The sequence below is a fragment of the Struthio camelus genome, chromosome 10 (assembly GCF_040807025.1).
Source record: "Struthio camelus isolate bStrCam1 chromosome 10, bStrCam1.hap1, whole genome shotgun sequence".
NCBI classification, from domain to species: domain Eukaryota; kingdom Metazoa; phylum Chordata; class Aves; order Struthioniformes; family Struthionidae; genus Struthio; species Struthio camelus.
Genome location: NC_090951.1, coordinates 25,033,492 through 25,100,733, shown reverse-complemented (window position 1 = coordinate 25,100,733; position 67,242 = coordinate 25,033,492). Strand labels below are relative to the sequence as shown.

At 59.3% G+C, this 67,242-nt stretch overlaps 10 non-coding genes across 10 annotated transcripts; all 10 read left to right on the top strand.

The window, feature by feature from the left end:
- The first annotated feature begins 596 nt into the window (after window positions 1–596).
- TRNAE-CUC (transfer RNA glutamic acid (anticodon CUC)) lies at window positions 597–668 on the top strand. Its single transcript has one exon. It is a non-coding gene; the product is annotated as a tRNA-Glu (tRNA).
- Window positions 669–10,203: 9,535 nt separating this feature from the next.
- On the top strand, window positions 10,204–10,297 carry TRNAI-UAU (transfer RNA isoleucine (anticodon UAU)). Its single transcript has 2 exons — window positions 10,204–10,241; window positions 10,262–10,297. It is a non-coding gene; the product is annotated as a tRNA-Ile (tRNA).
- Window positions 10,298–12,672: 2,375 nt separating this feature from the next.
- On the top strand, window positions 12,673–12,744 carry TRNAE-CUC (transfer RNA glutamic acid (anticodon CUC)). Its single transcript has one exon. It is a non-coding gene; the product is annotated as a tRNA-Glu (tRNA).
- Window positions 12,745–22,280: 9,536 nt separating this feature from the next.
- TRNAI-UAU (transfer RNA isoleucine (anticodon UAU)) lies at window positions 22,281–22,374 on the top strand. The gene is made up of 2 exons: window positions 22,281–22,318; window positions 22,339–22,374. It is a non-coding gene; the product is annotated as a tRNA-Ile (tRNA).
- A 2,375-nt stretch (window positions 22,375–24,749) lies between these two features.
- TRNAE-CUC (transfer RNA glutamic acid (anticodon CUC)) lies at window positions 24,750–24,821 on the top strand. The gene has a single exon. It is a non-coding gene; the product is annotated as a tRNA-Glu (tRNA).
- Window positions 24,822–34,357: 9,536 nt separating this feature from the next.
- TRNAI-UAU (transfer RNA isoleucine (anticodon UAU)) lies at window positions 34,358–34,451 on the top strand. Its single transcript has 2 exons — window positions 34,358–34,395; window positions 34,416–34,451. It is a non-coding gene; the product is annotated as a tRNA-Ile (tRNA).
- A 2,375-nt stretch (window positions 34,452–36,826) lies between these two features.
- TRNAE-CUC (transfer RNA glutamic acid (anticodon CUC)) lies at window positions 36,827–36,898 on the top strand. The gene has a single exon. It is a non-coding gene; the product is annotated as a tRNA-Glu (tRNA).
- Window positions 36,899–46,441: 9,543 nt separating this feature from the next.
- TRNAI-UAU (transfer RNA isoleucine (anticodon UAU)) lies at window positions 46,442–46,535 on the top strand. The gene is made up of 2 exons: window positions 46,442–46,479; window positions 46,500–46,535. It is a non-coding gene; the product is annotated as a tRNA-Ile (tRNA).
- Window positions 46,536–50,201: 3,666 nt separating this feature from the next.
- TRNAE-CUC (transfer RNA glutamic acid (anticodon CUC)) lies at window positions 50,202–50,273 on the top strand. Its single transcript has one exon. It is a non-coding gene; the product is annotated as a tRNA-Glu (tRNA).
- A 13,450-nt stretch (window positions 50,274–63,723) lies between these two features.
- Window positions 63,724–63,817, top strand: TRNAI-UAU (transfer RNA isoleucine (anticodon UAU)). Its single transcript has 2 exons — window positions 63,724–63,761; window positions 63,782–63,817. It is a non-coding gene; the product is annotated as a tRNA-Ile (tRNA).
- Window positions 63,818–67,242: the final 3,425 nt, after the last annotated feature.

The following is a 67,242-nucleotide window of genomic DNA, read 5'->3' as shown; positions in this document are numbered from 1 at the left end:
CCTCGGAAAGCAGCCCGCTCCCACTGCTGGCTGCCACCTGCAGCAAGAGCGTGCTCACGTTTCGCACTGTGCTGCAAGGACAGCCGGAAGGGGCATCGGTCCCCTGGCGAGAGGCAATCCAGACTTCCCCCAGCCCAACCCATGCACCAGGACAGGAGTGTTGCAGTCTGGTGGGTATAGGTGAGTGGTGCAAGGAGCTGGATTTTGGCTCCGGTTTCTTGGAGAGGTGGGTTTGAAGCCCGTGCTGTCGGGTTTTGTTGTCTCAGGCTGCTGTGATTTGTGCCCAGCTGTGATTTTCTGCTCAGGGACTTTCCAGGTGCAAACCTGTGTCCAGCAGTGACCAGCCTCCCCGCCGACCGCCACCTTGTACTCCCTGGGCCTTCCCGCTGCAGGGTGCCTGCTGCCCAGAGGCTCTGGTTGAGGGCCTCGTTCTCAGAAAGAAGGAGGAATGCCTGCAGAGTTGCCTGGGAAGGCTCGGGCTGCCACGGCAATTTGTCTTCCTGACCGGCTGTGGGGGGCTGTGGTTGGAGGGGTTGGTCCCCTGCAGGGCAGGGCTGGTGCCCACCGGTGGGTGCACAGGCAGGCTGGGCCTCTCCTCCCTGGTGGTCTAGTGGTCAGGATTCGGCACTCTCACTGCCGCGGCCTGGGTTCGATTCCCAGCCAGGGAAAGGCTTAGGGTTAGGGCTAACCCTATTGCCACAGCAAGCGAGGCCTTTCACCTGGGGGGCAGCGTGGAAGGAAGGGGACCCTATCAGACGCACAGGAGCTCTGAGCAGGCACGAGGAACAGGGCGTTTCCTCTGTTGCAACAACAGCCATCCTGGGCTTGCCTGTGCAGCCAGCTCCAGGGCAGCCCTGTCTTCTGCCAAATCCCCTTGCAGAATACCCTTTCCTTAGGGCTCCTGGGAGGCGCTGGGTGACAGAGAAAAGGTCTCTGGGTCTGCGGGACGTGACTCACCTGCCGCAGGAGCTGCCTTGTCTTTCAGTCCTAAGATCCCTGCACTACCCAGTCCCACAGAGGCAGGAGCAGGCGACTCTGCAGTGAAGCTTTGCTCTGCACATGCCAATGAGAGACCCTTCCCATGCTTCCTGGTGCAGACGGGGCCAGAAGGCCCAGGGAGGAGCTGAAATGGGCTCCTGGGCCCATGGGCAGGGTGTGTGGAGCATTGCTGGTCAGGGCCACTGAGGCCCTCAGGGCCCTGACAGCACCCAGGTGTCGCGTCCTGCTGCTACGCCACAGGGGACTCGCAATAACAACCAGTGCTTAGGCCCTGCTGATAGTCACAGCCTGAGCCAGCCCTTGGTTCTGTTACGTCCTGGACAACTCCGGTCACTTTGAAAGAAGCCCTGGAAACAAGCCCACCTGCCCCCCACACTCAGCCATGGCACAGGTGTTCCTCAGTGCAGCGAGATGTTGGTGCACAAGGGGTGGCGCTTAACGCTCCCAGACCCGATTTTGCATTCGCACGGCCTTTGGCACGGTTTGGAGACGGTCCTGGCGGACTCTTGGACAGTGCCCGGGGGGAAAGGAAGTAGCCGTTGCTGAGAGCACAGCTCACCGAGGCAGCACACAGGTGCAGCAGTTTGAGCCAAAGGAGGCTGTGACCTCTCGCAAGCTCTAACAGGCTCCAGCGAGCTCTGTCAGCCATTCCTGAGCACAGGGCGCTTGGAGCTCTAGTTCCACCTAGAGTCGTGATGAGGGAAGGTCAAGCAGCCGTCCAGCAGGTGCCAGCGAGAGACCTGTACCACAAGCGCTGGGCCCAGTACAAGAAAGACATGGCCATGCCGGAGCGAGTCCAGCAAAAGGCCTCCGAGAGGCTTGAGGGATTGAAGCATCCGTCACACGAGCAGAGGCTGAGAGAGCTGGGATTGTTTAGGCGGGAGACGCAAAGGCCCAGAGGGGCTCTGTCGGTGTGTCTAAATACGCGATGGGGGGAGTAAAGAAGACGGAGCCAGACTCCAGAGCCCAGGCAGACTCCAGACTCCAGAACCCAGAGAGGCTGTGGTATACCTAACCAGCACCAGCCCTTGCTTTGCCGAGGCTCCTCTTTATTCCTTCCTTCCTTTATCCCTTCCTTCCTTCCTTCAGGGCAGAGCTCAGCACAGCCCCTGCGGCCAGCAATGGCAGCGCAGCGTCCCCATCTGGGGCCACCACACTGGTGAGCTCCCCCTCCCCGCCCCCGCCATGGCTCTCGCTGCGCCACGGCGTGGGGTGGGGGCAGCACCCCAAAACAGCCAGCGCAGCTGCCCTTGGCTGAGGTGGGCAAAGCCTGGCAGGGTCTGGGGGAGGGTGTCGCGGGAGGCCTGGCAGCCTCTTGGTGACGCGGGCTGGGGTCACAGTGGGACATGCCGCATCGCAGCCACAGCTCCCCTCCCGGCAAAGGGAGCGTGGTGCCTTTTCTGCAGCCTGGCGTCTTCTCCTTTCCAGATTTGATTTGACGCTTCCGGCTGAAAAACAAGAGGCGGAATCTCCCTCCCAGGGATCCCTGAAGTGCACTGAAGAAGAAGGGCAGATGGACAGAACAGGTCATGTCACAGCTGACTTGTGAGAGAGAAGGGAGTGTGCATGCGTGCGTGTGTTCATGCGTGTGTTCCCTTTGTCCTCAGCAGTAGGTGGTTGGAGCCCTGGTCAAGATGCGGTGCCTGGGAGAGTAGACTGCCTCTTTGTGCCTCTATTTACCCCTCGCAGCAAATCTCAAGTGACTCTGGATGGCAGGAGGTCTCAGGGTGGCCCAACAGCAACAAATGCAGCTGGTGCCGCTGAAGGGCAGTTTTGCCCCGGGGCGCTGCGCCCTGGTGGATAGCGCAAGCTCCTCTTTCACTTTAGCACTTTAGGACGTTTGGCGGCGAGGTGTCTATGCTGGAGGGGAGGGGAGGGGGGGTCTACCTCTCTGACGGATCCCAGGCACGTGAATGTGGGGAGAAAGATTGCCTGGAGATGACTGTCAACAGGCTGCTAGGGTGTGCCAAGGACGTCCTAGGGAGCAAGACCTCTTGGAGAGCGTGGCTCCAAGGGGATCAGCCTGTTTGATCCGATGCTGGAGCACATCTGCCTGTCCCAAGTGCTCACAAAGACGCTTGCTGAAGAGCCTTCTCCTTTCCTACTTCCAGGGAGTGCTCCCGTTGCGTGCCTCCTCTCTCAAGAAAGGCCTGTGCCACCCGCGTTATCTGGCGCCGGCCGTAAAAAGCAGAAGGGGCGGAAGAGCAAAGGAAGCAAGTCGTCGGCCAGGTGAGGCTCTTGGAGAAAAGGGCTGAGGGTGCCCTTGTGCTCTTGGAGTTCTTCGAAGGGGTTGCTTCTTCCGTACACTCTGTCAGTGTGACATCTGAAGGGCGGCCAACAAGTCTTTGCATGACTTGGTCTTCCTAGATTGACGGCAAGCCTGTCGCAGGTTTCTGCGAGCCTCTGGTGTCAAGCTTCTCTCTGGTGCCTTTCTTGTTTCCAGGATGGAGACTGAGATGTCGCCTGTGAGACCAGCCTCTTCCCCCAGACGGTCTCGGAAGGCCGCCAAAGGCCGGGAGGCAAAGGACAGAGCGCGTAACAAGCAGACTGAGGGAAAAGGTAATGTCACAGCTGACTGGTGAGAGAGGTGTGTTTGTTTTCTTTTTGGCCTCCGCAGCACGGGGCTGGAGCCAAGCTGAAAAGGCGATGCCCGGCGGAGTAGGCTGCTTCTCTTGTGCCTCTGTTTACTCATCACGGCAGATCTCAGGGGACTCCTCCTGGAAGGGGCTCTCCGGGCAGTCCTGCAGCACCAACTGCAGCAGCTGCCACTGCTGAGGGGCACTTGGCCCTGGGACTCCATGCCCTGGTGTGTCTTGCAAGCTGCTCCTTAGTTGCAGGAGTCTGTCTGTGCAGCGGCATTTAGGAATTTAGGAAGATCCCTCCGCGCTCTGCGCGGGATCAAAATCCTGCCTTGAGCTGCCAGTGGCGGAGGGGGTCTAGCTTTCCCAGGGAAGCAGCGCGCTGGAAAGTGGGGAGGAAGACCACGTGGAGATGAGTGGCGACAGGCTGCGAAGCTGTGCCAAAACGTGGCTTCCTTGTGGAGGCTGGTAATTGCAGGCCTTGTGCTGTGCATCTCCCTAAGCATGTCTTTGGGCTGGATGCGCCAGAAGAGCACGTCTGTGCATGTGAGCGCCTTATAGATGTGCAGGAATCTGTTCCCCTTCTCGTGTGGAACTATGCCCTCCAGCCCGCAGCCGCCCCAAAGGAGAGGGTACCATGAGGTCACCAGCACCTCCCAGCCAAGCCCCACTTTTTAAGCCTATGGGCTAGAGAAAGCAGGAGAACAGCCACAGTACTCCAGGGCAGAAGGGTGCCCTGCAGAAGTGAAGAGCTGGACAGGATTCTGTGTCAGCCAGGGCCTAAGACCTGCTCGGGAGCAGAGCTCCGAGGCAATCGGGCTCTTTGATCCAAAGCTGGAGCACAGCTGCCTGTCCTTCTTGTTCAAACGCTCACAGAGATGCTTGCTGAAGAGTCTCCGCCCTTCCTACTTCCAGGGAGTCCTCCTGCTGAGCGCCTCCTTTCTCGAGAAAGGCTTTCTCCGCCCACGCTATCTGGGGCCAGCTCAAAGGGAGGGAAAGAATGGAAAACCCGGGCAAACAAGCCAGCTGCCAGGTGAGGCTCTTGGAGCAAAGCATGCCGGTGACCGTGTGCTTTTGGCATTCTGGGAAGGAGTTGTTTCCGTCGCACACGCCGTCGGTATGAACTCTGAAAGGTTGTCAACTCGTGTCACAACGACCGATGTCGATGCAAGAGGTGTTGCAGCAGCTGAGAAGTTGCAGCAAAGCTGTTCTGCTTTGCTAGACATTTCAAGGGACCTCATTTGGTTGCAGCGTAGATGAGAGCACTTCCCAGAGGAACGTGAAAGTCAGACCATCCTCCCCCACCAACAGAGAGCGGTGTCCGTTTTCCCTGGTTTTTAGGTTGGATTCAATTCACTAGAAGCCTCCCCTTTTCCCATTTCACCCCAAAACAGAGTCTTTCTGACCACCTCACGGCCTTTAGTGCCCCTAGCAGGAGGCGGCTAGCGGGCTCTGCAGGCTCCGGGCGTGGCAAATGGCACTGGTTTTCTCCTCGTGCCATCCAGAGAGGGCCCACACCTGGGCATCCAGAGCTTTCCTTAGGGCCTGTAGGGCCTCATGTGAGTGCTACAGCTGGAGGCGTTCTTCCCTCACTCTTGACGGGATCACAAGGGCTCAAATACACCAAATGCTCCAGCAGCACTGTCTTGTGCTGCAGAGGCTGGCACGCCGCTGCTTGTGAGCACAAGATGGAGAACGGTCTCATCCGGGACTCCGATAACCTCACCCGGCTTGTGTGTTTTCAGCCTGCTGCAAACAGTTCGGGAGAGCTCCTCTCAGGTGGACGAGGACAGCAAGCAGCAAGAACCTCGTCAAGCCAGACCTCGGACTGCAATTCCTGTTTGCAGGCAGCCAAACAGGGCAGAACAGGTAAGCCGAGGAGCGGAGCCGTGGAGGTCTCCAAGTCCGAGTGGTACTGCTGCCCCCCAAAGAGCAGGCCAGGTGGCCATGGTCTTTCAAGCTTGCCTGCCCATGCCTGGCAGGGAGAAGCTGCTGCAAAAAGCCAAAGGGGAGGAGCAGCAATGTGCTGTGGTGGGGGCATGGCTGGGTCGCCCCCTCCCTTGAACTTGCGGGGAAGAAGGCCAACCACAGGCGGGGCTGTGTTTGCAAGAGTGTAGCCAGCCGAGTGAAGGACGCCACGAGTCCTCTCTCTTCAGCCCTTGGGAGACCTCACCTGGAGCCAGCCCTAGGTCCAGGGTGGGGCTCGACCATGCAAGAGAGGCTTTGGAATGCTGGAGCAAATCCAGTGGAGGCTCCCAAGCTGGCCAGCAGGCTGGAGAACCTGGTGTCCAAGGGAGAGGTGGAGAGGACTGTGTTTGTTCAGCCCATAGAAGAGAAGGCTCAAGGGTCCATCGCCTTGCTGTCTGCAGCTACCCGGGGGAAAGGCTAGAGGTAACTTAGCCAGCTCTTCTCAGAGGCGCACAGTGACAGGGTGAGAGGCACAAGACGTAGAGTTGCAAAAAGGCAGATTCCGGCTAGCTGTTGGGAGGCGCGTTTCCACCATGAAGGTGGTCAAAGTTTGGAACAGGGCCCAGAGAGGCTGTGGGACTTCTACCCTTGGAGTTATTCAACCCTCAGGTGGACACAGCCCGGGCAGCCTGCTCTAACTGGCCCCGCTTGGAGCGGGGCCTTGGACGAGAGTTCTCCAGAGGTCCCCTCCAACCGACCCCGTTCAGTGGTTCCGTGCTGGGGTCTGACTGGTGGAACCCCACGGGAGCGTTTGATTTCACGGTTGCAGCGCTGAAAAACGGTCATTCCTTGCCCTCATTCACCCTGTCACGAGCGATGTCAGCAAGAGAGAATGGAGCCAGCAAGCAACGGTGGTGAATCCCGGCCAGGGTCCCTGCCTGCGGCAGTGCTTGGCATGGGGGTTTCTGAGGCCAGAGCAGAGCAAGTGTGCGGGAGGACGCACAGGCCCCGCAGTTGCTGGCTTCTCCAGGGCTGAGAGGTGAGAGCGCCTGAGGGAGGTCAGAAGCAGCCTCAAATTTGTCCTCTGGCCCCAATGCAGGCTTGGCGGCATCAGGAAACGCTGCCCGAGGTTCAGCCACACTCACCAGTGCCGTGGCTTGGGAAAGAGGAGAGCGCTGCTGCCTTCCTGCCCCGAGCTGAGGAGAAGAAGAGGAAGCCAGAGAGGCTGCCGCGGCTGCGCAAAGAGTAAGTGCGCGCCAGGCCCAGCCCCGGCCTGGAAAACTGGAGTGGCAGCACCTGTCCGAGGTGTGAGGAAGCCCATCTTGGGAGCCATGGGGCTGGGTATGGCGTCCCCTGATTTCTCCTGGCATGGCAATGACCTGGGCTGGACCCTGGTGCCAGGCAGCCCCAAGCTGCATTGCCACTTGAAGGCTGTGGGTACCACCAGCGGGAGCGTGCGTGCAGGGGTTGGTCGAGGGGAGAGGCAGGAGGGCCTCAGCCAGAAGGGGAGAGGGAACTTTCCCTGCTCTTGCAGGCAGCTTTCTGTACGAGCAAGCCACACCCTGCAACTCTTGGAGACTTACCAAGTGCGTCGGGAAGAGTGGAAGCAGAGGGTAGAGCTGAATCGGCAGCGGAATTCCCAAGAGAAGCACTTCCTCTGGTAAATTTCTCCAGCTGGGGGTGCTGTTTCCCCTTCCCCTGCACTGGCCTTCCCTCCACACCCAGGAGCACCCAAGGGGAGGGGAGGGGAAGGGGGTCCGGTCTTTCCCTGGCACCCCTCGTGGGAGAGCAACAGGCTTTGCAGGCTGTGGCCTGGGAGCAGGCACCCTTCCAGCCCAGGGGCAGGGGTTGGGCACTCAGCGGTGGGCTTTCCCTGTGGGACCAGAAAGTTGTGGCTGCCGACGATGAAAGGATTCCTCCAGCGTTTTGGCTCTCCCTTTTCAAACCGCACGCTCCATCCTTGTCTCCCCAAGGCTCCACACCCGGACACCTTGCCCTGTGGGGATCGAGGCCGGCTTGGTGCAAAGTCCCATCCCCGCCTGACTCCTCCGCAGGCTGATTACCGGCACGTGGCACCTTGTCATGTCCTTGCCTTGGACACTAGGGCCCCTGTCCCGTTCCAGAAAGCATAGAGATGCCAGCAGAAGCAGACCCCAGAAGAACCGCCCTGCCCTAGGCCTGCAGCGTTTCCGTGCCCTTCTCCCTGTGCCTAAAACCAAACGGTTCCTTTTTAATGCCCTAGCACTGGGCAGCAGATGGCTCTGCGGGATCAAAGGGAGAGATACCAGGACTTGCTGGCTGCGCAGAAGACGTGTGAACATTGCTGGAAAGTCTGGAAGCGTGGTCCTGAGCCATCTTGCTAGCTGCGGAAGCCTGCCTGGGCCTGAAGAGCGACCAGTCCCAAGGCACTGCAGCTCCAGGGCCAAGTGGAGGCCTGTCAGCGTGGGAGCTCCCTCGGCTGCTGTCAGCGTTGTCTCCATTGCGGCCATGGAGCTCTTAGCAAAGGGGATGTTGAAATCCACCTACAAGGGCCAAAGGAAAAAAAAAGTGGCGTGTACTTGTTCACGGCTGGAGTAACCAGCCTGTGCCTCACAAAGGACAGTGCTGCAGGACAGATGAACAGAAGAGCTGTTAAACCCCCCATGTGCTCCTCCACGGTTTTTGTAGCGCCATAACAGAATAACGCCCGTACACAGACCGCAGCATAGAGACACACGTGCCACAGAGCGGGGGCGCAAGCAAACCACTGCCTCACTCATTCTAAGGACAGCGCGCGCGCACACACACGCGCCCCTTTCTTCCTTCATTACCCTCCCTAGGACACGCTCAGAGCTCACACCTCTCACTCCCCAAGACCCTCACGCACAGCCAGGACTGCACCGCCAGAGTGCACATGCACCAGCCCAACACATCCCTGACACTGCACACGCATCCGCACACATGCTCACGCTCTCCACACGCACAGAGACACTGCACAGCGGACACACCCCTCACACAGCATGGTGGCCAGGACACACGTACACCTGATGGGCCCACAGCCCCAGGGGTGCTATAGGAGCTGCAGCCCTTCTCCGGATTGTATGGGGAAAGGCTAAGGGCAGAGGAGGAGCTGCTGTGGGGTAGAGCGGTGCGGCAACCTGGGAGTGCAGATGCCTGGCTTTTCTCTGCAGCTGCAGTGCTCTCCAGCCAGGCAAACCTGGGATGGGCCATGTTTGTCCCTGGGCCTCCGTCGGCCCTTGGCTGCTCCTTGTGGCGGCCCCCCCAGGGCTGTGCTCATGTCCTGGTGGGCGCACGGTGTCCCCACCACCCACCTCCTGCCTGCTGCCTGGAGGTGGACGTGCCTCATTTAGACCTTCCTCCTCTCTTGCCGCATGGCTGCGGTTGGTTTTTTTAGCGCTTTCTTGAATTAGGTTTTCAAAGCAGCACCTAGTAGCTTCTTGTAAACTACAGGCAGCTCACAGCTGCTTGACTGCCCTGTCAGCCTTTTTCAAATCCTGGGCTCCTTGAAGCCTGTCCATGCGCCTCCTCTGACCCGGGAACACAGCATCTCCCTGCCCTTCATCAAACACAGGAAGGGGCTTTGTGGATCCTCCCAGAGGAGCGGGTGATGGCCGTGTCCTTTCGGTCTGTTGCTGGGAGAAGCCTCTTCTTCGGTCGTCTTCCTTGTCCCAGTAACGCCTGATGCTCCAAACACTGCACTCTCCCTGCAAGTGCTGCCTCTTACTAAGCACCTGCTTCACTGGCAGACATTCGGCGTAGTAAAGAGGCAAAGGCTTTGGACCGCCTTGCTGCTGCAGGGACCAACAAATTGCCAAGGAGGTCCAGAAGCTGAGTACTCAGCCAGTACTGTTTTGCCCTGCCTGTGCGCTTAGTTGGCAGCTTTCCCTGGCCATGCAACTCATGAAGTGGTGCTGACCCTGATTTCCAGAAAAGTGCTTGTCAGTTTAAAAGAGAAGAACTGGTTTTCAGTGGGGAGTTGGAAGGGCGACGTTCTGCTGCTTTGGGGGACTGCCCGCTGGCTTTTCTGGTGCGGTGACCCTTCTGTCTCGTCTCGCTCTGAGAGCTCCGTGAGGTCCCTCTTGACCCTCCCTGTGTGGAATAGCTACAAGATGCTGCTGCAGAGACTACTGGACTCTGACAGCCAGGCAGGGGTTAGGCCAGAGCCCAGATGCCCTCGGGAGCAGAGCGCAAAGCCAGAAGCCCGTTGGCTCCCCCACGAGATGTGGTTTGGGACCAGTGTTCCCTGCTGCTGCTCTCCGTGTCCTTCTTGGCTGCCTTAGCCCCTCTCCAGCCTCCACTCCCATTGGCCCAGCATGGCTTTGGCTGCTCTGGGTCTGCCCTTACTCACGGTCCCTGTGGCAGTCGGGTGTCCTTCTTCTGCCTCCCCTCGCCCCCTCCCCCGGCTGCCTTCACTACAGGGGCTTTCTGATGCACTCAATGGCCTCACAGGGCTGCCACAGCAGCGACCGCACTGTCCCAGCCCTGGGTCGCCTGTGGCCTCCCTTTTCCTGCCTCTAGCCAGCTAAACCCTGCCGAGGGGCACTTTGCCCTGGCACTCCGTGCCCTGGTGAATGTTGCAAGCCTGGCACGCAATGGCTGCTCCTTGCTGGACGAGACAAAGAGGAAAGCACTTGAGGTGCCCGGTTAATGCTGAAGAGCCATGGTGATCGCAGGCAACAATGGTTGCTCGTGGGCTCCAGTCCGCCTCTCCAAGCGTGCTCCAGTGGCGCAATGGGCCAGCGCGCAGTACTTATACAGCAGTGCTAAGCGGAGGGATGCTGAGGGTGTGAGTTCAAGCCTCACCTGGAGCATGGGCTTTTGATCATGCACTGCCTCCTCTTCCCTTGGGCGGTGCAGCTTCCTAGCAGTGACATCTGTCTCAAGCCAGACATCCTGGGACCTGCCAATACAGACACCTTGGAACACCAGAAGCGCTCGGGGCCGTTCCAGGCTTGACCTGGGCTCTGCCCGCATAGCACTCGGTTTGGGGCCCCGGAGGCAGAGCTGGGCTCTCCTCCCTTCTCTTCCGCAGAGGATCCAGACCTCTTCTCTTCCGCAGAGGATCCAGAGGGTTTCTTTCCCACAGCCAGCTTACAGCTTGGCCGGAACAGGACTTAAGGCTTCCAGCATGGTGGCATAACCTCAGAAAAGTCACACGCTCCCCCTGAAGAAAAAAAAAAAGCGACTTCTTTCTCCCAGGGAAGAGCTACTTGTGTTGGGGGTCTCTATGGCGTGGGATGGCAGTTGCGGGTGGGCTGGGGCTGCAGGGCAGTTTGTGTGTGGAGCTGAGAGTGCCCTGACTGCAACACGGAGAGCAAGGGCAAGGGAAAGGAAAGGTGAAAAGCTGGGCACTTTCCAGGCAGAGTCTCTCAGTTCTCAAGCTTGACCTGGAGAATGGAGAAGCTTGACTGCTTTCCCAGAAGCAGGGGTAGCTGTCACGGCAGCCCCACAGCAGAAGACACTGCACGATCACTAGAAACCAGGAAATCATTTTAGGCACGAGCCCACTGAATGTTTGGAACAGAGAGCACAGAAGAGCTTCCTAGGCCATGGCATCTTTGGAAACAAACCCACTGGCCTACCCTTGCGGGTGCCTCCCGTGTCTTTTCCAACTCTCCTTTTCACCCGGCGGGCTTTGCAAAACCATTGCTGTGACTCGGATTCGGCCACAACGCAGAGTACTAACCACTATACGATCACAGCTGCCCATGTGATTGCCTTTCCTCCTCGGGCCATTTGTCCCTCCTGCCTCCTGCCCTCCTGCCTTCTGCCCTCCTGCGGAGCAGCCAGAGCTGTCAGGTGACGGCAGGCTAGCAGGGAGAAGTCAGAAAATGTGAGTCTGTGTCCTTGCAGAGCAGCACCCGAACAGCGCAAGCCCTCATGTGCCTCCCTGGGAGAGGGGAGGCAAACTCACGCTCTAGATTCACCTTTTCAGAAGTCTCAGTTCTTGGGGATGGCAAAGAACTGGACTGAAGGAAGTTACGGGGCATGTCCAGGGGCTGGCGATGAGGAAAGGACAACTCTGCAAAGAGCGGCCCCGCGTAGCCAGCTGGACAGAGGGTGGTGTAGGGGGGAAGGCAGGTGCATAGCACAGGGGATACGAACTGCTCCGTGCCCAGCCCTGGCTCTTTCTGCTCAAGTGTCCCCTCCACCACGCACCCTGGGGTGCAGTGTGAGCCTGTGGGCGCACCTCCACAAAGAGCGACGGTCCTTTCCCCACTTGCTCTGCTCCTGCTGCTGGGAGAGGTCCTGGCGAGAGGTTGCAGCTGCAGGAGTGCTGCGCTGGGTGGCGGAGGTGGCTCAGCAGAAGGGAGCTGCTCCTCGCCTGAGCTACGTTGCAGCCATGCCCGGCCCTGGCCGCCATGCACCTCGCTGACCCTGCCCTTCCCTGGCTGACCGGGCTCCAGAGCTTGGCCTCAGACCCGTCTCAGCACTTTGGACTTGGCTGGCAACCACTGCTCTGTGCCTGGCCCTCGTTCCTGACACTCAACCAGCTCTCCCTTCTTGCTCGGGTGCTGAGGGCCTGTGCCCTGCCAGGGAGGTCCCTGCCTCACTGGCCTTGCTATGTCCCTCGCAGCCTGCTTGCCTGCCCTCGGAAAGCAGCCCGCTCCCACTGCTGGCTGCCACTTGCAGCAAGAGCGTGCTCACGTTTCGCACTGTGCTGCAAGGACAGCCGGAAGGGGCATCGGTCCCCTGGCGAGAGGCAATCCAGACTTCCCCCAGCCCAACCCATGCACCAGGACAGGAGTGTTGCAGTCTGGTGGGTATAGGTGAGTGGTGCAAGGAGCTGGATTTTGGCTCCGGTTTCTTGGAGAGGTGGGTTTGAAGCCCGTGCTGTCGGGTTTTGTTGTCTCAGGCTGCTGTGATTTGTGCCCAGCTGTGATTTTCTGCTCAGGGACTTTCCAGGTGCAAACCTGTGTCCAGCAGTGACCAGCCTCCCCGCCGACCGCCACCTTGCACTCCCTGGGCCTTCCCGCTGCAGGGTGCCTGCTGCCCAGAGGCTCTGGTTGAGGGCCTCGTTCTCAGAAAGAAGGAGGAATGCCTGCAGAGTTGCCTGGGAAGGCTCGGGCTGCCACGGCAATTTGTCTTCCTGACCGGCTGTGGGGGGCTGTGGTTGGAGGGGTTGGTCCCCTGCAGGGCAGGGCTGGTGCCCACCGGTGGGTGCACAGGCAGGCTGGGCCTCTCCTCCCTGGTGGTCTAGTGGTCAGGATTCGGCACTCTCACTGCCGCGGCCTGGGTTCGATTCCCAGCCAGGGAAAGGCTTAGGGTTAGGGCTAACCCTATTGCCACAGCAAGCGAGGCCTTTCACCTGGGGGGCAGCGTGGAAGGAAGGGGACCCTATCAGACGCACAGGAGCTCTGAGCAGGCACGAGGAACAGGGCGTTTCCTCTGTTGCAACAACAGCCATCCTGGGCTTGCCTGTGCAGCCAGCTCCAGGGCAGCCCTGTCTTCTGCCAAATCCCCTTGCAGAATACCCTTTCCTTAGGGCTCCTGGGAGGCGCTGGGTGACAGAGAAAAGGTCTCTGGGTCTGCGGGACGTGACTCACCTGCCGCAGGAGCTGCCTTGTCTTTCAGTCCTAAGATCCCTGCACTACCCAGTCCCACAGAGGCAGGAGCAGGCGACTCTGCAGTGAAGCTTTGCTCTGCACATGCCAATGAGAGACCCTTCCCATGCTTCCTGGTGCAGACGGGGCCAGAAGGCCCAGGGAGGAGCTGAAATGGGCTCCTGGGCCCATGGGCAGGGTGTGTGGAGCATTGCTGGTCAGGGCCACTGAGGCCCTCAGGGCCCTGACAGCACCCAGGTGTCGCGTCCTGCTGCTACGCCACAGGGGACTCGCAATAACAACCAGTGCTTAGGCCCTGCTGATAGTCACAGCCTGAGCCAGCCCTTGGTTCTGTTACGTCCTGGACAACTCCGGTCACTTTGAAAGAAGCCCTGGAAACAAGCCCACCTGCCCCCCACACTCAGCCATGGCACAGGTGTTCCTCAGTGCAGCGAGATGTTGGTGCACAAGGGGTGGCGCTTAACGCTCCCAGACCCGATTTTGCATTCGCACGGCCTTTGGCACGGTTTGGAGACGGTCCTGGCGGACTCTTGGACAGTGCCCGGGGGGAAAGGAAGTAGCCGTTGCTGAGAGCACAGCTCACCGAGGCAGCACACAGGTGCAGCAGTTTGAGCCAAAGGAGGCTGTGACCTCTCGCAAGCTCTAACAGGCTCCAGCGAGCTCTGTCAGCCATTCCTGAGCACAGGGCGCTTGGAGCTCTAGTTCCACCTAGAGTCGTGATGAGGGAAGGTCAAGCAGCCGTCCAGCAGGTGCCAGCGAGAGACCTGTACCACAAGCGCTGGGCCCAGTACAAGAAAGACATGGCCATGCCGGAGCGAGTCCAGCAAAAGGCCTCCGAGAGGCTTGAGGGATTGAAGCATCCGTCACACGAGCAGAGGCTGAGAGAGCTGGGATTGTTTAGGCGGGAGACGCAAAGGCCCAGAGGGGCTCTTGTCGGTGTGTCTAAATACGCGATGGGGGGAGTAAAGAAGACGGAGCCAGACTCCAGAGCCCAGGCAGACTCCAGACTCCAGAACCCAGAGAGGCTGTGGTATACCTAACCAGCACCAGCCCTTGCTTTGCCGAGGCTCCTCTTTATTCCTTCCTTCCTTTATCCCTTCCTTCCTTCCTTCAGGGCAGAGCTCAGCACAGCCCCTGCGGCCAGCAATGGCAGCGCAGCGTCCCCATCTGGGGCCACCACACTGGTGAGCTCCCCCTCCCCGCCCCCGCCATGGCTCTCGCTGCGCCACGGCGTGGGGTGGGGGCAGCACCCCAAAACAGCCAGCGCAGCTGCCCTTGGCTGAGGTGGGCAAAGCCTGGCAGGGTCTGGGGGAGGGTGTCGCGGGAGGCCTGGCAGCCTCTTGGTGACGCGGGCTGGGGTCACAGTGGGACATGCCGCATCACAGCCACAGCTCCCCTCCCGGCAAAGGGAGCGTGGTGCCTTTTCTGCAGCCTGGCGTCTTCTCCTTTCCAGATTTGATTTGACGCTTCCGGCTGAAAAACAAGAGGCGGAATCTCCCTCCCAGGGATCCCTGAAGTGCACTGAAGAAGAAGGGCAGATGGACAGAACAGGTCATGTCACAGCTGACTTGTGAGAGAGAAGGGAGTGTGCATGCGTGCGTGTGTTCATGCGTGTGTTCCCTTTGTCCTCAGCAGTAGGTGGTTGGAGCCCTGGTCAAGATGCGGTGCCTGGGAGAGTAGACTGCCTCTTTGTGCCTCTATTTACCCCTCGCAGCAAATCTCAAGTGACTCTGGATGGCAGGAGGTCTCAGGGTGGCCCAACAGCAACAAATGCAGCTGGTGCCGCTGAAGGGCAGTTTTGCCCCGGGGCGCTGCGCCCTGGTGGATAGCGCAAGCTCCTCTTTCACTTTAGCACTTTAGGACGTTTGGCGGCGAGGTGTCTATGCTGGAGGGGAGGGGAGGGGGGGTCTACCTCTCTGACGGATCCCAGGCACGTGAATGTGGGGAGAAAGATTGCCTGGAGATGACTGTCAACAGGCTGCTAGGGTGTGCCAAGGACGTCCTAGGGAGCAAGACCTCTTGGAGAGCGTGGCTCCAAGGGGATCAGCCTGTTTGATCCGATGCTGGAGCACATCTGCCTGTCCCAAGTGCTCACAAAGACGCTTGCTGAAGAGCCTTCTCCTTTCCTACTTCCAGGGAGTGCTCCCGTTGCGTGCCTCCTCTCTCAAGAAAGGCCTGTGCCACCCGCGTTATCTGGCGCCGGCCGTAAAAAGCAGAAGGGGCGGAAGAGCAAAGGAAGCAAGTCGTCGGCCAGGTGAGGCTCTTGGAGAAAAGGGCTGAGGGTGCCCTTGTGCTCTTGGAGTTCTTCGAAGGGGTTGCTTCTTCCGTACACTCTGTCAGTGTGACATCTGAAGGGCGGCCAACAAGTCTTTGCATGACTTGGTCTTCCTAGATTGACGGCAAGCCTGTCGCAGGTTTCTGCGAGCCTCTGGTGTCAAGCTTCTCTCTGGTGCCTTTCTTGTTTCCAGGATGGAGACTGAGATGTCGCCTGTGAGACCAGCCTCTTCCCCCAGACGGTCTCGGAAGGCCGCCAAAGGCCGGGAGGCAAAGGACAGAGCGCGTAACAAGCAGACTGAGGGAAAAGGTAATGTCACAGCTGACTGGTGAGAGAGGTGTGTTTGTTTTCTTTTTGGCCTCCGCAGCACGGGGCTGGAGCCAAGCTGAAAAGGCGATGCCCGGCGGAGTAGGCTGCTTCTCTTGTGCCTCTGTTTACTCATCACGGCAGATCTCAGGGGACTCCTCCTGGAAGGGGCTCTCCGGGCAGTCCTGCAGCACCAACTGCAGCAGCTGCCACTGCTGAGGGGCACTTGGCCCTGGGACTCCATGCCCTGGTGTGTCTTGCAAGCTGCTCCTTAGTTGCAGGAGTCTGTCTGTGCAGCGGCATTTAGGAATTTAGGAAGATCCCTCCGCGCTCTGCGCGGGATCAAAATCCTGCCTTGAGCTGCCAGTGGCGGAGGGGGTCTACCTTTCCCAGGGAAGCAGCGCGCTGGAAAGTGGGGAGGAAGACCACGTGGAGATGAGTGGCGACAGGCTGCGAAGCTGTGCCAAAACGTGGCTTCCTTGTGGAGGCTGGTAATTGCAGGCCTTGTGCTGTGCATCTCCCTAAGCATGTCTTTGGGCTGGATGCGCCAGAAGAGCACGTCTGTGCATGTGAGCGCCTTATAGATGTGCAGGAATCTGTTCCCCTTCTCGTGTGGAACTATGCCCTCCAGCCCGCAGCCGCCCCAAAGGAGAGGGTACCATGAGGTCACCAGCACCTCCCAGCCAAGCCCCACTTTTTAAGCCTATGGGCTAGAGAAAGCAGGAGAACAGCCACAGTACTCCAGGGCAGAAGGGTGCCCTGCAGAAGTGAAGAGCTGGACAGGATTCTGTGTCAGCCAGGGCCTAAGACCTGCTCGGGAGCAGAGCTCCGAGGCAATCGGGCTCTTTGATCCAAAGCTGGAGCACAGCTGCCTGTCCTTCTTGTTCAAACGCTCACAGAGATGCTTGCTGAAGAGTCTCCGCCCTTCCTACTTCCAGGGAGTCCTCCTGCTGAGCGCCTCCTTTCTCGAGAAAGGCTTTCTCCGCCCACGCTATCTGGGGCCAGCTCAAAGGGAGGGAAAGAATGGAAAACCCGGGCAAACAAGCCAGCTGCCAGGTGAGGCTCTTGGAGCAAAGCATGCCGGTGACCGTGTGCTTTTGGCATTCTGGGAAGGAGTTGTTTCCGTCGCACACGCCGTCGGTATGAACTCTGAAAGGTTGTCAACTCGTGTCACAACGACCGATGTCGATGCAAGAGGTGTTGCAGCAGCTGAGAAGTTGCAGCAAAGCTGTTCTGCTTTGCTAGACATTTCAAGGGACCTCATTTGGTTGCAGCGTAGATGAGAGCACTTCCCAGAGGAACGTGAAAGTCAGACCATCCTCCCCCACCAACAGAGAGCGGTGTCCGTTTTCCCTGGTTTTTAGGTTGGATTCAATTCACTAGAAGCCTCCCCTTTTCCCATTTCACCCCAAAACAGAGTCTTTCTGACCACCTCACGGCCTTTAGTGCCCCTAGCAGGAGGCGGCTAGCGGGCTCTGCAGGCTCCGGGCGTGGCAAATGGCACTGGTTTTCTCCTCGTGCCATCCAGAGAGGGCCCACACCTGGGCATCCAGAGCTTTCCTTAGGGCCTGTAGGGCCTCATGTGAGTGCTACAGCTGGAGGCGTTCTTCCCTCACTCTTGACGGGATCACAAGGGCTCAAATACACCAAATGCTCCAGCAGCACTGTCTTGTGCTGCAGAGGCTGGCACGCCGCTGCTTGTGAGCACAAGATGGAGAACGGTCTCATCCGGGACTCCGATAACCTCACCCGGCTTGTGTGTTTTCAGCCTGCTGCAAACAGTTCGGGAGAGCTCCTCTCAGGTGGACGAGGACAGCAAGCAGCAAGAACCTCGTCAAGCCAGACCTCGGACTGCAATTCCTGTTTGCAGGCAGCCAAACAGGGCAGAACAGGTAAGCCGAGGAGCGGAGCCGTGGAGGTCTCCAAGTCCGAGTGGTACTGCTGCCCCCCAAAGAGCAGGCCAGGTGGCCATGGTCTTTCAAGCTTGCCTGCCCATGCCTGGCAGGGAGAAGCTGCTGCAAAAAGCCAAAGGGGAGGAGCAGCAATGTGCTGTGGTGGGGGCATGGCTGGGTCGCCCCCTCCCTTGAACTTGCGGGGAAGAAGGCCAACCACAGGCGGGGCTGTGTTTGCAAGAGTGTAGCCAGCCGAGTGAAGGACGCCACGAGTCCTCTCTCTTCAGCCCTTGGGAGACCTCACCTGGAGCCAGCCCTAGGTCCAGGGTGGGGCTCGACCATGCAAGAGAGGCTTTGGAATGCTGGAGCAAATCCAGTGGAGGCTCCCAAGCTGGCCAGCAGGCTGGAGAACCTGGTGTCCAAGGGAGAGGTGGAGAGGACTGTGTTTGTTCAGCCCATAGAAGAGAAGGCTCAAGGGTCCATCGCCTTGCTGTCTGCAGCTACCCGGGGGAAAGGCTAGAGGTAACTTAGCCAGCTCTTCTCAGAGGCGCACAGTGACAGGGTGAGAGGCACAAGACGTAGAGTTGCAAAAAGGCAGATTCCGGCTAGCTGTTGGGAGGCGCGTTTCCACCATGAAGGTGGTCAAAGTTTGGAACAGGGCCCAGAGAGGCTGTGGGACTTCTACCCTTGGAGTTATTCAACCCTCAGGTGGACACAGCCCGGGCAGCCTGCTCTAACTGGCCCCGCTTGGAGCGGGGCCTTGGACGAGAGTTCTCCAGAGGTCCCCTCCAACCGACCCCGTTCAGTGGTTCCGTGCTGGGGTCTGACTGGTGGAACCCCACGGGAGCGTTTGATTTCACGGTTGCAGCGCTGAAAAACGGTCATTCCTTGCCCTCATTCACCCTGTCACGAGCGATGTCAGCAAGAGAGAATGGAGCCAGCAAGCAACGGTGGTGAATCCCGGCCAGGGTCCCTGCCTGCGGCAGTGCTTGGCATGGGGGTTTCTGAGGCCAGAGCAGAGCAAGTGTGCGGGAGGACGCACAGGCCCCGCAGTTGCTGGCTTCTCCAGGGCTGAGAGGTGAGAGCGCCTGAGGGAGGTCAGAAGCAGCCTCAAATTTGTCCTCTGGCCCCAATGCAGGCTTGGCGGCATCAGGAAACGCTGCCCGAGGTTCAGCCACACTCACCAGTGCCGTGGCTTGGGAAAGAGGAGAGCGCTGCTGCCTTCCTGCCCCGAGCTGAGGAGAAGAAGAGGAAGCCAGAGAGGCTGCCGCGGCTGCGCAAAGAGTAAGTGCGCGCCAGGCCCAGCCCCGGCCTGGAAAACTGGAGTGGCAGCACCTGTCCGAGGTGTGAGGAAGCCCATCTTGGGAGCCATGGGGCTGGGTATGGCGTCCCCTGATTTCTCCTGGCATGGCAATGACCTGGGCTGGACCCTGGTGCCAGGCAGCCCCAAGCTGCATTGCCACTTGAAGGCTGTGGGTACCACCAGCGGGAGCGTGCGTGCAGGGGTTGGTCGAGGGGAGAGGCAGGAGGGCCTCAGCCAGAAGGGGAGAGGGAACTTTCCCTGCTCTTGCAGGCAGCTTTCTGTACGAGCAAGCCACACCCTGCAACTCTTGGAGACTTACCAAGTGCGTCGGGAAGAGTGGAAGCAGAGGGTAGAGCTGAATCGGCAGCGGAATTCCCAAGAGAAGCACTTCCTCTGGTAAATTTCTCCAGCTGGGGGTGCTGTTTCCCCTTCCCCTGCACTGGCCTTCCCTCCACACCCAGGAGCACCCAAGGGGAGGGGAGGGGAAGGGGGTCCGGTCTTTCCCTGGCACCCCTCGTGGGAGAGCAACAGGCTTTGCAGGCTGTGGCCTGGGAGCAGGCACCCTTCCAGCCCAGGGGCAGGGGTTGGGCACTCAGCGGTGGGCTTTCCCTGTGGGACCAGAAAGTTGTGGCTGCCGACGATGAAAGGATTCCTCCAGCGTTTTGGCTCTCCCTTTTCAAACCGCACGCTCCATCCTTGTCTCCCCAAGGCTCCACACCCGGACACCTTGCCCTGTGGGGATCGAGGCCGGCTTGGTGCAAAGTCCCATCCCCGCCTGACTCCTCCGCAGGCTGATTACCGGCACGTGGCACCTTGTCATGTCCTTGCCTTGGACACTAGGGCCCCTGTCCCGTTCCAGAAAGCATAGAGATGCCAGCAGAAGCAGACCCCAGAAGAACCGCCCTGCCCTAGGCCTGCAGCGTTTCCGTGCCCTTCTCCCTGTGCCTAAAACCAAACGGTTCCTTTTTAATGCCCTAGCACTGGGCAGCAGATGGCTCTGCGGGATCAAAGGGAGAGATACCAGGACTTGCTGGCTGCGCAGAAGACGTGTGAACATTGCTGGAAAGTCTGGAAGCGTGGTCCTGAGCCATCTTGCTAGCTGCGGAAGCCTGCCTGGGCCTGAAGAGCGACCAGTCCCAAGGCACTGCAGCTCCAGGGCCAAGTGGAGGCCTGTCAGCGTGGGAGCTCCCTCGGCTGCTGTCAGCGTTGTCTCCATTGCGGCCATGGAGCTCTTAGCAAAGGGGATGTTGAAATCCACCTACAAGGGCCAAAGGAAAAAAAAAGTGGCGTGTACTTGTTCACGGCTGGAGTAACCAGCCTGTGCCTCACAAAGGACAGTGCTGCAGGACAGATGAACAGAAGAGCTGTTAAACCCCCCATGTGCTCCTCCACGGTTTTTGTAGCGCCATAACAGAATAACGCCCGTACACAGACCGCAGCATAGAGACACACGTGCCACAGAGCGGGGGCGCAAGCAAACCACTGCCTCACTCATTCTAAGGACAGCGCGCGCGCACACACACGCGCCCCTTTCTTCCTTCATTACCCTCCCTAGGACACGCTCAGAGCTCACACCTCTCACTCCCCAAGACCCTCACGCACAGCCAGGACTGCACCGCCAGAGTGCACATGCACCAGCCCAACACATCCCTGACACTGCACACGCATCCGCACACATGCTCACGCTCTCCACACGCACAGAGACACTGCACAGCGGACACACCCCTCACACAGCATGGTGGCCAGGACACACGTACACCTGATGGGCCCACAGCCCCAGGGGTGCTATAGGAGCTGCAGCCCTTCTCCGGATTGTATGGGGAAAGGCTAAGGGCAGAGGAGGAGCTGCTGTGGGGTAGAGCGGTGCGGCAACCTGGGAGTGCAGATGCCTGGCTTTTCTCTGCAGCTGCAGTGCTCTCCAGCCAGGCAAACCTGGGATGGGCCATGTTTGTCCCTGGGCCTCCGTCGGCCCTTGGCTGCTCCTTGTGGCGGCCCCCCCAGGGCTGTGCTCATGTCCTGGTGGGCGCACGGTGTCCCCACCACCCACCTCCTGCCTGCTGCCTGGAGGTGGACGTGCCTCATTTAGACCTTCCTCCTCTCTTGCCGCATGGCTGCGGTTGGTTTTTTTAGCGCTTTCTTGAATTAGGTTTTCAAAGCAGCACCTAGTAGCTTCTTGTAAACTACAGGCAGCTCACAGCTGCTTGACTGCCCTGTCAGCCTTTTTCAAATCCTGGGCTCCTTGAAGCCTGTCCATGCGCCTCCTCTGACCCGGGAACACAGCATCTCCCTGCCCTTCATCAAACACAGGAAGGGGCTTTGTGGATCCTCCCAGAGGAGCGGGTGATGGCCGTGTCCTTTCGGTCTGTTGCTGGGAGAAGCCTCTTCTTCGGTCGTCTTCCTTGTCCCAGTAACGCCTGATGCTCCAAACACTGCACTCTCCCTGCAAGTGCTGCCTCTTACTAAGCACCTGCTTCACTGGCAGACATTCGGCGTAGTAAAGAGGCAAAGGCTTTGGACCGCCTTGCTGCTGCAGGGACCAACAAATTGCCAAGGAGGTCCAGAAGCTGAGTACTCAGCCAGTACTGTTTTGCCCTGCCTGTGCGCTTAGTTGGCAGCTTTCCCTGGCCATGCAACTCATGAAGTGGTGCTGACCCTGATTTCCAGAAAAGTGCTTGTCAGTTTAAAAGAGAAGAACTGGTTTTCAGTGGGGAGTTGGAAGGGCGACGTTCTGCTGCTTTGGGGGACTGCCCGCTGGCTTTTCTGGTGCGGTGACCCTTCTGTCTCGTCTCGCTCTGAGAGCTCCGTGAGGTCCCTCTTGACCCTCCCTGTGTGGAATAGCTACAAGATGCTGCTGCAGAGACTACTGGACTCTGACAGCCAGGCAGGGGTTAGGCCAGAGCCCAGATGCCCTCGGGAGCAGAGCGCAAAGCCAGAAGCCCGTTGGCTCCCCCACGAGATGTGGTTTGGGACCAGTGTTCCCTGCTGCTGCTCTCCGTGTCCTTCTTGGCTGCCTTAGCCCCTCTCCAGCCTCCACTCCCATTGGCCCAGCATGGCTTTGGCTGCTCTGGGTCTGCCCTTACTCACGGTCCCTGTGGCAGTCGGGTGTCCTTCTTCTGCCTCCCCTCGCCCCCTCCCCCGGCTGCCTTCACTACAGGGGCTTTCTGATGCACTCAATGGCCTCACAGGGCTGCCACAGCAGCGACCGCACTGTCCCAGCCCTGGGTCGCCTGTGGCCTCCCTTTTCCTGCCTCTAGCCAGCTAAACCCTGCCGAGGGGCACTTTGCCCTGGCACTCCGTGCCCTGGTGAATGTTGCAAGCCTGGCACGCAATGGCTGCTCCTTGCTGGACGAGACAAAGAGGAAAGCACTTGAGGTGCCCGGTTAATGCTGAAGAGCCATGGTGATCGCAGGCAACAATGGTTGCTCGTGGGCTCCAGTCCGCCTCTCCAAGCGTGCTCCAGTGGCGCAATGGGCCAGCGCGCAGTACTTATACAGCAGTGCTAAGCGGAGGGATGCTGAGGGTGTGAGTTCAAGCCTCACCTGGAGCATGGGCTTTTGATCATGCAGTGCCTCCTCTTCCCTTGGGCGGTGCAGCTTCCTAGCAGTGACATCTGTCTCAAGCCAGACATCCTGGGACCTGCCAATACAGACACCTTGGAACACCAGAAGCGCTCGGGGCCGTTCCAGGCTTGACCTGGGCTCTGCCCGCATAGCACTCGGTTTGGGGCCCCGGAGGCAGAGCTGGGCTCTCCTCCCTTCTCTTCCGCAGAGGATCCAGACCTCTTCTCTTCCGCAGAGGATCCAGAGGGTTTCTTTCCCACAGCCAGCTTACAGCTTGGCCGGAACAGGACTTAAGGCTTCCAGCATGGTGGCATAACCTCAGAAAAGTCACACGCTCCCCCTGAAGAAAAAAAAAAAGCGACTTCTTTCTCCCAGGGAAGAGCTACTTGTGTTGGGGGTCTCTATGGCGTGGGATGGCAGTTGCGGGTGGGCTGGGGCTGCAGGGCAGTTTGTGTGTGGAGCTGAGAGTGCCCTGACTGCAACACGGAGAGCAAGGGCAAGGGAAAGGAAAGGTGAAAAGCTGGGCACTTTCCAGGCAGAGTCTCTCAGTTCTCAAGCTTGACCTGGAGAATGGAGAAGCTTGACTGCTTTCCCAGAAGCAGGGGTAGCTGTCACGGCAGCCCCACAGCAGAAGACACTGCACGATCACTAGAAACCAGGAAATCATTTTAGGCACGAGCCCACTGAATGTTTGGAACAGAGAGCACAGAAGAGCTTCCTAGGCCATGGCATCTTTGGAAACAAACCCACTGGCCTACCCTTGCGGGTGCCTCCCGTGTCTTTTCCAACTCTCCTTTTCACCCGGCGGGCTTTGCAAAACCATTGCTGTGACTCGGATTCGGCCACAACGCAGAGTACTAACCACTATACGATCACAGCTGCCCATGTGATTGCCTTTCCTCCTCGGGCCATTTGTCCCTCCTGCCTCCTGCCCTCCTGCCTTCTGCCCTCCTGCGGAGCAGCCAGAGCTGTCAGGTGACGGCAGGCTAGCAGGGAGAAGTCAGAAAATGTGAGTCTGTGTCCTTGCAGAGCAGCACCCGAACAGCGCAAGCCCTCATGTGCCTCCCTGGGAGAGGGGAGGCAAACTCACGCTCTAGATTCACCTTTTCAGAAGTCTCAGTTCTTGGGGATGGCAAAGAACTGGACTGAAGGAAGTTACGGGGCATGTCCAGGGGCTGGCGATGAGGAAAGGACAACTCTGCAAAGAGCGGCCCCGCGTAGCCAGCTGGACAGAGGGTGGTGTAGGGGGGAAGGCAGGTGCATAGCACAGGGGATACGAACTGCTCCGTGCCCAGCCCTGGCTCTTTCTGCTCAAGTGTCCCCTCCACCACGCACCCTGGGGTGCAGTGTGAGCCTGTGGGCGCACCTCCACAAAGAGCGACGGTCCTTTCCCCACTTGCTCTGCTCCTGCTGCTGGGAGAGGTCCTGGCGAGAGGTTGCAGCTGCAGGAGTGCTGCGCTGGGTGGCGGAGGTGGCTCAGCAGAAGGGAGCTGCTCCTCGCCTGAGCTACGTTGCAGCCATGCCCGGCCCTGGCCGCCATGCACCTCGCTGACCCTGCCCTTCCCTGGCTGACCGGGCTCCAGAGCTTGGCCTCAGACCCGTCTCAGCACTTTGGACTTGGCTGGCAACCACTGCTCTGTGCCTGGCCCTCGTTCCTGACACTCAACCAGCTCTCCCTTCTTGCTCGGGTGCTGAGGGCCTGTGCCCTGCCAGGGAGGTCCCTGCCTCACTGGCCTTGCTATGTCCCTCGCAGCCTGCTTGCCTGCCCTCGGAAAGCAGCCCGCTCCCACTGCTGGCTGCCACTTGCAGCAAGAGCGTGCTCACGTTTCGCACTGTGCTGCAAGGACAGCCGGAAGGGGCATCGGTCCCCTGGCGAGAGGCAATCCAGACTTCCCCCAGCCCAACCCATGCACCAGGACAGGAGTGTTGCAGTCTGGTGGGTATAGGTGAGTGGTGCAAGGAGCTGGATTTTGGCTCCGGTTTCTTGGAGAGGTGGGTTTGAAGCCCGTGCTGTCGGGTTTTGTTGTCTCAGGCTGCTGTGATTTGTGCCCAGCTGTGATTTTCTGCTCAGGGACTTTCCAGGTGCAAACCTGTGTCCAGCAGTGACCAGCCTCCCCGCCGACCGCCACCTTGCACTCCCTGGGCCTTCCCGCTGCAGGGTGCCTGCTGCCCAGAGGCTCTGGTTGAGGGCCTCGTTCTCAGAAAGAAGGAGGAATGCCTGCAGAGTTGCCTGGGAAGGCTCGGGCTGCCACGGCAATTTGTCTTCCTGACCGGCTGTGGGGGGCTGTGGTTGGAGGGGTTGGTCCCCTGCAGGGCAGGGCTGGTGCCCACCGGTGGGTGCACAGGCAGGCTGGGCCTCTCCTCCCTGGTGGTCTAGTGGTCAGGATTCGGCACTCTCACTGCCGCGGCCTGGGTTCGATTCCCAGCCAGGGAAAGGCTTAGGGTTAGGGCTAACCCTATTGCCACAGCAAGCGAGGCCTTTCACCTGGGGGGCAGCGTGGAAGGAAGGGGACCCTATCAGACGCACAGGAGCTCTGAGCAGGCACGAGGAACAGGGCGTTTCCTCTGTTGCAACAACAGCCATCCTGGGCTTGCCTGTGCAGCCAGCTCCAGGGCAGCCCTGTCTTCTGCCAAATCCCCTTGCAGAATACCCTTTCCTTAGGGCTCCTGGGAGGCGCTGGGTGACAGAGAAAAGGTCTCTGGGTCTGCGGGACGTGACTCACCTGCCGCAGGAGCTGCCTTGTCTTTCAGTCCTAAGATCCCTGCACTACCCAGTCCCACAGAGGCAGGAGCAGGCGACTCTGCAGTGAAGCTTTGCTCTGCACATGCCAATGAGAGACCCTTCCCATGCTTCCTGGTGCAGACGGGGCCAGAAGGCCCAGGGAGGAGCTGAAATGGGCTCCTGGGCCCATGGGCAGGGTGTGTGGAGCATTGCTGGTCAGGGCCACTGAGGCCCTCAGGGCCCTGACAGCACCCAGGTGTCGCGTCCTGCTGCTACGCCACAGGGGACTCGCAATAACAACCAGTGCTTAGGCCCTGCTGATAGTCACAGCCTGAGCCAGCCCTTGGTTCTGTTACGTCCTGGACAACTCCGGTCACTTTGAAAGAAGCCCTGGAAACAAGCCCACCTGCCCCCCACACTCAGCCATGGCACAGGTGTTCCTCAGTGCAGCGAGATGTTGGTGCACAAGGGGTGGCGCTTAACGCTCCCAGACCCGATTTTGCATTCGCACGGCCTTTGGCACGGTTTGGAGACGGTCCTGGCGGACTCTTGGACAGTGCCCGGGGGGAAAGGAAGTAGCCGTTGCTGAGAGCACAGCTCACCGAGGCAGCACACAGGTGCAGCAGTTTGAGCCAAAGGAGGCTGTGACCTCTCGCAAGCTCTAACAGGCTCCAGCGAGCTCTGTCAGCCATTCCTGAGCACAGGGCGCTTGGAGCTCTAGTTCCACCTAGAGTCGTGATGAGGGAAGGTCAAGCAGCCGTCCAGCAGGTGCCAGCGAGAGACCTGTACCACAAGCGCTGGGCCCAGTACAAGAAAGACATGGCCATGCCGGAGCGAGTCCAGCAAAAGGCCTCCGAGAGGCTTGAGGGATTGAAGCATCCGTCACACGAGCAGAGGCTGAGAGAGCTGGGATTGTTTAGGCGGGAGACGCAAAGGCCCAGAGGGGCTCTTGTCGGTGTGTCTAAATACGCGATGGGGGGAGTAAAGAAGACGGAGCCAGACTCCAGAGCCCAGGCAGACTCCAGACTCCAGAACCCAGAGAGGCTGTGGTATACCTAACCAGCACCAGCCCTTGCTTTGCCGAGGCTCCTCTTTATTCCTTCCTTCCTTTATCCCTTCCTTCCTTCCTTCAGGGCAGAGCTCAGCACAGCCCCTGCGGCCAGCAATGGCAGCGCAGCGTCCCCATCTGGGGCCACCACACTGGTGAGCTCCCCCTCCCCGCCCCCGCCATGGCTCTCGCTGCGCCACGGCGTGGGGTGGGGGCAGCACCCCAAAACAGCCAGCGCAGCTGCCCTTGGCTGAGGTGGGCAAAGCCTGGCAGGGTCTGGGGGAGGGTGTCGCAGGAGGCCTGGCAGCCTCTTGGTGACGCGGGCTGGGGTCACAGTGGGACATGCCGCATCACAGCCACAGCTCCCCTCCCGGCAAAGGGAGCGTGGTGCCTTTTCTGCAGCCTGGCGTCTTCTCCTTTCCAGATTTGATTTGACGCTTCCGGCTGAAAAACAAGAGGCGGAATCTCCCTCCCAGGGATCCCTGAAGTGCACTGAAGAAGAAGGGCAGATGGACAGAACAGGTCATGTCACAGCTGACTTGTGAGAGAGAAGGGAGTGTGCATGCGTGCGTGTGTTCATGCGTGTGTTCCCTTTGTCCTCAGCAGTAGGTGGTTGGAGCCCTGGTCAAGATGCGGTGCCTGGGAGAGTAGACTGCCTCTTTGTGCCTCTATTTACCCCTCGCAGCAAATCTCAAGTGACTCTGGATGGCAGGAGGTCTCAGGGTGGCCCAACAGCAACAAATGCAGCTGGTGCCGCTGAAGGGCAGTTTTGCCCCGGGGCGCTGCGCCCTGGTGGATAGCGCAAGCTCCTCTTTCACTTTAGCACTTTAGGACGTTTGGCGGCGAGGTGTCTATGCTGGAGGGGAGGGGAGGGGGGGTCTACCTCTCTGACGGATCCCAGGCACGTGAATGTGGGGAGAAAGATTGCCTGGAGATGACTGTCAACAGGCTGCTAGGGTGTGCCAAGGACGTCCTAGGGAGCAAGACCTCTTGGAGAGCGTGGCTCCAAGGGGATCAGCCTGTTTGATCCGATGCTGGAGCACATCTGCCTGTCCCAAGTGCTCACAAAGACACTTGCTGAAGAGCCTTCTCCTTTCCTACTTCCAGGGAGTGTTCCCGTTGCGTGCCTCCTCTCTCAAGAAAGGCCTGTGCCACCCGCGTTATCTGGCGCCGGCCGTAAAAAGCAGAAGGGGCGGAAGAGCAAAGGAAGCAAGTCGTCGGCCAGGTGAGGCTCTTGGAGAAAAGGGCTGAGGGTGCCCTTGTGCTCTTGGAGTTCTTCGAAGGGGTTGCTTCTTCTGTACACTCTGTCAGTGTGACATCTGAAGGGCGGCCAACAAGTCTTTGCATGACTTGGTCTTCCTAGATTGACGGCAAGCCTGTCGCAGGTTTCTGCGAGCCTCTGGTGTCAAGCTTCTCTCTGGTGCCTTTCTTGTTTCCAGGATGGAGACTGAGATGTCGCCTGTGAGACCAGCCTCTTCCCCCAGACGGTCTCGGAAGGCCGCCAAAGGCCGGGAGGCAAAGGACAGAGCGCGTAACAAGCAGACTGAGGGAAAAGGTAATGTCACAGCTGACTGGTGAGAGAGGTGTGTTTGTTTTCTTTTTGGCCTCCGCAGCACGGGGCTGGAGCCAAGCTGAAAAGGCGATGCCTGGCGGAGTAGGCTGCTTCTCTTGTGCCTCTGCTTACTCATCACGGCAGATCTCAGGGGACTCCTCCTGGAAGGGGCTCTCCGGGCAGTCCTGCAGCACCAACTGCAGCAGCTGCCACTGCTGAGGGGCACTTGGCCCTGGGACTCCATGCCCTGGTGTGTCTTGCAAGCTGCTCCTTAGTTGCAGGAGTCTGTCTGTGCAGCGGCATTTAGGAATTTAGGAAGATCCCTCCGCGCTCTGCGCGGGATCAAAATCCTGCCTTGAGCTGCCAGTGGCGGAGGGGGTCTACCTTTCCCAGGGAAGCAGCGCGCTGGAAAGTGGGGAGGAAGACCACGTGGAGATGAGTGGCGACAGGCTGCGAAGCTGTGCCAAAACGTGGCTTCCTTGTGGAGGCTGGTAATTGCAGGCCTTGTGCTGTGCATCTCCCTAAGCATGTCTTTGGGCTGGATGCGCCAGAAGAGCACGTCTGTGCATGTGAGCGCCTTATAGATGTGCAGGAATCTGTTCCCCTTCTCGTGTGGAACTATGCCCTCCAGCCCGCAGCCGCCCCAAAGGAGAGGGTACCATGAGGTCACCAGCACCTCCCAGCCAAGCCCCACTTTTTAAGCCTATGGGCTAGAGAAAGCAGGAGAACAGCCACAGTACTCCAGGGCAGAAGGGTGCCCTGCAGAAGTGAAGAGCTGGACAGGATTCTGTGTCAGCCAGGGCCTAAGACCTGCTCGGGAGCAGAGCTCCGAGGCAATCGGGCTCTTTGATCCAAAGCTGGAGCACAGCTGCCTGTCCTTCTTGTTCAAACGCTCACAGAGATGCTTGCTGAAGAGTCTCCGCCCTTCCTACTTCCAGGGAGTCCTCCTGCTGAGCGCCTCCTTTCTCGAGAAAGGCTTTCTCCGCCCACGCTATCTGGGGCCAGCTCAAAGGGAGGGAAAGAATGGAAAACCCGGGCAAACAAGCCAGCTGCCAGGTGAGGCTCTTGGAGCAAAGCATGCCGGTGACCGTGTGCTTTTGGCATTCTGGGAAGGAGTTGTTTCCATCGCACACGCCGTCGGTATGAACTCTGAAAGGTTGTCAACTCGTGTCACAACGACCGATGTCGATGCAAGAGGTGTTGCAGCAGCTGAGAAGTTGCAGCAAAGCTGTTCTGCTTTGCTAGACATTTCAAGGGACCTCATTTGGTTGCAGCGTAGATGAGAGCACTTCCCAGAGGAACGTGAAAGTCAGACCATCCTCCCCCACCAACAGAGAGCGGTGTCCGTTTTCCCTGGTTTTTAGGTTGGATTCAATTCACTAGAAGCCTCCCCTTTTCCCATTTCACCCCAAAACAGAGTCTTTCTGACCACCTCACGGCCTTTAGTGCCCCTAGCAGGAGGCGGCTAGCGGGCTCTGCAGGCTCCGGGCGTGGCAAATGGCACTGGTTTTCTCCTCGTGCCATCCAGAGAGGGCCCACACCTGGGCATCCAGAGCTTTCCTTAGGGCCTGTAGGGCCTCATGTGAGTGCTACAGCTGGAGGCGTTCTTCCCTCACTCTTGACGGGATCACAAGGGCTCAAATACACCAAATGCTCCAGCAGCACTGTCTTGTGCTGCAGAGGCTGGCACGCCGCTGCTTGTGAGCACAAGATGGAGAACGGTCTCATCCGGGACTCCGATAACCTCACCCGGCTTGTGTGTTTTCAGCCTGCTGCAAACAGTTTGGGAGAGCTCCTCTCAGGTGGACGAGGACAGCAAGCAGCAAGAACCTCGTCAAGCCAGACCTCGGACTGCAATTCCTGTTTGCAGGCAGCCAAACAGGGCAGAACAGGTAAGCCGAGGAGCGGAGCCGTGGAGGTCTCCAAGTCCGAGTGGTACTGCTGCCCCCCAAAGAGCAGGCCAGGTGGCCATGGTCTTTCAAGCTTGCCTGCCCATGCCTGGCAGGGAGAAGCTGCTGCAAAAAGCCAAAGGGGAGGAGCAGCAATGTGCTGTGGTGGGGGCATGGCTGGGTCGCCCCCTCCCTTGAACTTGCGGGGAAGAAGGCCAACCACAGGCAGGGCTGTGTTTGCAAGAGTGTAGCCAGCCGAGTGAAGGACGCCACGAGTCCTCTCTCTTCAGCCCTTGGGAGACCTCACCTGGAGCCAGCCCTAGGTCCAGGGTGGGGCTCGACCATGCAAGAGAGGCTTTGGAATGCTGGAGCAAATCCAGTGGAGGCTCCCAAGCTGGCCAGCAGGCTGGAGAACCTGGTGTCCAAGGGAGAGGTGGAGAGGACTGTGTTTGTTCAGCCCATAGAAGAGAAGGCTCAAGGGTCCATCGCCTTGCTGTCTGCAGCTACCCGGGGGAAAGGCTAGAGGTAACTTAGCCAGCTCTTCTCAGAGGCGCACAGTGACAGGGTGAGAGGCACAAGACGTAGAGTTGCAAAAAGGCAGATTCCGGCTAGCTGTTGGGAGGCGCGTTTCCACCATGAAGGTGGTCAAAGTTTGGAACAGGGCCCAGAGAGGCTGTGGGACTTCTACCCTTGGAGTTATTCAACCCTCAGGTGGACACAGCCCGGGCAGCCTGCTCTAACTGGCCCCGCTTGGAGCGGGGCCTTGGACGAGAGTTCTCCAGAGGTCCCCTCCAACCGACCCCGTTCAGTGGTTCCGTGCTGGGGTCTGACTGGTGGAACCCCACGGGAGCGTTTGATTTCACGGTTGCAGCGCTGAAAAACGGTCATTCCTTGCCCTCATTCACCCTGTCACGAGCGATGTCAGCAAGAGAGAATGGAGCCAGCAAGCAACGGTGGTGAATCCCGGCCAGGGTCCCTGCCTGCGGCAGTGCTTGGCATGGGGGTTTCTGAGGCCAGAGCAGAGCAAGTGTGCGGGAGGACGCACAGGCCCCGCAGTTGCTGGCTTCTCCAGGGCTGAGAGGTGAGAGCGCCTGAGGGAGGTCAGAAGCAGCCTCAAATTTGTCCTCTGGCCCCAATGCAGGCTTGGCGGCATCAGGAAACGCTGCCCGAGGTTCAGCCACACTCACCAGTGCCGTGGCTTGGGAAAGAGGAGAGCGCTGCTGCCTTCCTGCCCCGAGCTGAGGAGAAGAAGAGGAAGCCAGAGAGGCTGCCGCGGCTGCGCAAAGAGTAAGTGCGCGCCAGGCCCAGCCCCGGCCTGGAAAACTGGAGTGGCAGCACCTGTCCGAGGTGTGAGGAAGCCCATCTTGGGAGCCATGGGGCTGGGTATGGCGTCCCCTGATTTCTCCTGGCATGGCAATGACCTGGGCTGGACCCTGGTGCCAGGCAGCCCCAAGCTGCATTGCCACTTGAAGGCTGTGGGTACCACCAGCGGGAGCGTGCGTGCAGGGGTTGGTCGAGGGGAGAGGCAGGAGGGCCTCAGCCAGAAGGGGAGAGGGAACTTTCCCTGCTCTTGCAGGCAGCTTTCTGTACGAGCAAGCCACACCCTGCAACTCTTGGAGACTTACCAAGTGCGTCGGGAAGAGTGGAAGCAGAGGGTAGAGCTGAATCGGCAGCGGAATTCCCAAGAGAAGCACTTCCTCTGGTAAATTTCTCCAGCTGGGGGTGCTGTTTCCCCTTCCCCTGCACTGGCCTTCCCTCCACACCCAGGAGCACCCAAGGGGAGGGGAGGGGAAGGGGGTCCGGTCTTTCCCTGGCACCCCTCGTGGGAGAGCAACAGGCTTTGCAGGCTGTGGCCTGGGAGCAGGCACCCTTCCAGCCCAGGGGCAGGGGTTGGGCACTCAGCGGTGGGCTTTCCCTGTGGGACCAGAAAGTTGTGGCTGCCGACGATGAAAGGATTCCTCCAGCGTTTTGGCTCTCCCTTTTCAAACCGCACGCTCCATCCTTGTCTCCCCAAGGCTCCACACCCGGACACCTTGCCCTGTGGGGATCGAGGCCGGCTTGGTGCAAAGTCCCATCCCCGCCTGACTCCTCCGCAGGCTGATTACCGGCACGTGGCACCTTGTCATGTCCTTGCCTTGGACACTAGGGCCCCTGTCCCGTTCCAGAAAGCATAGAGATGCCAGCAGAAGCAGACCCCAGAAGAACCGCCCTGCCCTAGGCCTGCAGCGTTTCCGTGCCCTTCTCCCTGTGCCTAAAACCAAACGGTTCCTTTTTAATGCCCTAGCACTGGGCAGCAGATGGCTCTGCGGGATCAAAGGGAGAGATACCAGGACTTGCTGGCTGCGCAGAAGACGTGTGAACATTGCTGGAAAGTCTGGAAGCGTGGTCCTGAGCCATCTTGCTAGCTGCGGAAGCCTGCCTGGGCCTGAAGAGCGACCAGTCCCAAGGCACTGCAGCTCCAGGGCCAAGTGGAGGCCTGTCAGCGTGGGAGCTCCCTCGGCTGCTGTCAGCGTTGTCTCCATTGCGGCCATGGAGCTCTTAGCAAAGGGGATGTTGAAATCCACCTACAAGGGCCAAAGGAAAAAAAAAGTGGCGTGTACTTGTTCACGGCTGGAGTAACCAGCCTGTGCCTCACAAAGGACAGTGCTGCAGGACAGATGAACAGAAGAGCTGTTAAACCCCCCATGTGCTCCTCCACGGTTTTTGTAGCGCCATAACAGAATAACGCCCGTACACAGACCGCAGCATAGAGACACGCGTGCCACAGAGCGGGGGCGCAAGCAAACCACTGCCTCACTCATTCTAAGGACAGCGCGCGCGCACACACACGCGCCCCTTTCTTCCTTCATTACCCTCCCTAGGACACGCTCAGAGCTCACACCTCTCACTCCCCAAGACCCTCACGCACAGCCAGGACTGCACCGCCAGAGTGCACATGCACCAGCCCAACACATCCCTGACACTGCACACGCATCCGCACACATGCTCACGCTCTCCACACGCACAGAGACACTGCACAGCGGACACACCCCTCACACAGCATGGTGGCCAGGACACACGTACACCTGATGGGCCCACAGCCCCAGGGGTGCTATAGGAGCTGCAGCCCTTCTCCGGATTGTATGGGGAAAGGCTAAGGGCAGAGGAGGAGCTGCTGTGGGGTAGAGCGGTGCGGCAACCTGGGAGTGCAGATGCCTGGCTTTTCTCTGCAGCTGCAGTGCTCTCCAGCCAGGCAAACCTGGGATGGGCCATGTTTGTCCCTGGGCCTCCGTCGGCCCTTGGCTGCTCCTTGTGGCGGCCCCCCCAGGGCTGTGCTCATGTCCTGGTGGGCGCACGGTGTCCCCACCACCCACCTCCTGCCTGCTGCCTGGAGGTGGACGTGCCTCATTTAGACCTTCCTCCTCTCTTGCCGCATGGCTGCGGTTGGTTTTTTTAGCGCTTTCTTGAATTAGGTTTTCAAAGCAGCACCTAGTAGCTTCTTGTAAACTACAGGCAGCTCACAGCTGCTTGACTGCCCTGTCAGCCTTTTTCAAATCCTGGGCTCCTTGAAGCCTGTCCATGCGCCTCCTCTGACCCGGGAACACAGCATCTCCCTGCCCTTCATCAAACACAGGAAGGGGCTTTGTGGATCCTCCCAGAGGAGCGGGTGATGGCCGTGTCCTTTCGGTCTGTTGCTGGGAGAAGCCTCTTCTTCGGTCGTCTTCCTTGTCCCAGTAACGCCTGATGCTCCAAACACTGCACTCTCCCTGCAAGTGCTGCCTCTTACTAAGCACCTGCTTCACTGGCAGACATTCGGCGTAGTAAAGAGGCAAAGGCTTTGGACCGCCTTGCTGCTGCAGGGACCAACAAATTGCCAAGGAGGTCCAGAAGCTGAGTACTCAGCCAGTACTGTTTTGCCCTGCCTGTGCGCTTAGTTGGCAGCTTTCCCTGGCCATGCAACTCATGAAGTGGTGCTGACCCTGATTTCCAGAAAAGTGCTTGTCAGTTTAAAAGAGAAGAACTGGTTTTCAGTGGGGAGTTGGAAGGGCGACGTTCTGCTGCTTTGGGGGACTGCCCGCTGGCTTTTCTGGTGCGGTGACCCTTCTGTCTCGTCTCGCTCTGAGAGCTCCGTGAGGTCCCTCTTGACCCTCCCTGTGTGGAATAGCTACAAGATGCTGCTGCAGAGACTACTGGACTCTGACAGCCAGGCAGGGGTTAGGCCAGAGCCCAGATGCCCTCGGGAGCAGAGCGCAAAGCCAGAAGCCCGTTGGCTCCCCCACGAGATGTGGTTTGGGACCAGTGTTCCCTGCTGCTGCTCTCCGTGTCCTTCTTGGCTGCCTTAGCCCCTCTCCAGCCTCCACTCCCATTGGCCCAGCATGGCTTTGGCTGCTCTGGGTCTGCCCTTACTCACGGTCCCTGTGGCAGTCGGGTGTCCTTCTTCTGCCTCCCCTCGCCCCCTCCCCCGGCTGCCTTCACTACAGGGGCTTTCTGATGCACTCAATGGCCTCACAGGGCTGCCACAGCAGCGACCGCACTGTCCCAGCCCTGGGTCGCCTGTGGCCTCCCTTTTCCTGCCTCTAGCCAGCTAAACCCTGCCGAGGGGCACTTTGCCCTGGCACTCCGTGCCCTGGTGAATGTTGCAAGCCTGGCACGCAATGGCTGCTCCTTGCTGGACGAGACAAAGAGGAAAGCACTTGAGGTGCCCGGTTAATGCTGAAGAGCCATGGTGATCGCAGGCAACAATGGTTGCTCGTGGGCTCCAGTCCGCCTCTCCAAGCGTGCTCCAGTGGCGCAATGGGCCAGCGCGCAGTACTTATACAGCAGTGCTAAGCGGAGGGATGCTGAGGGTGTGAGTTCAAGCCTCACCTGGAGCATGGGCTTTTGATCATGCAGTGCCTCCTCTTCCCTTGGGCGGTGCAGCTTCCTAGCAGTGACATCTGTCTCAAGCCAGACATCCTGGGACCTGCCAATACAGACACCTTGGAACACCAGAAGCGCTCGGGGCCGTTCCAGGCTTGACCTGGGCTCTGCCCGCATAGCACTCGGTTTGGGGCCCCGGAGGCAGAGCTGGGCTCTCCTCCCTTCTCTTCCGCAGAGGATCCAGACCTCTTCTCTTCCGCAGAGGATCCAGAGGGTTTCTTTCCCACAGCCAGCTTACAGCTTGGCCGGAACAGGACTTAAGGCTTCCAGCATGGTGGCATAACCTCAGAAAAGTCACACGCTCCCCCTGAAGAAAAAAAAAAAGCGACTTCTTTCTCCCAGGGAAGAGCTACTTGTGTTGGGGGTCTCTATGGCATGGGATGGCAGTTGCGGGTGGGCTGGGGCTGCAGGGCAGTTTGTGTGTGGAGCTGAGAGTGCCCTGACTGCAACACGGAGAGCAAGGGCAAGGGAAAGGAAAGGTGAAAAGCTGGGCACTTTCCAGGCAGACTCTCTCAGTTCTCAAGCTTGGCCTGGAGAATGGAGAAGCTTGACTGCTTTCCCAGAAGCAGGGGTAGCTGTCACGGCAGCCCCACAGCAGAAGACACTGCACGATCACTAGAAACCAGGAAATCATTTTAGGCACGAGCCCACTGAATGTTTGGAACAGAGAGCACAGAAGAGCTTCCTAGGCCATGGCATCTTTGGAAACAAACCCACTGGCCTACCCTTGCGGGTGCCTCCCGTGTCTTTTCCAACTCTCCTTTTCACCCGGCGGGCTTTGCAAAACCATTGCTGTGACTCGGATTCGGCCACAACGCAGAGTACTAACCACTATACGATCACAGCTGCCCATGTGATTGCCTTTCCTCCTCGGGCCATTTGTCCCTCCTGCCTCCTGCCCTCCTGCCTTCTGCCCTCCTGCGGAGCAGCCAGAGCTGTCAGGTGACGGCAGGCTAGCAGGGAGAAGTCAGAAAATGCGAGTCTGTGTCCTTGCAGAGCAGCACCCGAACAGCGCAAGCCCTCATGTGCCTCCCTGGGAGAGGGGAGGCAAACTCACGCTCTAGATTCACCTTTTCAGAAGTCTCAGTTCTTGGGGATGGCAAAGAACTGGACTGAAGGAAGTTACGGGGCATGTCCAGGGGCTGGCGATGAGGAAAGGACAACTCTGCAAAGAGCGGCCCCGCGTAGCCAGCTGGACAGAGGGTGGTGTAGGGGGGAAGGCAGGTGCATATCACAGGGGATAGGAACTGCTCCGTGCCCAGCCCTGGCTCTTTCTGCTCAAGTGTCCCCTCCACCACGCACCCTGGGGTGCAGTGTGAGCCTGTGGGCGCACCTCCACAAAGAGCGACGGTCCTTTCCCCACTTGCTCTGCTCCTGCTGCTGGGAGAGGTCCTGGCGAGAGGTTGCAGCTGCAGGAGTGCTGCGCTGGGTGGCGGAGGTGGCTCAGCAGAAGGGAGCTGCTCCTCGCCTGAGCTACGTTGCAGCCATGCCCGGCCCTGGCCGCCATGCACCTCGCTGACCCTGCCCTTCCCTGGCTGACCGGGCTCCAGAGCTTGGCCTCAGACCCGTCTCAGCACTTTGGACTTGGCTGGCAACCACTGCTCTGTGCCTGGCCCTCGTTCCTGACACTCAACCAGCTCTCCCTTCTTGCTCGGGTGCTGAGGGCCTGTGCCCTGCCAGGGAGGTCCCTGCCTCACTGGCCTTGCTATGTCCCTCGCAGCCTGCTTGCCTGCCCTCGGAAAGCAGCCCGCTCCCACTGCTGGCTGCCACCTGCAGCAAGAGCGTGCTCACGCTTCGCACTGTGCTGCAAGGACAGCCGGAAGGGGCATCGGTCCCCTGGCGAGAGGCAATCCAGACTTCCCCCAGCCCAACCCATGCACCAGGACAGGAGTGTTGCAGTCTGGTGGGTATAGGTGAGTGGTGCAAGGAGCTGGATTTTGGCTCCGGTTTCTTGGAGAGGTGGGTTTGAAGCCCGTGCTGTCGGGTTTTGTTGTCTCAGGCTGCTGTGATTTGTGCCCAGCTGTGATTTTCTGCTCAGGGACTTTCCAGGTGCAAACCTGTGTCCAGCAGTGACCAGCCTCCCCGCCGACCGCCACCTTGCACTCCCTGGGCCTTCCCGCTGCAGGGTGCCTGCTGCCCAGAGGCTCTGGTTGAGGGCCTCGTTCTCAGAAAGAAGGAGGAATGCCTGCAGAGTTGCCTGGGAAGGCTCGGGCTGCCACGGCAATTTGTCTTCCTGACCGGCTGTGGGGGGCTGTGGTTGGAGGGGTTGGTCCCCTGCAGGGCAGGGCTGGTGCCCACCGGTGGGTGCACAGGCAGGCTGGGCCTCTCCTCCCTGGTGGTCTAGTGGTCAGGATTCGGCACTCTCACTGCCGCGGCCTGGGTTCGATTCCCAGCCAGGGAAAGGCTTAGGGTTAGGGCTAACCCTATTGCCACAGCAAGCGAGGCCTTTCACCTGGGGGGCAGCGTGGAAGGAAGGGGACCCTATCAGACGCACAGGAGCTCTGAGCAGGCACGAGGAACAGGGCGTTTCCTCTGTTGCAACAACAGCCATCCTGGGCTTGCCTGTGCAGCCAGCTCCAGGGCAGCCCTGTCTTCTGCCAAATCCCCTTGCAGAATACCCTTTCCTTAGGGCTCCTGGGAGGCGCTGGGTGACAGAGAAAAGGTCTCTGGGTCTGCGGGACGTGACTCACCTGCCGCAGGAGCTGCCTTGTCTTTCAGTCCTAAGATCCCTGCACTACCCAGTCCCACAGAGGCAGGAGCAGGCGACTCTGCAGTGAAGCTTTGCTCTGCACATGCCAATGAGAGACCCTTCCCATGCTTCCTGGTGCAGACGGGGCCAGAAGGCCCAGGGAGGAGCTGAAATGGGCTCCTGGGCCCATGGGCAGGGTGTGTGGAGCATTGCTGGTCAGGGCCACTGAGGCCCTCAGGGCCCTGACAGCACCCAGGTGTCGCGTCCTGCTGCTACGCCACAGGGGACTCGCAATAACAACCAGTGCTTAGGCCCTGCTGATAGTCACAGCCTGAGCCAGCCCTTGGTTCTGTTACGTCCTGGACAACTCCGGTCACTTTGAAAGAAGCCCTGGAAACAAGCCCACCTGCCCCCCACACTCAGCCATGGCACAGGTGTTCCTCAGTGCAGCGAGATGTTGGTGCACAAGGGGTGGCGCTTAACGCTCCCAGACCCGATTTTGCATTCGCACGGCCTTTGGCACGGTTTGGAGACGGTCCTGGCGGACTCTTGGACAGTGCCCGGGGGGAAAGGAAGTAGCCGTTGCTGAGAGCACAGCTCACCGAGGCAGCACACAGGTGCAGCAGTTTGAGCCAAAGGAGGCTGTGACCTCTCGCAAGCTCTAACAGGCTCCAGCGAGCTCTGTCAGCCATTCCTGAGCACAGGGCGCTTGGAGCTCTAGTTCCACCTAGAGTCGTGATGAGGGAAGGTCAAGCAGCCGTCCAGCAGGTGCCAGCGAGAGACCTGTACCACAAGCGCTGGGCCCAGTACAAGAAAGACATGGCCATGCCGGAGCGAGTCCAGCAAAAGGCCTCCGAGAGGCTTGAGGGATTGAAGCATCCGTCACACGAGCAGAGGCTGAGAGAGCTGGGATTGTTTAGGCGGGAGACGCAAAGGCCCAGAGGGGCTCTTGTCGGTGTGTCTAAATACGCGATGGGGGGAGTAAAGAAGACGGAGCCAGACTCCAGAGCCCAGGCAGACTCCAGACTCCAGAACCCAGAGAGGCTGTGGTATACCTAACCAGCACCAGCCCTTGCTTTGCCGAGGCTCCTCTTTATTCCTTCCTTCCTTTATCCCTTCCTTCCTTCCTTCAGGGCAGAGCTCAGCACAGCCCCTGCGGCCAGCAATGGCAGCGCAGCGTCCCCATCTGGGGCCACCACACTGGTGAGCTCCCCCTCCCCGCCCCCGCCATGGCTCTCGCTGCGCCACGGCGTGGGGTGGGGGCAGCACCCCAAAACAGCCAGCGCAGCTGCCCTTGGCTGAGGTGGGCAAAGCCTGGCAGGGTCTGGGGGAGGGTGTCGCGGGAGGCCTGGCAGCCTCTTGGTGACGCGGGCTGGGGTCACAGTGGGACATGCCGCATCACAGCCACAGCTCCCCTCCCGGCAAAGGGAGCGTGGTGCCTTTTCTGCAGCCTGGCGTCTTCTCCTTTCCAGATTTGATTTGACGCTTCCGGCTGAAAAACAAGAGGCGGAATCTCCCTCCCAGGGATCCCTGAAGTGCACTGAAGAAGAAGGGCAGATGGACAGAACAGGTCATGTCACAGCTGACTTGTGAGAGAGAAGGGAGTGTGCATGCGTGCGTGTGTTCATGCGTGTGTTCCCTTTGTCCTCAGCAGTAGGTGGTTGGAGCCCTGGTCAAGATGCGGTGCCTGGGAGAGTAGACTGCCTCTTTGTGCCTCTATTTACCCCTCGCAGCAAATCTCAAGTGACTCTGGATGGCAGGAGGTCTCAGGGTGGCCCAACAGCAACAAATGCAGCTGGTGCCGCTGAAGGGCAGTTTTGCCCCGGGGCGCTGCGCCCTGGTGGATAGCGCAAGCTCCTCTTTCACTTTAGCACTTTAGGACGTTTGGCGGCGAGGTGTCTATGCTGGAGGGGAGGGGAGGGGGGGTCTACCTCTCTGACGGATCCCAGGCACGTGAATGTGGGGAGAAAGATTGCCTGGAGATGACTGTCAACAGGCTGCTAGCGTGTGCCAAGGACGTCCTAGGGAGCAAGACCTCTTGGAGAGCGTGGCTCCAAGGGGATCAGCCTGTTTGATCCGATGCTGGAGCACATCTGCCTGTCCCAAGTGCTCACAAAGACGCTTGCTGAAGAGCCTTCTCCTTTCCTACTTCCAGGGAGTGTTCCCGTTGCGTGCCTCCTCTCTCAAGAAAGGCCTGTGCCACCCGCGTTATCTGGCGCCGGCCGTAAAAAGCAGAAGGGGCGGAAGAGCAAAGGAAGCAAGTCGTCGGCCAGGTGAGGCTCTTGGAGAAAAGGGCTGAGGGTGCCCTTGTGCTCTTGGAGTTCTTCGAAGGGGTTGCTTCTTCCGTACACTCTGTCAGTGTGACATCTGAAGGGCGGCCAACAAGTCTTTGCATGACTTGGTCTTCCTAGATTGACGGCAAGCCTGTCGCAGGTTTCTGCGAGCCTCTGGTGTCAAGCTTCTCTCTGGTGCCTTTCTTGTTTCCAGGATGGAGACTGAGATGTCGCCTGTGAGACCAGCCTCTTCCTCCAGAGGGTCTCGGAAGGCCGCCAAAGGCCGGGAGGCAAAGGACAGAGCGCGTAACAAGCAGACTGAGGGAAAAGGTAATGTCACAGCTGACTGGTGAGAGAGGTGTGTTTGTTTTCTTTTTGGCCTCCGCAGCACGGGGCTGGAGCCAAGCTGAAAAGGTGATGCCTGGCGGAGTAGGCTGCTTCTCTTGTGCCTCTGCTTACTCATCACGGCAGATCTCAGGGGACTCCTCCTGGAAGGGGCTCTCCGGGCAGTCCTGCAGCACCAACTGCAGCAGCTGCCACTGCTGAGGGGCACTTGGCCCTGGGACTCCATGCCCTGGTGTGTCTTGCAAGCTGCTCCTTAGTTGCAGGAGTCTGTCTGTGCAGCGGCATTTAGGAATTTAGGAAGATCCCTCCGCGCTCTGCGCGGGATCAAAATCCTGCCTTGAGCTGCCAGTGGCGGAGGGGGTCTACCTTTCCCAGGGAAGCAGCGCGCTGGAAAGTGGGGAGGAAGACCACGTGGAGATGAGTGGCGACAGGCTGCGAAGCTGTGCCAAAACGTGGCTTCCTTGTGGAGGCTGGTAATTGCAGGCCTTGTGCTGTGCATCTCCCTAAGCATGTCTTTGGGCTGGATGCGCCAGAAGAGCACGTCTGTGCATGTGAGCGCCTTAGAGATGTGCAGGAATCTGTTCCCCTTCTCGTGTGGAACTATGCCCTCCAGCCCGCAGCCGCCCCAAAGGAGAGGGTACCATGAGGTCACCAGCACCTCCCAGCCAAGCCCCACTTTTTAAGCCTATGGGCTAGAGAAAGCAGGAGAACAGCCACAGTACTCCAGGGCAGAAGGGTGCCCTGCAGAAGTGAAGAGCTGGACAGGATTCTGTGTCAGCCAGGGCCTAAGACCTGCTCGGGAGCAGAGCTCCGAGGCAATCGGGCTCTTTGATCCAAAGCTGGAGCACAGCTGCCTGTCCTTCTTGTTCAAACGCTCACAGAGATGCTTGCTGAAGAGTCTCCGCCCTTCCTACTTCCAGGGAGTCCTCCTGCTGAGCGCCTCCTTTCTCGAGAAAGGCTTTCTCCGCCCACGCTATCTGGGGCCAGCTCAAAGGGAGGGAAAGAATGGAAAACCCGGGCAAACAAGCCAGCTGCCAGGTGAGGCTCTTGGAGCAAAGCATGCCGGTGACCGTGTGCTTTTGGCATTCTGGGAAGGAGTTGTTTCCGTCGCACACGCCGTCGGTATGAACTCTGAAAGGTTGTCAACTCGTGTCACAACGACCGATGTCGATGCAGCAAAGCAGAGGTGTTGCAGCAGCTGAGAAGTTGCAGCAAAGCTGTTCTGCTTTGCTAGACATTTCAAGGGACCTCATTTGGTTGCAGCGTAGATGAGAGCACTTCCCAGAGGAACGTGAAAGTCAGACCATCCTCCCCCACCAACAGAGAGCGGTGTCCGTTTTCCCTGGTTTTTAGGTTGGATTCAATTCACTAGAAGCCTCCCCTTTTCCCATTTCACCCCAAAACAGAGTCTTTCTGACCACCTCACGGCCTTTAGTGCCCCTAGCAGGAGGCGGCTAGCGGGCTCTGCAGGCTCCGGGCGTGGCAAATGGCACTGGTTTTCTCCTCGTGCCATCCAGAGAGGGCCCACACCTGGGCATCCAGAGCTTTCCTTAGGGCCTGTAGGGCCTCATGTGAGTGCTACAGCTGGAGGCGTTCTTCCCTCACTCTTGACGGGATCACAAGGGCTCAAATACACCAAATGCTCCAGCAGCACTGTCTTGTGCTGCAGAGGCTGGCACGCCGCTGCTTGTGAGCACAAGATGGAGAACGGTCTCATCCGGGACTCCGATAACCTCACCCGGCTTGTGTGTTTTCAGCCTGCTGCAAACAGTTTGGGAGAGCTCCTCTCAGGTGGACGAGGACAGCAAGCAGCAAGAACCTCGTCAAGCCAGACCTCGGACTGCAATTCCTGTTTGCAGGCAGCCAAACAGGGCAGAACAGGTAAGCCGAGGAGCGGAGCCGTGGAGGTCTCCAAGTCCGAGTGGTACTGCTGCCCCCCAAAGAGCAGGCCAGGTGGCCATGGTCTTTCAAGCTTGCCTGCCCATGCCTGGCAGGGAGAAGCTGCTGCAAAAAGCCAAAGGGGAGGAGCAGCAATGTGCTGTGGTGGGGGCATGGCTGGGTCGCCCCCTCCCTTGAACTTGCGGGGAAGAAGGCCAACCACAGGCGGGGCTGTGTTTGCAAGAGTGTAGCCAGCCGAGTGAAGGACGCCACGAGTCCTCTCTCTTCAGCCCTTGGGAGACCTCACCTGGAGCCAGCCCTAGGTCCAGGGTGGGGCTCGACCATGCAAGAGAGGCTTTGGAATGCTGGAGCAAATCCAGCGGAGGCTCCCAAGCTGGCCAGCAGGCTGGAGAACCTGGTGTCCAAGGGAGAGGTGGAGAGGACTGTGTTTGTTCAGCCCATAGAAGAGAAGGCTCAAGGGTCCATCGCCTTGCTGTCTGCAGCTACCCGGGGGAAAGGCTAGAGGTAACTTAGCCAGCTCTTCTCAGAGGCGCACAGTGACAGGGTGAGAGGCACAAGACGTAGAGTTGCAAAAAGGCAGATTCCGGCTAGCTGTTGGGAGGCGCGTTTCCACCATGAAGGTGGTCAAAGTTTGGAACAGGGCCCAGAGAGGCTGTGGGACTTCTACCCTTGGAGTTATTCAACCCTCAGGTGGACACAGCCCGGGCAGCCTGCTCTAACTGGCCCCGCTTGGAGCGGGGCCTTGGACGAGAGTTCTCCAGAGGTCCCCTCCAACCGACCCCGTTCAGTGGTTCCGTGCTGGGGTCTGACTGGTGGAACCCCACGGGAGCGTTTGATTTCACGGTTGCAGCGCTGAAAAACGGTCATTCCTTGCCCTCATTCACCCTGTCACGAGCGATGTCAGCAAGAGAGAATGGAGCCAGCAAGCAACGGTGGTGAATCCCGGCCAGGGTCCCTGCCTGCGGCAGTGCTTGGCATGGGGGTTTCTGAGGCCAGAGCAGAGCAAGTGTGCGGGAGGACGCACAGGCCCCGCAGTTGCTGGCTTCTCCAGGGCTGAGAGGTGAGAGCGCCTGAGGGAGGTCAGAAGCAGCCTCAAATTTGTCCTCTGGCCCCAATGCAGGCTTGGCGGCATCAGGAAACGCTGCCCGAGCTTCAGCCACACTCACCAGTGCCGTGGCTTGGGAAAGAGGAGAGCGCTGCTGCCTTCCTGCCCCGAGCTGAGGAGAAGAAGAGGAAGCCAGAGAGGCTGCCGCGGCTGCGCAAAGAGTAAGTGCGCGCCAGGCCCAGCCCCGGCCTGGAAAACTGGAGTGGCAGCACCTGTCCGAGGTGTGAGGAAGCCCATCTTGGGAGCCATGGGGCTGGGTATGGCGTCCCCTGATTTCTCCTGGCATGGCAATGACCTGGGCTGGACCCTGGTGCCAGGCAGCCCCAAGCTGCATTGCCACTTGAAGGCTGTGGGTACCACCAGCGGGAGCGTGCGTGCAGGGGTTGGTCGAGGGGAGAGGCAGGAGGGCCTCAGCCAGAAGGGGAGAGGGAACTTTCCCTGCTCTTGCAGGCAGCTTTCTGTACGAGCAAGCCACACCCTGCAACTCTTGGAGACTTACCAAGTGCGTCGGGAAGAGTGGAAGCAGAGGGTAGAGCTGAATCGGCAGCGGAATTCCCAAGAGAAGCACTTCCTCTGGTAAATTTCTCCAGCTGGGGGTGCTGTTTCCCCTTCCCCTGCACTGGCCTTCCCTCCACACCCAGGAGCACCCAAGGGGAGGGGAGGGGAAGGGGGTCCGGTCTTTCCCTGGCACCCCTCGTGGGAGAGCAACAGGCTTTGCAGGCTGTGGCCTGGGAGCAGGCACCCTTCCAGCCCAGGGGCAGGGGTTGGGCACTCAGCGGTGGGCTTTCCCTGTGGGACCAGAAAGTTGTGGCTGCCGACGATGAAAGGATTCCTCCAGCGTTTTGGCTCTCCCTTTTCAAACCGCACGCTCCATCCTTGTCTCCCCAAGGCTCCACACCCGGACACCTTGCCCTGTGGGGATCGAGGCCGGCTTGGTGCAAAGTCCCATCCCCGCCTGACTCCTCCGCAGGCTGATTACCGGCACGTGGCACCTTGTCATGTCCTTGCCTTGGACACTAGGGCCCCTGTCCCGTTCCAGAAAGCATAGAGATGCCAGCAGAAGCAGACCCCAGAAGAACCGCCCTGCCCTAGGCCTGCAGCGTTTCCGTGCCCTTCTCCCTGTGCCTAAAACCAAACGGTTCCTTTTTAATGCCCTAGCACTGGGCAGCAGATGGCTCTGCGGGATCAAAGGGAGAGATACCAGGACTTGCTGGCTGCGCAGAAGACGTGTGAACATTGCTGGAAAGTCTGGAAGCGTGGTCCTGAGCCATCTTGCTAGCTGCGGAAGCCTGCCTGGGCCTGAAGAGCGACCAGTCCCAAGGCACTGCAGCTCCAGGGCCAAGTGGAGGCCTGTCAGCGTGGGAGCTCCCTCGGCTGCTGTCAGCGTTGTCTCCATTGCGGCCATGGAGCTCTTAGCAAAGGGGATGTTGAAATCCACCTACAAGGGCCAAAGGAAAAAAAAAGTGGCGTGTACTTGTTCACGGCTGGAGTAACCAGCCTGTGCCTCACAAAGGACAGTGCTGCAGGACAGATGAACAGAAGAGCTGTTAAACCCCCCATGTGCTCCTCCACGGTTTTTGTAGCGCCATAACAGAATAACACCCGTACACAGACCGCAGCATAGAGACACGCGTGCCACAGAGCGGGGGCGCAAGCAAACCACTGCCTCACTCATTCTAAGGACAGCGCGCGCGCACACACACGCGCCCCTTTCTTCCTTCATTACCCTCCCTAGGACACGCTCAGAGCTCACACCTCTCACTCCCCAAGACCCTCACGCACAGCCAGGACTGCACCGCCAGAGTGCACATGCACCAGCCCAACACATCCCTGACACTGCACACGCATCCGCACACATGCTCACGCTCTCCACACGCACAGAGACACTGCACAGCGGACACACCCCTCACACAGCATGGTGGCCAGGACACACGTACACCTGATGGGCCCACAGCCCCAGGGGTGCTATAGGAGCTGCAGCCCTTCTCCGGATTGTATGGGGAAAGGCTAAGGGCAGAGGAGGAGCTGCTGTGGGGTAGAGCGGTGCGGCAACCTGGGAGTGCAGATGCCTGGCTTTTCTCTGCAGCTGCAGTGCTCTCCAGCCAGGCAAACCTGGGATGGGCCATGTTTGTCCCTGGGCCTCCGTCGGCCCTTGGCTGCTCCTTGTGGCGGCCCCCCCAGGGCTGTGCTCATGTCCTGGTGGGCGCACGGTGTCCCCACCACCCACCTCCTGCCTGCTGCCTGGAGGTGGACGTGCCTCATTTAGACCTTCCTCCTCTCTTGCCGCATGGCTGCGGTTGGTTTTTTTAGCGCTTTCTTGAATTAGGTTTTCAAAGCAGCACCTAGTAGCTTCTTGTAAACTACAGGCAGCTCACAGCTGCTTGACTGCCCTGTCAGCCTTTTTCAAATCCTGGGCTCCTTGAAGCCTGTCCATGCGCCTCCTCTGACCCGGGAACACAGCATCTCCCTGCCCTTCATCAAACACAGGAAGGGGCTTTGTGGATCCTCCCAGAGGAGCGGGTGATGGCCGTGTCCTTTCGGTCTGTTGCTGGGAGAAGCCTCTTCTTCGGTCGTCTTCCTTGTCCCAGTAACGCCTGATGCTCCAAACACTGCACTCTCCCTGCAAGTGCTGCCTCTTACTAAGCACCTGCTTCACTGGCAGACATTCAGCGTAGTAAAGAGGCAAAGGCTTTGGACCGCCTTGCTGCTGCAGGGACCAACAAATTGCCAAGGAGGTCCAGAAGCTGAGTACTCAGCCAGTACTGTTTTGCCCTGCCTGTGCGCTTAGTTGGCAGCTTTCCCTGGCCATGCAACTCATGAAGTGGTGCTGACCCTGATTTCCAGAAAAGTGCTTGTCAGTTTAAAAGAGAAGAACTGGTTTTCAGTGGGGAGTTGGAAGGGCGACGTTCTGCTGCTTTGGGGGACTGCCCGCTGGCTTTTCTGGTGCGGTGACCCTTCTGTCTCGTCTTGCTCTGAGAGCTCCGCGAGGTCCCTCTTGACCCTCCCTGTGTGGAATAGCTACAAGATGCTGCTGCAGAGACTACTGGACTCTGACAGCCAGGCAGGGGTTAGGCCAGAGCCCAGATGCCCTCGGGAGCAGAGCGCAAAGCCAGAAGCCCGTTGGCTCCCCCACGAGATGTGGTTTGGGACCAGTGTTCCCTGCTGCTGCTCTCCGTGTCCTTCTTGGCTGCCTTAGCCCCTCTCCAGCCTCCACTCCCATTGGCCCAGCATGGCTTTGGCTGCTCTGGGTCTGCCCTTACTCACGGTCCCTGTGGCAGTCGGGTGTCCTTCTTCTGCCTCCCCTCGCCCCCTCCCCCGGCTGCCTTCACTACAGGGGCTTTCTGATGCACTCAATGGCCTCACAGGGCTGCCACAGCAGCGACCTCACTGTCCCAGCCCTGGGTCGCCTGTGGCCTCCCTTTTCCTGCCTCTAGCCAGCTAAACCCTGCCGAGGGGCACTTTGCCCTGGCACTCCGTGCCCTGGTGAATGTTGCAAGCCTGGCTCGCAATGGCTGCTCCTTGCTGGACGAGACAAAGAGGAAAGCACTTGAGGTGCCCGGTTAATGCTGAAGAGCCATGGTGATCGCAGGCAACAATGGTTGCTCGTGGGCTCCAGTCCGCCTCTCCAAGCGTGCTCCAGTGGCGCAATGGGCCAGCGCGCAGTACTTATACAGCAGTGCTAAGCGGAGGGATGCTGAGGGTGTGAGTTCAAGCCTCACCTGGAGCATGGGCTTTTGATCATGCACTGCCTCCTCTTCCCTTGGGCGGTGCAGCTTCCTAGCAGTGACATCTGTCTCAAGCCAGACATCCTGGGACCTGCCAATACAGACACCTTGGAACACCAGAAGCGCTCGGGGCCGTTCCTGGCTTGACCTGGGCTCTGCCCGCATAGCACTCGGTTTGGGGCCCCGGAGGCAGAGCTGGGCTCTCCTCCCTTCTCTTCCGCAGAGGATCCAGACCCCACTCAGGGCGCAGATGCTAACATTTTCCTTTGCTCTTCAGCATTTGCCCTCCAGGCGGACACTCTCCCAGCACCAGCTGCCCAGCCTCACTGTGGCAGAGCCTTCCTAGCCAGCCTTTCCCCCTGCAGCCAGGCCAGGAGGAAGCACTCCTGGCTCTCTACACGCGAGCACTGCGGTGGAGCTGCAGGCAAAAGCTGCTGCCTCACAGTGCCTCTCACTCTGCAGCAGGCAAGGGAGAAAGGCAGCTCTGCCTTTCCAGGGAGGGTTTCTTTCCCACAGCCAGCTTACAGCTTGGCCGGAACAGGACTTAAGACTTCCAGCAAGGTGGCATAACCTCAGAAAAGTCACACGCTCCCCCTGAAGAAAAAAAAAAAGCGACTTCTTTCTCCCAGGGAAGAGCTACTTGTGTTGGGGGTCTCTATGGCGTGGGATGGCAGTTGCGGGTGGGCTGGGGCTGCAGGGCAGTTTGTGTGTGGAGCTGAGAGTGCCCTGACTGCAACACGGAGAGCAAGGGCAAGGGAAAGGAAAGGTGAAAAGCTGGGCACTTTCCAGGCAGAGTCTCTCAGTTCTCAAGCTTGGCCTGGAGAATGGAGAAGCTTGACTGCTTTCCCAGAAGCAGGGGTAGCTGTCACGGCAGCCCCCCAGCAGAAGACACTGCACGATCACTAGAAACCAGGAAATCATTTTAGGCACGAGCCCACTGAATGTTTGGAACAGAGAGCACAGAAGAGCTTCCTAGGCCATGGCATCTTTGGAAACAAACCCACTGGCCTACCCTTGCGGGTGCCTCCCGTGTCTTTTCCAACTCTCCTTTTCACCCGGCGGGCTTTGCAAAACCATTGCTGTGACTCGGATTCGGCCACAACGCAGAGTACTAACCACTATACGATCACAGCTGCCCATGTGATTGCCTTTCCTCCTCGGGCCATTTGTCCCTCCTGCCTCCTGCCCTCCTGCCTTCTGCCCTCCTGCGGAGCAGCCAGAGCTGTCAGGTGACGGCAGGCTAGCAGGGAGAAGTCAGAAAATGCGAGTCTGTGTCCTTGCAGAGCAGCACCCGAACAGCGCAAGCCCTCATGTGCCTCCCTGGGAGAGGGGAGGCAAACTCACGCTCTAGATTCACCTTTTCAGAAGTCTCAGTTCTTGGGGATGGCAAAGAACTGGACTGAAGGAAGTTACGGGGCATGTCCAGGGGCTGGCGATGAGGAAAGGACAACTCTGCAAAGAGCGGCCCCGCGTAGCCAGTGGACAGAGGGTGGTGTAGGGGGGAAGGCAGGTGCATATCACAGGGGATACGAACTGCTCCGTGCCCAGCCCTGGCTCTTTCTGCTCAAGTGTCCCCTCCACCACGCACCCTGGGGTGCAGTGTGAGCCTGTGGGCGCACCTCCACAAAGAGCGACGGTCCTTTCCCCACTTGCTCTGCTCCTGCTGCTGGGAGAGGTCCTGGCGAGAGGTTGCAGCTGCAGGAGTGCTGCGCTGGGTGGCGGAGGTGGCTCAGCAGAAGGGAGCTGCTCCTCGCCTGAGCTACGTTGCAGCCATGCCCGGCCCTGGCCGCCATGCACCTCGCTGACCCTGCCCTTCCCTGGCTGACCGGGCTCCAGAGCTTGGCCTCAGACCCGTCTCAGCACTTTGGACTTGGCTGGCAACCACTGCTCTGTGCCTGGCCCTCGTTCCTGACACTCAACCAGCTCTCCCTTCTTGCTCGGGTGCTGAGGGCCTGTGCCCTGCCAGGGAGGTCCCTGCCTCACTGGCCTTGCTATGTCCCTCGCAGCCTGCTTGCCTGCCCTCGGAAAGCAGCCCGCTCCCACTGCTGGCTGCCACCTGCAGCAAGAGCGTGCTCACGCTTCGCACTGTGCTGCAAGGACAGCCGGAAGGGGCATCGGTCCCCTGGCGAGGGGCAATCCAGACTTCCCCCAGCCCAACCCATGCACCAGGACAGGAGTGTTGCAGTCTGGTGGGTATAGGTGAGTGGTGCAAGGAGCTGGATTTTGGCTCCGGTTTCTTGGAGAGGTGGGTTTGAAGCCCGTGCTGTCGGGCTTTGTTGTCTCAGGCTGCTGTGATTTGTGCCCAGCTGTGATTTTCTGCTCAGGGACTTTCCACGGCAGCGGGTCCCTGCCGGCAAGCCCACGTGTGCCACCAAAAGGAGGCCGTCCCTGGGTGGGCTCGAACCACCAGCCTCTCGGTTAACAGCTGAGCGCGCTCGCCCATTGCGCCACAGAGACTCCCCCCGACCAAGGGCTGTCTCAGTGATGCGCCCGTCTGTGCCATGACACACCTCGGTGCTGAGGGACTGGCAATGCCCCTGATCTTGGGCCATGTCCTTGGAGGGCACGTGCACGCACCACGCGGTGGAGGCGGCTTGAGGAGAGGCCTTTTCTCAGTCTCTTCCAGCATCGCTTTCCCACACGCTGTGCGTCAAGAGAGAGCTGGTGGGTGCAGCTCTCTCCCGTGCCCGCCCGCCTGCTCTGCTCCTGGTGCTGGAGGCAGGACAGTAGCCACGCACACAGCACTGCTGACCTGGCTGAGGTGGACTCAGGGCAAGGGATTTGCTCCGCTCCCTCTGGCCACCCCTGCCCAGAGCAAGGTGTAGCAGTGGTGCCAGCAGCTGGAGGCTCCTCTCCTGGATGGGCCCTGAGCACCTGGGGTCCACTGCCCATAGGTGCTGAGTGGTGTCTAGGCTTCCTGTGAGCCCCAGCACCATCGGACCCTGTCAGCGCCCTCCGGACCGTTTCTCAGAGACTTCCGGAATAAGAAGAGCTTGGCGCAGGGGTTGCTTCAGAGCAGGCATTTGAGTGAGGCACACGGTGGTTTCCTCTCTGCGTGGGCATCGACTGACCCTGGCAGAGGACAGACTCCCCTCCCAGGGAGCCAGCTGCTCTATGAGCGCAGCAATGTGTGAGCCCTCTTGGCTTGACATGGAAAGACGGGCAGTTTTGTCCCACAGAGGCACACTTCTGAGAGCTGCAGCTGAATTTAATGCAGGAGGGTGTTTTTGCCAAGCTGTTAGGAGCTATGAAGCTGGACTGGTTGTGTCCTCCTGGCAGCGTGTCGTGACTAGAGCCGGGGCCATCTCAGCAGCACAAAAGGGCATTAGACTGTGCAGAAAGGGCCCCCAGGGCCCCCTTGCCTCAACCACGCTGCCAATAGCACACGGCGCAAACCTGTGTCCAGCGGTGACCAGCCTCCCCGCCGACCGCCACCTTGCACTCCCTGGGCCTTCCCGCTGCAGGGTGCCTGCTGCCCAGAGGCTCTGGTTGAGGGCCTCGTTCTCAGAAAGAAGGAGGAATGCCTGCAGAGTTGCGTGGGAAGGCTCGGGCTGCCACGGCAATTTGTCTTCCTGACCGGCTGTGGGGGGCTGTGGTTGGAGGGGTTGGTCCCCTGCAGGGCAGGGCTGGTGCCCACCAGTGGGTGCACAGGCAGGCTGGGCCTCTCCTCCCTGGTGGTCTAGTGGTCAGGATTCGGCACTCTCACTGCCGCGGCCTGGGTTCGATTCCCAGCCAGGGAAAGGCTTAGGGTTAGGGCTAACCCTATTGCCACAGCAAGCGAGGCCTTTCACCTGGGGGGGCAGCGTGGAAGGAAGGGGACCCTATCAGACGCACAGGAGCTCTGAGCAGGCACGAGGAACAGGGCGTTTCCTCTGTTGCAACAACAGCCATCCTGGGCTTGCCTGTGCAGCCAGCTCCAGGGCAGCCCTGTCTTCTGCCAAATCCCCTTGCAGAATACCCTTTCCTTAGGGCTCCTGGGAGGCGCTGGGTGACAGAGAAAAGGTCTCTGGGTCTGCGGGACGTGACTCACCTGCCGCAGGAGCTGCCTTGTCTTTCAGTCCTAAGATCCCTGCACTACCCAGTCCCACAGAGGCAGGAGCAGGCGACTCTGCAGTGAAGCTTTGCTCTGCACATGCCAATGAGAGACCCTTCCCATGCTTCCTGGTGCAGACGGGGCCAGAAGGCCCAGGGAGGAGCTGAAATGGGCTCCTGGGCCCATGGGCAGGGTGTGTGGAGCATTGCTGGTCAGGGCCACTGAGGCCCTCAGGGCCCTGACAGCACCCAGGTGTCGCGTCCTGCTGCTACGCCACAGGGGACTCGCAATAACAACCAGTGCTTAGGCCCTGCTGATAGTCACAGCCTGAGCCAGCCCTTGGTTCTGTTACGTCCTGGACAACTCCGGTCACTTTGAAAGAAGCCCTGGAAACAAGCCCACCTGCCCCCCACACTCAGCCATGGCACAGGTGTTCCTCAGTGCAGCGAGATGTTGGTGCACAAGGGGTGGCGCTTAACGCTCCCAGACCCGATTTTGCATTCGCACGGCCTTTGGCACGGTTTGGAGACGGTCCTGGCGGACTCTTGGACAGTGCCCGGGGGGAAAGGAAGTAGCCGTTGCTGAGAGCACAGCTCACCGAGGCAGCACACAGGTGCAGCAGTTTGAGCCAAAGGAGGCTGTGACCTCTCGCAAGCTCTAACAGGCTCCAGCGAGCTCTGTCAGCCATTCCTGAGCACAGGGCGCTTGGAGCTCTAGTTCCACCTAGAGTCGTGATGAGGGAAGGTCAAGCAGCCGTCCAGCAGGTGCCAGCGAGAGACCTGTACCACAAGCGCTGGGCCCAGTACAAGAAAGACATGGCCATGCCGGAGCGAGTCCAGCAAAAGGCCTCCGAGAGGCTTGAGGGATTGAAGCATCCGTCACACGAGCAGAGGCTGAGAGAGCTGGGATTGTTTAGGCGGGAGACGCAAAGGCCCAGAGGGGCTCTTGTCAGTGTGTCTAAATACGCGATGGGGGGAGTAAAGAAGACGGAGCCAGACTCCAGAGCCCAGGCAGACTCCAGACTCCAGAACCCAGAGAGGCTGTGGTATACCTAACCAGCACCAGCCCTTGCTTTGCCGAGGCTCCTCTTTATTCCTTCCTTCCTTTATCCCTTCCTTCCTTCCTTCAGGGCAGAGCTCAGCACAGCCCCTGCGGCCAGCAATGGCAGCGCAGCGTCCCCATCTGGGGCCACCACACTGGTGAGCTCCCCCTCCCCGCCCCCGCCATGGCTCTCGCTGCGCCACGGCGTGGGGTGGGGGCAGCACCCCAAAACAGCCAGCGCAGCTGCCCTTGGCTGAGGTGGGCAAAGCCTGGCAGGGTCTGGGGGAGGGTGTCGCGGGAGGCCTGGCAGCCTCTTGGTGACGCGGGCTGGGGTCACAGTGGGACATGCCGCATCACAGCCACAGCTCCCCTCCCGCCACGGGGCCCCTCCCTGCACTTCCCTGCAAGGCCTGGGCAAGCCCAGCTTTCGGGTGCTGCTCTCGCCACCGCTCTTCTCTGGAGGAGCTGCTTTGCAGCGCAACGAGAGGGCGAAGGCAGGCCACGCAACACTGCTGGAGCCTGCCTGGGGAAGTGCAAAGGAGGAGGAGGAGAAGTTTCCTCCTCACCCTCCTGCTACAGGGCCTCATTGAGCGTGAGGGGGCGCAAAGATGGAGAACCTGTGGCCAGACGTGTTCCCAACGCTCAGGAATCTCAGCCGCTACGGTAAGGCTTGCAGGAGGTATTTCCTGACTGCTGTAGAGCATATCAGCTAGGAGAAGAGCTATGGAAAGGCTGGGCTCTGTGGGGCAGGGCTGGACAGGGCTAGTGGGTGCCACGAGAGACCAGTCTGCACGTCCCTTGGTGGCCCAGCGGTGAGTTTGGCAGCCGGGACTCCTGCAGGGGAGACACCTGGGGCTGCCCTGAGCCTGGGCGACTCCTGTGGGCACGGCACCGTCCTCTCACTGGCGTGGAAAGCTAGTCCCCGTTTCCCTAGCGGGCGGGTATGCCTTTCAGGCATGCCCACCTGAAAGGACAGGAGCCTCGCTTAGAAGTGGGCAGAGGTGTCCTCGCAGCTCAGCTCTGCAGCTCCCGCCACGTGGAGCGCCTTGCGTGTTCGGAATTGGGGTGGCGGTATGTTTCGTCTCACCTGCACCGGTCACCTCCTTGGTGAGCAGGGTGCTGAATGGTTGTGCGCTTGCTGACTTGGATTTTTCCCTTGCTTTCCAGAGATTGTTACCATTTGGGACAGCGTCTCTGAATACATTCTAGAGCACTTGGCAGAGAACAAGGTGGGTCTTGTGGCTCGGTCCTCCCCTCCTGAAACGCTGACGGTTTGCCTTGTCCTGACACCCCTGTGCCACGGCGTGCCGTTGCTTCCCTCCCCTGAAAAGAGAAAGAGCACCCCCGCAGGACACTGTCCTGGACAAATGTGCCACAGAGCAGCTTCTCTGGCACCGGCGGTAACAACGGAAGTCCCGATAAAGCAGAAGAGAGTGCTGGGCACTTTCTGGGCCTTCTCCCTTCTCCAGTGCCAGCATGGAAAAACCAAAGCCTGGCCCCTGTTCCAGGGTTGGTCCCTGCCGTTGGAAACCCCTCCGACTGTAGGTAGGGGAGGAATGTTGGCTCTGCTGTTGCTTTCCCAAAGAGATTTGGGGGGCGAGCCAAGGAGCAAGAGGAAAGAAAGGTCTGGAGTGTGTGCTTTCCCTAGTGCCCCATCTTGCCTTTTGCATGCTAGGGGTGGGCAGGGCCCAGGGCAGCATCTCCACGCTCGGGCAAGCCCTCGGTCCGTTTTTCGTCTCCAGGCTGCTTATGCTTGTTCCTTCTCTCCCGCTGCTGCTCTCAGGGTGTCAAGGTATTAGGAGTGGGGATATTCTATGTCCTTAAACACTACGAGTGCTCCGTGAACGGTGAGCTTTCGATTGTTCGGAGACCCATGTTCCGTATATCGGAGGTTGTTGCCAAGGAATACCAGGCCAGGTGCGCTCAAGAAGATGTTCCTGGTAAGAAGACACGTTAAAACCTTTGCCTGCCCTTGCGCCGAGCTTGAGGCGCATGCAAACTGCTCTGAAGACATGACTGAATGCCTCCGGCTGGCCTGAGAACAACTTCAGCTTGTTCATGCTGCAGAGGCCAGCCAGGAGCAACTGCTCAGAAAGGCTCCCTGGGTGTCCTTTCCTGGTAATATGCCTTCAGCCGGGTGCGTGGGAGGGATAGGACGCTGGCCCCAAAAGCGGAGACATTTGCTGACTACGAGGCGGTGGGGGTGGGGGTCGGGGTGGGGGGTAGAAGAACCCTGTGGGCTGCTGTGCCGTCCTTGCACTTTGCTTCTTCCTTGTGTCTACTGACATGGCATAGGCTTAGCCAGAGGGCACTGGCTGCGGGCACAGTCACAATGGCCTGGCACCACGCACTTTCTCATGGGACCTGCACCTGTCTGCCCTACTTGTCCTGCCCTCCGGTAACGTGGTCCTACCAAATGGTTAGTTTCCCTTTTTTATTCCTGCACTGGCAAAATCACTGCTGCCCCCTGAGCACCTCAGTTTGCAGGCTGCTCTGACTCTTCCCGGAAGGGACTCCATAAACTGCTCCTAGGCGCTGTAGCAGAGGATTCAAGAGCCTGCTCTGAGGCAGCGCTGTCTTGCCAGAAAGTGTTGTCCCCTTGTGATTGGAGCCCGCTGCCCTGCTGCAGAGGTGCCTTTGTTCCTCCTTTGCTGCTGTCTAGGTGACGTAAGAATCGTCCCTCTGAGGTACGAGGATCTATCCGTGTGTGCTCACATGCCTTTTACAACGGTGCAGTGCTGCATACAGGAGACCGTGATGGCGTTCTTTCGGGCCATCTCAAAAAGACAGGCCGTGGACTTTGTCTTCAAGGCCATTGGCATTCTCTCCGTACGAGACCAGGAAGTGACCATGAGATTTTACGATGACTTCCTCCTCACCATGGATGGCACTGGAAAGCTGCTAGAAGCTCTGCTCGGGGTAAGTCGAGTGCTTCCCCGTGCTACGCCTACTTCTTCTGGACACCTGTCAAAGGACGACTGAACTGATCTCTGTTGGCCTGCCAGGACCTTCCCGGCCAGCGAGGCAGCCACGGTCTCCAGCCACGCCAACTCTCTCTAGCGTCCTTCTCTCGTACGCAGTGGTCTGGGCGACAGAGGCGAACGTAGGACGAGCTGCCCCGCGTTAGGCCAAGGCTCTGGCTGGCCCAGCATCCCACTCTCTGTGCTAGAAATGATAATGGCGAGGCTTTTACGGGCTCAAAAGTAGGCAGTTTCTGGGGAAAGAGTCTACGACGCAGGCAGGTATCTGTGGCGCTTCCCCTCGCAGAAAGCCATGGTTGAGTGCTGGGCCGTCTGCACTGACCAGCCCTTCCCAGTGTCCCTGGCGTCCCACTGCCATGAACGGCTCTTTTCTGCCCCAGGCCTGCATTCACGCTCTGCTTGGGATGGTCACCCTGTCCCAGCCTGTCTCCTCATCCCAGCCCAATGCCCTTCCCCAGCTCTCTCGTGTGGCGCTCCCGGTTCTTACCCACTGGGCAAAGGCAAAGCAAGGGCTGGGTCTCTCTCGCTCCTCTTCCATGCTATGGATGCAACCACCCAAATCCTTGGAGAGCCTGTGAGGCTAACACCAGGTCCGAGCCAGGTGTTCTCTTTCCAGGAAGGCTCATAGCAAGCCAACCGGCAAAACCCGGCCCGCAGAGACCCTGGCTAATCGAATGCCTTCTCCTGTGCCTGACTTCTCCACTAACAGAGAAGGAGCGTCCTCGTTGACTGTCTTGACTCTTGCCCTTGCGAAACACCTGGCAGTGAGGTCCCTCAGTCTCAGCTCTGAGCTGTGCATCTTCTGCTTTCCTAGTTGAGGGCTAGCATTTGGAGAGGAAACTTTGTTTCAGGGTGTCCCGGTGGCAGCATCTGCCCTGAGCACAAGAAAGATTTGCTGCCTTTAGGAGCAAGGCAGTCATGTCGCCGGAACGCTCTCACGTACCTCTGTCTCTGTTTTAGGCCCCAGGGACGAGACCCCTGGTGGTTTCAGGAAGAGGAAGTGTGGCTTTTCGCATGGGTCCTGGCAGTGTCTTCGTGTTGCCACAGTACGTTTGTGGAGTAGGTCTCAGCTCCTGCTTGGTGAATAGGAGGAGGGGAGGCGAGATGGTCTCCAGGGGCAGCAAGGAGGCCTGGAGTACACTTTCTCCGCGTTAGGATAGGGAAGCCCTGGCCCAGACTGGTGGGGCCTCTCGTGTGCGCACACGCCGCGGAGGTCTGGCCTGTGCCTCTCCGGTTCCTCAGAATGAGAGTTCTCAAGGATGTTGCGTACTCTGCTTTGGAAAGCTATGGCCTTGGCAGGCCTTCTCAAAGCTCTCTGGCAACGGACTGTGAATGCAAGTGGCAAAGGGAGCGTGGTGCCTTTTCTGCAGCCTGGCGTCTTCTCCTTTCCAGATTTGATTTGACGCTTCCGGCTGAAAAACAAGAGGCGGAATCTCCCTCCCAGGGATCCCTGAAGTGCACTGAAGAAGAAGGGCAGATGGACAGAACAGGTCATGTCACAGCTGACTTGTGAGAGAGAAGGGAGTGTGCATGCGTGCGTGTGTTCATGCGTGTGTTCCCTTTGTCCTCAGCAGTAGGTGGTTGGAGCCCTGGTCAAGATGCGGTGCCTGGGAGAGTAGACTGCCTCTTTGTGCCTCTATTTACCCCTCGCAGCAAATCTCAAGTGACTCTGGATGGCAGGAGGTCTCAGGGTGGCCCAACAGCAACAAATGCAGCTGGTGCCGCTGAAGGGCAGTTTTGCCCCGGGGCGCTGCGCCCTGGTGAATAGCGCAAGCTCCTCTTTCACTTTAGCACTTTAGGACGTTTGGCGGCGAGGTGTCTATGCTGGAGGGGAAGGGAGGGGGGGTCTACCTCTCTGACGGATCCCGGGCACGTGAATGTGGGGAGAAAGATTGCCTGGAGATGACTGTCAACAGGCTGCTGGTGTGTGCCAAGGACGTCCTAGGGAGCAAGACCTCTTGGAGAGCGTGGCTCCAAGGGGATCAGCCTGTTTGATCCGATGCTGGAGCACATCTGCCTGTCCCAAGTGCTCACAAAGACGCTTGCTGAAGAGCCTTCTCCTTTCCTACTTCCAGGGAGTGCTCCCGTTGCGTGCCTCCTCTCTCAAGAAAGGCCTGTGCCACCCGCGTTATCTGGCGCCGGCCGTAAAAAGCAGAAGGGGCGGAAGAGCAAAGGAAGCAAGTCGTCGGCCAGGTGAGGCTCTTGGAGAAAAGGGCTGAGGGTGCCCTTGTGCTCTTGGAGTTCTTCAAAGGGGTTGCTTCTTCCGTACACTCTGTCAGTGTGACATCTGAAGGGTGGCCAACAAGTCTTTGCATGACTTGGTCTTCCTAGATTGACGGCAAGCCTGTCGCAGGTTTCTGCGAGCCTCTGGTGTCAAGCTTCTCTCTGGTGCCTTTCTTGTTTCCAGGACGGAGACTGAGATGTCACCTGTGAGACCAGCCTCTTCCTCCAGAGGGTCTCGGAAGGCCGCCAAAGGCCAGGAGGCAAAGGACAGAGCGTGTAACAAGCAGACTGAGGGAAAAGGTAATGTCACAGCTGACTGGTGAGAGAGGTGTGTTTGTTTTCCTTTTGGCCTCCGCAGCACGGGGCTGGAGCCAAGCTGAAAAGGCGATGCCCGGCGGAGTAGGCTGCTTCTCTTGTGCCTCTGTTTACTCATCACGGCAGATCTCAGGGGACTCCTCCTGGAAGGGGCTCTCCGGGCAGTCCTGCAGCACCAACTGCAGCAGCTGCCACTGCTGAGGGGCACTTGGCCCTGGGACTCCATGCCCTGGTGTGTCTTGCAAGCTGCTCCTTAGTTGCAGGAGTCTGTCTGTGCAGCGGCATTTAGGAATTTAGGAAGATCCCTCCGCGCTCTGCGCGGGATCAAAATCCTGCCTTGAGCTGCCAGTGGCGGAGGGGGTCTAGCTTTCCCAGGGAAGCAGCGCGCTGGAAAGTGGGGAGGAAGACCACGTGGAGATGAGTGGCGACAGGCTGCGAAGCTGTGCCAAAACGTGGCTTCCTTGTGGAGGCTGGTAATTGCAGGCCTTGTGCTGTGCATCTCCCTAAGCATGTCTTTGGGCTGGATGTGCCAGAAGAGCAAGTCTGTGCATGTGAGCGCCTTAGAGATGTGCAGGAATCTGTTCCCCTTCTCGTGTGGCACTATGCCCTCCAGCCCGCAGCCGCCCCAAAGGAGAGGGTACCATGAGGTCACCAGCACCTCCCAGCCAAGCCCCGCTTTTTAAGCCTATGGGCTAGAGAAAGCAGGAGAACAGCCACAGTACTCCAGGGCAGAAGGGTGCCCTGCAGAAGTGAAGAGCTGGACAGGATTCTGTGTCAGCAAGGGCCTAAGACCTGCTCGGGAGCAGAGCTCCAAGGCAATCGGGCTCTTTGATCCAAAGCTGGAGCACAGCTGCCTGTCCTTCTTGTTCAAACGCTCACAGAGATGCTTGCTGAAGAGTCTCCGCCCTTCCTACTTCCAGGGAGTCCTCCTGCTGAGCGCCTCCTTTCTCGAGAAAGGCTTTCTCCGCCCACGCTATCTGGGGCCAGCTCAAAGGGAGGGAAAGAATGGAAAACCCGGGCAAACAAGCCAGCTGCCAGGTGAGGCTCTTGGAGCAAAGCATGCCGGTGACCGTGTGCTTTTGGCATTCTGGGAAGGAGTTGTTTCCGTCGCACACGCCGTCGGTATGAACTCTGAAAGGTTGTCAACTCGTGTCACAACGACCGATGTCGATGCAAGAGGTGTTGCAGCAGCTGAGAAGTTGCAGCAAAGCTGTTCTGCTTTGCTAGACATTTCAAGGGACCTCATTTGGTTGCAGCGTAGATGAGAGCACTTCCCAGAGGACCGTGAAAGTCAGACCATCCTCCCCCACCAACAGAGAGCGGTGTCCGTTTTCCCTGGTTTTTAGGTTGGATTCAATTCACTAGAAGCCTCCCCTTTTCCCATTTCACCCCAAAACAGAGTCTTTCTGACCACCTCACGGCCTTTAGTGCCCCTAGCAGGAGGCGGCTAGCGGGCTCTGCAGGCTCCGGGCGTGGCAAATGGCACTGGTTTTCTCCTCGTGCCATCCAGAGAGGGCCCACACCTGGGCATCCAGAGCTTTCCTTAGGGCCTGTAGGGCCCTCACTCTTGATGGGATCACAAGGGCTCAAATACACCAAATGCTCCAGCAGCACCGTCTTGTGCTGCAGAGGCTGGCACGCCGCTGCTTGTGAGCACAAGATGGAGAACGGTCTCATCCGGGACTCCGATAACCTCACCCGGCTTGTGTGTTTTCAGCCTGCTGCAAACAGTTTGGGAGAGCTCCTCTCAGGTGGACGAGGACAGCAAGCAGCAAGAACCTCGTCAAGCCAGACCTCGGACTGCAATTCCTGTTTGCAGGCAGCCAAACAGGGCAGAACAGGTAAGCCGAGGAGCGGAGCCGTGGAGGTCTCCAAGTCCGAGTGGTACTGCTGCCCCCCAAAGAGCAGGCCAGGTGGCCATGGTCTTTCAAGCTTGCCTGCCCATGCCTGGCAGGGAGAAGCTGCTGCAAAAAGCCAAAGGGGAGGAGCAGCAATGTGCTGTGGTGGGGGCATGGCTGGGTCGCCCCCTCCCTTGAACTTGCAGGGAAGAAGGCCAACCACAGGCGGGGCTGTGTTTGCAAGAGTGTAGCCAGCCGAGTGAAGGACGCCACGAGTCCTCTCTCTTCAGCCCTTGGGAGACCTCACCTGGAGCCAGCCCTAGGTCCAGGGTGGGGCTCGACCATGCAAGAGAGGCTCTGGAATGCTGGAGCAAATCCAGCGGAGGCTCCCAAGCTGGCCAGCGGGCTGGAGAACCTGGTGTCCAAGGGAGAGGTGGAGAGGACTGTGTTTGTTCAGCCCATAGAAGAGAAGGCTCAAGGGTCCATCGCCTTGCTGTCTGCAGCTACCCGGGGGAAAGGCTAGAGGTAACTTAGCCAGCTCTTCTCAGAGGCGCACAGTGACAGGGTGAGAGGCACAAGACGTAGAGTTGCAAAAAGGCAGATTCCGGCTAGCTGTTGGGAGGCGTGTTTCCACCATGAGGGTGGTCAAAGTTTGGAACAGGGCCCAGAGAGGCTGTGGGACTTCTACCCTTGGAGTTATTCAACCCTCAGGTGGACACGGCCCGGGCAGCCTGCTCTAACTGGCCCCGCTTGGAGCGGGGCCTTGGACGAGAGTTCTCCAGAGGTCCCCTCCAACCGACCCCGTTCAGTGGTTCCGTGCTGGGGTCTGACTGGTGGAACCCCACGGGAGCGTTTGATTTCACGGTTGCAGCGCTGAAAAATGGTCATTCCTTGCCCTCATTCACCCTGTCACGAGCGATGTCAGCAAGAGAGAATGGAGCCAGCAAGCAACGGTGGTGAATCCCGGCCAGGGTCCCTGCCTGCGGCAGTGCTTGGCATGGGGGTTTCTGAGGCCAGAGCAGAGCAAGTGTGCGGGAGGACGCACAGGCCCCGCAGTTGCTGGCTTCTCCAGGGCTGAGAGGTGAGAGCGCCTGAGGGAGGTCAGAAGCAGCCTCAAATTTGTCCTCTGGCCCCAATGCAGGCTTGGCGGCATCAGGAAACGCTGCCCGAGCTTCAGCCACACTCACCAGTGCCGTGGCTTGGGAAAGAGGAGAGCGCTGCTGCCTTCCTGCCCCGAGCTGAGGAGAAGAAGAGGAAGCCAGAGAGGCTGCCGCGGCTGCGCAAAGAGTAAGTGCGCGCCAGGCCCAGCCCCGGCCTGGAAAACTGGAGTGGCAGCACCTGTCCGAGGTGTGAGGAAGCCCATCTTGGGAGCCATGGGGCTGGGTATGGCGTCCCCTGATTTCTCCTGGCATGGCAATGACCTGGGCTGGACCCTGGTGCCAGGCAGCCCCAAGCTGCATTGCCACTTGAAGGCTGTGGGTACCACCAGCGGGAGCGTGCGTGCAGGGGCTGGTCGAGGGGAGAGGCAGGAGGGCCTCAGCCAGAAGGGGAGAGGGAACTTTCCCTGCTCTTGCAGGCAGCTTTCTGTACGAGCAAGCCACACCCTGCAACTCTTGGAGACTTACCAAGTGCGTCGGGAAGAGTGGAAGCAGAGGGTAGAGCTGAATCGGCAGCGGAATTCCCAAGAGAAGCACTTCCTCTGGTAAATTTCTCCAGCTGGGGGTGCTGTTTCCCCTTCCCCTGCACTGGCCTTCCCTCCACACCCAGGAGCACCCAAGGGGAGGGGAGGGGAAGGGGGTCCGGTCTTTCCCTGGCACCCCTCGTGGGAGAGCAACAGGCTTTGCAGGCTGTGGCCTGGGAGCAGGCACCCTTCCAGCCCAGGGGCAGGGGTTGGGCACTCAGCGGTGGGCTTTCCCTGTGGGACCAGAAAGTTGTGGCTGCCGACGATGAAAGGATTCCTCCAGCGTTTTGGCTCTCCCTTTTCAAACCGCACGCTCCATCCTTGTCTCCCCAAGGCTCCACACCCGGACACCTTGCCCTGTGGGGATCGAGGCCGGCTTGGTGCAAAGTCCCATCCCCGCCTGACTCCTCCGCAGGCTGATTACCGGCACGTGGCACCTTGTCATGTCCTTGCCTTGGACACTAGGGCCCCTGTCCCGTTCCAGAAAGCATAGAGATGCCAGCAGAAGCAGACCCCAGAAGAACCGCCCTGCCCTAGGCCTGCAGCGTTTCCGTGCCCTTCTCCCTGTGCCTAAAACCAAACGGTTCCTTTTTAATGCCCTAGCACTGGGCAGCAGATGGCTCTGCGGGATCAAAGGGAGAGATACCAGGACTTGCTGGCTGCGCAGAAGACATGTGAACATTGCTGGAAAGTCTGGAAGCGTGGTCCTGAGCCATCTTGCTAGCTGCGGAAGCCTGCCTGGGCCTGAAGAGCGACCAGTCCCAAGGCACTGCAGCTCCAGGGCCAAGTGGAGGCCTGTCAGCGTGGGAGCTCCCTCGGCTGCTGTCAGCGTTGTCTCCATTGCGGCCATGGAGCTCTTAGCAAAGGGGATGTTGAAATCCACCTACAAGGGCCAAAGGAAAAAAAAAGTGGCGTGTACTTGTTCACGGCTGGAGTAACCAGCCTGTGCCTCACAAAGGACAGTGCTGCAGGACAGATGAACAGAAGAGCTGTTAAACCCCCCATGTGCTCCTCCACAGTTTTTGTAGCGCCGTAACAGAATAACGCCCGTACACAGACCGCAGCATAGAGACACGCGTGCCACAGAGCGGGTGTGCAAGCAAACCACTGCCTCACTCATTCTAAGGACAGCGCGCGCGCACACACACGCGCCCCTTTCTTCCTTCATTACCCTCCCTAGGACACGCTCAGAGCTCACACCTCTCACTCCCCAAGACCCTCACGCACAGCCAGGACTGCACCGCCAGAGTGCACATGCACCAGCCCAACACATCCCTGACACTGCACACGCATCCGCACACATGCTCACGCTCTCCACACGCACAGAGACACTGCACAGCGGACACACCCCTCACACAGCATGGTGGCCAGGACACACGTACACCTGATGGGCCCACAGCCCCAGGGGTGCTATAGGAGCTGCAGCCCTTCTCCGGATTGTATGGGGAAAGGCTAAGGGCAGAGGAGGAGCTGCTGTGGGGTAGAGCGGTGCGGCAACCTGGGAGTGCAGATGCCTGGCTTTTCTCTGCAGCTGCAGTGCTCTCCAGCCAGGCAAACCTGGGATGGGCCATGTTTGTCCCTGGGCCTCCGTCGGCCCTTGGCTGCTCCTTGTGGCGGCCCCCCCAGGGCTGTGCTCATGTCCTGGTGGGCGCACGGTGTCCCCACCACCCACCTCCTGCCTGCTGCCTGGAGGTGGACGTGCCTCATTTAGACCTTCCTCCTCTCTTGCCGCATGGCTGCGGTTGGTTTTTTTAGCGCTTTCTTGAATTAGGTTTTCAAAGCAGCACCTAGTAGCTTCTTGTAAACTACAGGCAGCTCACAGCTGCTTGACTGCCCTGTCAGCCTTTTTCAAATCCTGGGCTCCTTGAAGCCTGTCCATGCGCCTCCTCTGACCCGGGAACACAGCATCTCCCTGCCCTTCATCAAACACAGGAAGGGGCTTTGTGGATCCTCCCAGAGGAGCGGGTGATGGCCGTGTCCTTTCGGTCTGTTGCTGGGAGAAGCCTCTTCTTCGGTCGTCTTCCTTGTCCCAGTAACGCCTGATGCTCCAAACACTGCACTCTCCCTGCAAGTGCTGCCTCTTACTAAGCACCTGCTTCACTGGCAGACATTCGGCGTAGTAAAGAGGCAAAGGCTTTGGACCGCCTTGCTGCTGCAGGGACCAACAAATTGCCAAGGAGGTCCAGAAGCTGAGTACTCAGCCAGTACTGTTTTGCCCTGCCTGTGCGCTTAGTTGGCAGCTTTCCCTGGCCATGCAACTCATGAAGTGGTGCTGACCCTGATTTCCAGAAAAGTGCTTGTCAGTTTAAAAGAGAAGAACTGGTTTTCAGTGGGGAGTTGGAAGGGCGACGTTCTGCTGCTTTGGGGGACTGCCCGCTGGCTTTTCTGGTGCGGTGACCCTTCTGTCTCGTCTTGCTCTGAGAGCTCCGCGAGGTCCCTCTTGACCCTCCCTGTGTGGAATAGCTACAAGATGCTGCTGCAGAGACTACTGGACTCTGACAGCCAGGCAGGGGTTAGGCCAGAGCCCAGATGCCCTCGGGAGCAGAGCGCAAAGCCAGAAGCCCGTTGGCTCCCCCACGAGATGTGGTTTGGGACCAGTGTTCCCTGCTGCTGCTCTCCGTGTCCTTCTTGGCTGCCTTAGCCCCTCTCCAGCCTCCACTCCCATTGGCCCAGCATGGCTTTGGCTGCTCTGGGTCTGCCCTTACTCACGGTCCCTGTGGCAGTCGGGTGTCCTTCTTCTGCCTCCCCTCGCCCCCTCCCCCGGCTGCCTTCACTACAGGGGCTTTCTGATGCACTCAATGGCCTCACAGGGCTGCCACAGCAGCGACCGCACTGTCCCAGCCCTGGGTCGCCTGTGGCCTCCCTTTTCCTGCCTCTAGCCAGCTAAACCCTGCCGAGGGGCACTTTGCCCTGGCACTCCGTGCCCTGGTGAATGTTGCAAGCCTGGCACGCAATGGCTGCTCCTTGCTGGACGAGACAAAGAGGAAAGCACTTGAGGTGCCCGGTTAATGCTGAAGAGCCATGGTGATCGCAGGCAACAATGGTTGCTCGTGGGCTCCAGTCCGCCTCTCCAAGCGTGCTCCAGTGGCGCAATGGGCCAGCGCGCAGTACTTATACAGCAGTGCTAAGCGGAGGGATGCTGAGGGTGTGAGTTCAAGCCTCACCTGGAGCATGGGCTTTTGATCATGCACTGCCTCCTCTTCCCTTGGGCGGTGCAGCTTCCTAGCAGTGACATCTGTCTCAAGCCAGACATCCTGGGACCTGCCAATACAGACACCTTGGAACACCAGAAGTGCTCGGGGCCGTTCCTGGCTTGACCTGGGCTCTGCCCGCATAGCACTCGGTTTGGGGCCCCGGAGGCAGAGCTGGGCTCTCCTCCCTTCTCTTCCGCAGAGGATCCAGACCCCACTCAGGGCGCAGATGCTAACATTTTCCTTTGCTCTTCAGCATTTGCCCTCCAGGCGGACACTCTCCCAGCACCAGCTGCCCAGCCTCACTGTGGCAGAGCCTTCCTAGCCAGCCTTTCCCCCTGCAGCCAGGCCAGGAGGAAGCACTCCTGGCTCTCTACACGCGAGCACTGCGGTGGAGCTGCAGGCAAAAGCTGCTGCCTCACAGCGCCTCTCACTCTGCAGCAGGCAAGGGAGAAAGGCAGCTCTGCCTTTCCAGGGAGGGTTTCTTTCCCACAGCCAGCTTACAGCTTGGCCGGAACAGGACTTAAGACTTCCAGCAAGGTGGCATAACCTCAGAAAAGTCACACACTCCCCCTGAAGAAAAAAAAAAAAGCGACTTCTTTCTCCCAGGGAAGAGCTACTTGTGTTGGGGGTCTCTATGGCGTGGGATGGCAGTTGCGGGTGGGCTGGGGCTGCAGGGCAGTTTGTGTGTGGAGCTGAGAGTGCCCTGACTGCAACACGGAGAGCAAGGGCAAGGGAAAGGAAAGGTGAAAAGCTGGGCACTTTCCAGGCAGACTCTCTCAGTTCTCAAGCTTGGCCTGGAGAACGGAGAAGCTTGACTGCTTTCCCAGAAGCAGGGGTAGCTGTCACGGCAGCCCCACAGCAGAAGACACTGCACGATCACTAGAAACCAGGAAATCATTTTAGGCACGAGCCCACTGAATGTTTGGAACAGAGAGCACAGAAGAGCTCCCTAGGCCATGGCATCTTTGGAAACAAACCCACTGGCCTACCCTTGCGGGTGCCTCCCGTGTCTTTTCCAACTCTCCTTTTCACCCGGCGGGCTTTGCAAAACCATTGCTGTGACTCGGATTCGGCCACAACGCAGAGTACTAACCACTATACGATCACAGCTGCCCATGTGATTGCCTTTCCTCCTCGGGCCATTTGTCCCTCCTGCCTCCTGCCCTCCTGCCTTCTGCCCTCCTGCGGAGCAGCCAGAGCTGTCAGGTGACGACAGGCTAGCAGGGAGAAGTCAGAAAATGCGAGTCTGTGTCCTTGCAGAGCAGCACCCGAACAGCGCAAGCCCTCATGTGCCTCCCTGGGAGAGGGGAGGCAAACTCACGCTCTAGATTCACCTTTTCAGAAGTCTCAGTTCTTGGGGATGGCAAAGAACTGGACTGAAGGAAGTTACGGGGCATGTCCAGGGGCTGGCGATGAGGAAAGGACAACTCTGCAAAGAGCGGCCCCGCGTAGCCAGCTGGACAGAGGGTGGTGTAGGGGGGAAGGCAGGTGCATAGCACAGGGGATAGGAACTGCTCCGTGCCCAGCCCTGGCTCTTTCTGCTCAAGTGTCCCCTCCACCACGCACCCTGGGGTGCAGTGTGAGCCTGTGGGCGCACCTCCACAAAGAGCGACGGTCCTTTCCCCACTTGCTCTGCTCCTGCTGCTGGGAGAGGTCCTGGTGAGAGGTTGCAGCTGCAGGAGTGCTGCGCTGGGTGGCGGAGGTGGCTCAGCAGAAGGGAGCTGCTCCTCGCCTGAGCTACGTTGCAGCCATGCCCGGCCCTGGCCGCCATGCACCTCGCTGACCCTGCCCTTCCCTGGCTGACCGGGCTCCAGAGCTTGGCCTCAGACCCGTCTCAGCACTTTGGACTTGGCTGGCAACCACTGCTCTGTGCCTGGCCCTCGTTCCTGACACTCAACCAGCTCTCCCTTCTTGCTCGGGTGCTGAGGGCCTGTGCCCTGCCAGGGAGGTCCCTGCCTCACTGGCCTTGCTATGTCCCTCGCAGCCTGCTTGCCTGCCCTCGGAAAGCAGCCCGCTCCCACTGCTGGCTGCCACCTGCAGCAAGAGCGTGCTCACGCTTCGCACTGTGCTGCAAGGACAGCCGGAAGGGGCATCGGTCCCCTGGCGAGGGGCAATCCAGACTTCCCCCAGCCCAACCCATGCACCAGGACAGGAGTGTTGCAGTCTGGTGGGTATAGGTGAGTGGTGCAAGGAGCTGGATTTTGGCTCCGGTTTCTTGGAGAGGTGGGTTTGAAGCCCGTGCTGTCGGGCTTTGTTGTCTCAGGCTGCTGTGATTTGTGCCCAGCTGTGATTTTCTGCTCAGGGACTTTCCACGGCAGCGGGTCCCTGCCGGCAAGCCCACGTGTGCCACCAAAAGGAGGCCGTCCCTGGGTGGGCTCGAACCACCAGCCTCTCGGTTAACAGCTGAGCGCGCTCGCCCATTGCGCCACAGAGACTCCCCCCGACCAAGGGCTGTCTCAGTGATGCGCCCGTCTGTGCCATGACACACCTCGGTGCTGAGGGACTGGCAATGCCCCTGATCTTGGGCCATGTCCTTGGAGGGCACGTGCACGCACCACGCGGTGGAGGCAGCTTGAGGAGAGGCCTTTTCTCAGTCTCTTCCAGCATCGCTTTCCCACACGCTGTGCGTCAAGAGAGAGCTGGTGGGTGCAGCTCTCTCCCGTGCCCGCCCGCCTGCTCTGCTCCTGGTGCTGGAGGCAGGACAGTAGCCACGCACACAGCACTGCTGACCTGGCTGAGGTGGACTCAGGGCAAGGGATTTGCTCCGCTCCCTCTGGCCACCCCTGCCCAGAGCAAGGTGTAGCAGTGGTGCCAGCAGCTGGAGGCTCCTCTCCTGGATGGGCCCTGAGCACCTGGGGTCCACTGCCCATAGGTGCTGAGTGGTGTCTAGGCTTCCTGTGAGCCCCAGCACCATCGGACCCTGTCAGCGCCCTCCGGACCGTTTCTCAGAGACTTCCGGAATAAGAAGAGCTTGGCGCAGGGGTTGCTTCAGAGCAGGCATTTGAGTGAGGCACACGGTGGTTTCCTCTCTGCGTGGGCATCGACTGACCCTGGCAGAGGACAGACTCCCCTCCCAGGGAGCCAGCTGCTCTATGAGCGCAGCAATGTGTGAGCCCTCTTGGCTTGACATGGAAAGACGGGCAGTTTTGTCCCACAGAGGCACACTTCTGAGAGCTGCAGCTGAATTTAATGCAGGAGGGTGTTTTTGCCAAGCTGTTAGGAGCTATGAAGCTGGACTGGTTGTGTCCTCCTGGCAGCGTGTCGTGACTAGAGCCGGGGCCATCTCAGCAGCACAAAAGGGCATTAGACTGTGCAGAAAGGGCCCCCAGGGCCCCCTTGCCTCAACCACGCTGCCAATAGCACACGGCGCAAACCTGTGTCCAGCGGTGACCAGCCTCCCCGC